A 56,274-nucleotide genomic window follows, 5' to 3' on the forward strand; every position below is an offset into this window, starting at 1 on the left:
TGGAGGGTCTTGGGTCGATTTGTGGCTATTTTCAAATTTTGATTACCTGCCATTTGCACAGTGTTGAATGGAATATAGCGAAAGTCTGCAAAAAAAAGTTTGGTCACATTTACTGTTAAAATTTCAGTATGACTTCCGGAAATTAGCTTCAGTGGCTAAGCTATCGATAAACTTACGCTATCGGACCTAGTGGTCGATTTGTGCCCCATTGAAACCCATTATAAACGCTATTTTTCACGGCAAAAAAATTACGGTCAAATCGATCGTGATCGGTAATGCTTCCGCTTCCGCTTGCAGTACTGGCCTTAGAGTTGTAATTTTTTTATTTGTCCACCGGGTGGCGCCCTTGCTCCACATTTGACCCGGGGCTGGAAAACAGCGGGCTGCTTAAAGAGACCTGCGGGGAATGAAGCGTCATTTCCGGCGTGCTGCAGCGGCTTCGCCCGCTGATCGGGCGGGACAATTTTCGGCCCCAGGACCGTTTGAGGTTGGATTTTTTTTTTTTAATCAACAGGAAATGACGTATTTGTTGTGACGTGGTACCGGATGTGTGTGTTGGAAAAAGGGGTCCGACGCAACATGCCCCGGTCATCGTCGCGAGTCAACCCGGGAGCATGCACCGATTCCGGCCTAGAGGAGGAGCATTTGCCGCCTGGAGACCATTTTCTGGTCCGGAAAAAAAAAATAAAAGGCGATCGAAATGAAGGTTGGTGCCAATCTTTAGTCCATCTAAAGGCCTAATTATAATAACAATCAAATATTACTTCAAATGTTTTTTTTTTTAAATATTTCGTTTTGTTTCGGGGGGCTAAAAAAAACGGTGCGCACATGTAATTAAACTGCGATTAAAAGGGTTAAAACCCCCGAAATATAATTAAAACTTTACATGGATAGTTCAGGGAGAAGTAGTTTTAAAAGATTGGCTAATTTAAAGTGGAATAAAATATTAATATATAAATTTTTTATAGCACTTTTTGGGCGTGGTCGATTTGTGGCTCTAGGTCCGATAGCGTATGCATTTTTCTAAGATCCTCCAGGGGTTAAATGTTTGCTTCTACAGACAAAAGAAACGCCCAGCTGCTAACATTATTGTGAACCAAGTGTTTTTCATATCCTGTCACACGCACCAGCTTTCTTTCACAGGTACATGCACGCTTCTTCAGCACAGCTGAAGTCGGTGAGTGTAGGGGAGTTTTAAATGAGGACACAAAGGGAAGAAAACCTGCAACGGAAATCAAAATTTATCAGTCACGTTTATTTTTGGACAGTACAAAGAAGAGTCCTGTGACTTTCTGCATCTCTAACACAGTTTTCTATTTTAGTCAGAAACAAAATAAGAACCCCACAACCTTGAACCGAGCCTGACAGATTTATATGTGCAGCTTTTTGTTTAGACATGTTTACAATTCAAAGATGATGAAGAGGAGGAGCAGTATGGGCAGAAAACCACTCAGACTGAAGTGGACACTGTTCCTGTTTGATGCATTGAAGATGGCTTCGTCGGGAATGAAGTCGCCGTTTACGTTGCACTGACTGCAGCTGTCCCCGCAGAGTGAGCAGGAAGATATGCTGCTCCTCCACTGCGACGTGTATGCCCTCGCCATCCTCCGCCCTGCAGGAGGACGTGAAGGTTTAGAGATCAACGGTTTCAGTTTCTGCCTTTGTGTTTCTGCTGTTTCTTTTTAATGATTAAAGATGGAGGATGTTTGAGACGGGAAGGATGAAAACAAAATCACCAGTTTTAGATATATAGATATCTATATATAGATATATAGATATCTATATATATATAAAAATAATGATTTTTATTTTCAGTGGTCCCTCGTTTATCGCAGGAGTTACGTTCTAAATATAACCTGCGATAGGTGAAACCTGCAAAGAAGCCAACTTTATTTTTTACAATTATTATAGATGTTTTAAGGCTGCAAACCCCCTCACTACACACTTTATACACTTTTCTCAGACAGGCATGAACATTTTCACACGTTTCTCTCTTGTTTAAAAACTCTCAAAGTTCAAATCTTCATAGAAAAATAAGTCCAGTATTATGGAATGAAACCAAAGATCAAACCCTGTTTTCAGGTCCAGAACATGGGAATAGAGCAGCTGCCAGAGAATTGAACATTAATGGATCAATTGTACGAAAGTAAGGGAAGCAAGAAGAATGAGTTGAATCAAGTTTGACTTATCTGACTATTTTGCTTTGCTTAACCGGTGTGCCTTATGGTCCGAAAAACATCTACCTTCCTTTAGCATGTCCAGAAGTCCAACTTTTTATGCGATGGTAGCATCTTCCCCTGCCTTTTGGGTGCTACCACAGGTTCCTTTGACGGTGCAAAACACTTCATCGACATTGTTGTGTTCGTTGATTTGAAAACTTACAAACATACAGTACAGCACTTCAGAGTCTGCTAGCGATCGAAGATTTATGTAAATTTGACAAGCTGAACGCATTCTGTACTGTACAGGACCACGGCACAAGATTGACTGACAACGGTCTACAACCGATCAGGACGCAGAACAAAATGCACTGTAAAATAAATAAACAAATAAATAAAAGCATGCAAAATTGCCCCCCAAAAATCTGCAAAACAGCATGGCCGCAAAGGTGAACCACGTTATCCGGTTGTTCAGTCTGACGTCACTAGCCGTGTCTGGGTCTAAACTCCGCTGCAGGTCCATATATCAAACGATCACTATCAATCAATCAATCAATCAATCAATCTTTATTTATAAAGCACTTTTCATACAGAAAAAATGTAGCACAAAGTGCTTTACATAGTTAAAAGCAGCCCACCCCACCCTCCAAGGAGCCCCCCAGCCAGGCTGAGAGGACCCCAGAGACCCAGCAGCCACGGTCAATAACAGCCCCGGTGCAGAGAGCGCCCTCCGAGGAAACACTGGAGATATGACGCAATACGATATATACAGGGTAAAATGATAAAATAAATAAGAACAGGATACAATATAAATATAAATATAAATAGAGTAAGAAGATTAAAAAATGAATAAGAATAAAATCAAAAAAATATTAGGTAAATCCTAAATTAATAATAAGGGTAAGGTAAGGTAAGGTAACTTTATTTATACCTAAAGGCAAGGTAAATTTGCTTTACAGAAAAATGACAGCATTTGACATCCCTTTAAAAACACACATACCTAGTAAATATATAAAACTCACTGTGACACATACTTTAATATTTCGAATCAAAAACAGTTCTTATTTAATTCAGTGACAGCAACGGGGACAAAGCTATTTTTATAACGCTTTGTCCTGCATCTCGGAAATAGAAACCTCCGTCCTGAGGGAAGAAGCTATAGAATAACAGGATAGAATAAATAAGCATAAAAAATAAATAAACGCTAAGTAAAAGCTAAATTAAAAAGGTGGGTCTTGAGCCTGTTCTTAAAAACATGTACGTTCTCTGCGGCCCTGAGCTCCTCCGGCAGGCTGTTCCACAGACGAGGACCATACCACTGAAAAGCTGCCTCTCCGTGAGTATGTGTCCTGACTTTAGGGACAATCAAAAGGCCAGTACCAGAGGACCTCAGGGTCCGCGAGGGTTCGTATGGTAAAAGCAGATCTGAGAGATAAGAAGGCCCAAGACCATTAAGACATTTAAAAACCAATAAAAGAACTTTAAAATCGATCCTGAAACACACGGGGAGCCAGTGCAGCGATTCTAAAACCGGTGTAATGTGGGCCCGCCCTCTGGTCTTCGTCAGCACACGAGCTGCCGAGTTTTGCAAGAGTTGTAAAGTTGAAATATTCTTCTTAGGAAGACCAGAGAGCAGGGCATTACAGTAATCAATGCGACTGGTAATAAAAGCATGCATCAGCATCTCCGTGTTGGCCCGAGAGAGAATAGGGCGGACTCTGGCTATATTTTTTAGATGATAAAATCCAATTTTGGTTACATGTTTAACATGTGGGATAAAACCAAGCTCAGAGTCAAAAATAACACCCAGGTTTTTCACTTGTAGTGAAGGACATAGTGAAAATGCCTCTAATTTAGACAAGAGTTTCTCTCTCTGAGCCTCAGGACCGACAATTAAAACTTCAGTTTTGTCCTGGTTAAGCTGTAAAAAGTTTTCTGCCATCCAAGATCTTATATCCAAGATACAGTTAAAAAGGGCATCCATTGGTCTGGTGTCATCAGGAGACACGGAGATGTACAGCTGCGTGTCATCAGCGTAACTGTGGAAGTTCACTCCATGCCTCCTGATGACACTGCCGAGAGGCAACATATACAAATTAAAAAGTACAGGGCCTAGAACCGACCCTTGAGGCACACCACATGTCACCACTATGGCATTACTGAGAGTTGAAAAACTGTCTAAAGTCTTTCATCTTTAATAAAATGATCAGCATTCTGCTCTACCACGTGTAACAATTGAGTTTAACATCCAGGCATCCATGAAAACGGAATTTATGACATTTGGAGTTAGAAGTTAGCAGGGAGTTAGCTCGCTAGCTTCTATCTAAATACAATATAGCAGAGGTGTGGACTCGAGTCACATGACTTGGACACGAGTCAGACTCGAGTCATTAATTTTATGACTTTAGACTTGACTTGAAAAAATGTTCTAAGACTTGTGACTTGACTTGGACTTTTACACCAATGACCTGGGACTTGAATTGGACTTGAACCGATTTACTTGAAAAGACTTGATATTTTACCCCAAATATAAAATTTAACATGCATATTATATAGAGATTGAAAATGTGACGTCATTCACGGGTAGAACCGCAAAGGATTCTGGGAACTCGTGGCAAGAGGTACTAGCGCACGCAGGCTTTCAATTGAAATCAGTTATACAGCGATAAAAAGAAACACAAAAATGGCAAGAAGCTGTTGTATTATTAACTGCAATAGCCGGTCGAATGACAGCCACGGGAAGCCGACGGGTAAAGAGATCGGTTGTTATCGGATTACGTCGTTGAAGAGAAATTGTTCGAGCCATGTTTCCGAAGTGACAAACAGGCGAGAGATGGCCTGGATTGCAGCCAAGATCAAATATAACGTCTCAGAACCCTCCAGCTCACAGGTTAGTCTGCTCCAAGCATTTACACAAAGGTCAGTGTTTTGTAGTAGTTAATACGTCATTTTCATAACATAATTGGTGATATAGGTTACAAGCAAGTCTGGCGCTGAACAGAAATTGTCGCGCTATGCTCATTTATTTATTGTGCATAAATAGTGAATTGTCCTGACACAATATTGCGTTTCGCTTCTGTTATTATGGTACATTGACAAAAACATATACTTTTATTCACAGGATAAAACAGGTTTTTTGTATCACTAATTGTCCAGTACAATTACAGCATACAGTATTATTGTCACTGCTACATTTCTGTAATGCGAACCAGAAATTATTTCCACTACTAATTAATTATCGTTGAGCTCAAAGGTCCTATTAATAAACGGTTAATGAATGTGTATTTATGACGACGATTTGTGAGACTGGTAAACTTATGATACGTACGATGGTCTTTCGTTCTACACGGTGCATTTCAAGGTCCTGTACCCATCCGTCGGTAAACTGTACCTGGGCTTGTTGCAGTGACCGGAAGTTACTAAACTTCACGAGTGTATGCACTCACTCCAAGATCCGTATAATTATAAATATGCATATAAATATGCTACGATGAGATAGCTGACTTCATCTAACTAGCAAATGTTTTCCAGGCTACGTTGGTGATGCAGTTTTTTTTTAATGTGTATGATATTTTTGTCATGCGATTTTAAAGCCGGTCCTACAACCGCATCCAAGAATAACATGCAGCTTATCTCAGAACTGTCGGTGAAAATTATTCTTGGAGCTAGGTTTAATTGAGCTGCATTTTAAAGAGGTGCAATTTCACAATTTGTGTATATTTTCTAAGTTCACTATTTTGTCATGTGTTGAGAAAAACACAGATTTAAAAATTACATGGTCTAATATTTACATTTAGCATATAACTGCAACATTCTTTTTTTCGTTTTTTTTAATGACTCGAAAGGACTTGAAATTCAAAATTTCAGACTTGTGACTTTACTTGGACTTTTACACCAGTGACTTGAGACTCGACTCTGACTTGCCTGACATTACTTGAGACTTGACTTGAGACTTGAGGATAAAGACTTGAGACTTGCAAAACAATGACTTGGTCCCACCTCTGCAATATAGCATGTCCTGACTGCGGGGTTTTGGAAACAAATTAAAACGTACAGCTCTGTTATCACTTCCAGCATAAATGAAGACAGAAAACTAAACAGCAGTGACGTTTGTAGGGTTACTGAAGTTGGGCTAGCTGGTATATAATGATGTGCTACGTGACCGCTAGTGACACAGCTATGTTAGCATAATATAAACAAGCTAACTTTTTTTCCACTCGATAAAAGTTAATGTGAGTGTTCTCGGTGGTCAGGAACAAATGTAATCGCATGGCAGGATGCTGTAAAAGGACCAAACTTCAGCCAGGAGAACAACTGAGATAATCCATCCACAATACGAGGTTAGTCATTCATGTACTGCTGCATGGGCTGGGCTGTAGTTACATACTAAGGTTTTAAAAACTGAGCTTAAATAAATGATTAGCGGTAATAAAAGCCGAGAGAGGTCAACAGTGATCACTGACTGTTTTAGGAGCTTTTTGAGATCAAATAGAATAAAATAAAAAACATTAAACATGTTAACAACACAAAAGCCATATTAAACGCAGACTACTTTAGGCCCGGAAGTAGGATTCGTCACGTCATCACTGAACAACCGGATAGCGAGGGACCACTGTAACTGTAAAATTTGGCGACTATCAGTGAATTTTCAGTTTTGCAGTATATTTTAAACTGAAAATCATTCTTATATACTTCTGCTTTTTATATTTTTAAACCTTATTTTGATACCCAATTTATTGTTTTATCACAAAGCATGTAAAAATGTATTATTAAATTAAAATGTAAATGTTTTTTCATTACCTCACAAGCAGTAATGTCAAACTCAAAACTCTTTTATCTCAAGTTGGCTGGAGCAGCAAAACTACATGATAAATGTGTGAAATTACAGAGAAAGTTGGTTCATTGCCCAGACTGTCCTATAATTATATAAAATACACATTTTTGGTTCATTCAAAGAAAATTTATTCTTCTTTCTTTCTGAATCCACTGTATAAAAGTGTACATTTTTAGACATTAAAAATGTAGAACTTTCTGTCATTTAATTGTTCATCTATTACTTATTTGTTTTGGTGTAGAGCACAGGTGTCCAACTCCAGGCCTCAAGGGCCGGTGTCCTGCAAGTTTTAGATATCACCCAGGGTCAACACACCTAAATCAAATGATTAGTTCATTACCAGGCCTCTGGAGAACTTCAAGACATGTTGAAGAGGTAATTTAGCCATTTAAATCAGCTGTGTTGGATCAAGGACACATCTAACACTTGCAGGACACCAGCCGTTGAGGCCTGGATTTGCACACCCCTAGTGTAGAGTGATGGGCAATGGGAGTGAGGGGGGTCATCAATAGGAAAAGTTTTAAAATACAATTAAAACTTCAAAAATGTGTGCACTCCTTCAAATTTTCCAGATTTCCTGATCCAGGCCGGATTGGAGTCTTTGCCAGGCCCATTATGGCCCTGGGGCCTTATGTTTGACGCCCCTGTTCTAGAGAAAAAGGCTTGTAGCAATCATTCAGGCCAATACATTTTGTTTAATCACAGGTTTTTCGCGTGATTGGGTGAACACACAGTGCTAAACTCTTGCTAAACAAAAGCATAAAAAACTCATAAAACGTCAGTGGAGGTCCTCGGTGTGTTTACATGGACATGACAGGCTGTCCTGGTTTGGATCATACTGCATGCATTTTCCCCATATACAAGATTATAAAAACATCAAAACTGAAAGTAAAAAAATAAAAGTGGACATGTTCTGCTTTAGGTCCATATATTTCTACACAATCGTGCATTTTATTGTGTCATTTTGCTTCCGTTTACTACCACAGTGGATCAAACAGCCTCAGTGAGGTTAAAGTGCTGATTTTCACTTTGACTTTAATGAGCTTAATTACAATATTGCATTAACTGTTTAGGAATTGTTTTATACAGTCCCTCGTTTTCAGGGAAAAATGATAACAACTGTGTCCCTGTGCAAACAGTATACTGTTTAATTGTTATTTGTTCATGAACTTGAATGTGGTCTTCATATAAGCTTCATATAATGAGCTGAGTACACACAGAAGTGATCTCTGTGAGCCATAGGATCCAGCTCAGCCTTCAGACTGCTCTAAATGCTCTGTTTCAGGCAATTTTTTCTACTTTCTGCTATTTATGATGTTGTTAAGATAATACAGTCATCCCTGCCACACTGCTTTGGCTAGTTGCACAGAAGCCCCCCACTCCCAGTTTCCATTAACGGCGGACAACTAATCAGAATAGAGCTGGTTTATAAGGGAAAGAGTTAAAATAGTTTGCACCTCAATTCATTCTCAGTCTGAAACAATGTCACATGTATACAACGAATGAATACGTTTGAGAGAGTTTCCACCATGTTGTTACAACAACACTTTGTCTTTTGTGTTATAATTATATATCATTTTAAATAAGAGTTCTTTGATTTTATTGGGCAAAACACAGTATTTGCAGGGGAGAGTAAAATGATTATCCATTAATATAAGCATATGAGCGAAGTCTTACTTGGTTCGTAGTAATCATAGATGACGACCGTAGCTTCCTGGACTTTGGCAACTTTATACTCAATAATCAGAGGAATCTGGACACACATCTCCAGCGTTGTCACCTGGAAATAAATTTATAACTTAAGCTTCAGTATTTACACTCAGACACATCAGTGTTTGTGAGCCGCTCACTGAGTCCAGGTACAGGATGACTTTTCCCAGCTGCGTCTCCACTTTCTTTACAACGTCGTTAGTCTCGATGCCAACCGGCGACAGACTGAAGCCACTCAGCAGCCCCACCTCCATGATGGCCATTCCCGTTGCACTCAGGCCCAGACCATACACCAGCCTGCAGAGGACCACAACACCACACAAAGGAAAAGAAAAAAAAACATTTAAATGATATTCAAAATGTTATTCTAATCAAATCAAATTTTATTTGACTCTTAGCCTGTATTAAGTTTCTTGTAAATTAAAATAATAAATTTAATTGCTATAAAGCAGTGCTTCCCAAACTTTTTCCAGCCACGTACCCCTTGAGACATGTCACCCTCAGCCGCATACCCCCTACTACGAACGACTCTTAATTAGTGTCTATAAATACATTGCAATATCGCATGCATAAAGATAAATACTGCACAGTCGATTATTTCTCACCACCAAATGAATTTATCAATATTTTTTAGTAATGACAGAGTTTTAATAACAAACTTTACTACTTAATACTAGCAGTGTATCAAAGGATTTATTAGAATTCACTTTTTTGTCGAGAGCATAAAGGCCATGAACTTTCATTAAACAGAACTTTATTTAATGTGATGGATGTGCTTGAGCAGAGGCACACAGCTCTTCAATGTTTGGCTCAATTTGGGAAAGGCTGAGTCTTAAATCGTTTTCCACACAAAGTCTTGCTCTGTATTTTGTTTTCATGTTTGTTAAAGCAGAAAATCCCTTTTCGCATAAGTATGTGGTGGCGAAAGGCATCAGAGTCTTGACAGCGCGCTTAGCCAGCGCGGGCTGTTCAGTGCGCAGCCCTATCCAGAAATCCGCCAGGTTCTTTTGAGCGTGTTCAACTTTTAGAGATCCATCTGTGGCGATTTCAATTAGGCTCTCCTGGTCAGACGGTGATAATGAAGTAGGCACGGCGGTGAACGGGTGACGTATCCAATCATTTGAGCCGTCCGTCTCTGGGAAGTATCGGCGTAACTGCACCGCCAGCTCCTCAAGGTGCACGTTACATTCGCGCTTTACACTTTTAGATAGTGTGAGATCATTAGAGCACAGAAAATCATGCAGCACAGGAAAGACTTCAGTGTTGTTTGTATCCAAGCAGTTCTTCCAAAGGTTTAACTTCTTTATCATGGCCTCAACTTTATCTTGAACATTGAATATAGTTGCAGAAACGCCTTGTAATCCGAGATTGAGCTCGTTCAGACGAGAAAATATATCACACAGATAAGCCAGGCAGGTAAGGTACTCTTCATCATGCAAATGTTCAGACAGCTCAAAGGGATGGTTACTGAAGAAAACTTTAAGTTCATCCCTCAACTCAAAGAAACGGGTCAGCACTTTCCCTCTAGATAGCCAGCGAACCTCTGTGTGGAGTAATAATGTCTCATGCTCGCTGCCCATCTCATTGCACAACGCAGTAAATAAGCGGGAGTTCAGCGGCCTGGCTTTCACAAAGTTAACCATTTTTACACTCGTGTCCAAAACATGTTTCAAACGGACAGGTATTCCCTTTGCAGCAAGAGCCTCTCGGTGGATGCTGCAGTGTACCCAGGAGGCATCTGGCGCGACTGCTTGCACACGCGAAACCACACCTCCGTGTCTCCCAGTCATGGCCCGTGCGCCATCAGTACAGATGCCAACACATCTGTCCCACACGAGTCCATGTGTGTTCATGAATGTGTCCAGCTTTTGAAAAATATCTGCGGCAGTTGTCCTTTGTTCCAGCGGTTTACAGAACAGCATGTCCTCCTTGATGGTTCCTTCATGAATGTAGCGCACATATACGAGAAGATGCGCCAGGCCAGCCACATCCGTGGACTCATCTAGCTGTATTGCATAACATTCACTGTGGCGTATGCGCAGAAGTAGCTGCTGTAAAACATTTTCTGACATTGCATTGATGCGCCGTAAGACAGTATTGTTTGATGATGGAATGGACTGTATCGTCTTTTTTGCCTTTTCCCCCAACATTGTCCCTACCATATCTAAAGCAGCAGGGAGAATGAGGTCCTCCACAATAGTGTGGGGTTTGTTGTTTTTAGCCACTCTGTAACTGACCATGTAAGATGCTTGTAGTCTGTTTTTATTCATAAGATCTGGCACCTGAATGCAGGTTTTACTTGTTGAAAGTGATTTTAGCTGTCGCTCAAAATATTCCCTTGGTTTATTTTTCAAATGGGGATGATTTGTCTCTAAATGTCTGCGCAAAAGTGAAGGTTTCATTGAGTTCTGAGACAATACTTTTGCACAAATAACACACTGTGGCCGGGGAAATCCACCAATATTTATACACGTAAACCCCAGCGAAATATAATTGTCATCATATTTGCGCTTCTTTGATGAGGTTGTGTTACAGTCCGTGCTGTCATGCTTTCTCCCACTTTGACGCTCCGCATCAGACACTTCATCACTTTCCACATGGCTGGCTCCAGCTATGCTAGCCACTTGGCTAGTAACCACAGATACATCCCTGCTAGCACTGCTAGCATCCAAATCTGACGAACACATTGTTGTTGAACAATCACCTGTGCGGTCACTGGAAAATGCATCTTCAGATATGAGCTTATTGGTTGTTGTGGCCGGTGTCTCTGTGGTAGGGCCTTTTTTTCTTGTTAACCACTTGTCCATTTTCGCGCTGCACTGAATGCTTGGAGGCAACTTCAACTGTTAGGTGTCAGTCATTTGGGCAAATCACGCCCATGTATTTTGTCAGAGCTATTTTTTTGCTGAACACCAGAGGGTGGTATATAGTCATGTATTTGACAGGCAAAAAAAACTGCATTAGCGCAAATTTCGGCTTTTAAAACTTTTGATCCCCACTCCAACCCCAACCCACGCGTACCCCCTACAGCCACTTGCGTACCCCCGAGGGTACGCGTACGGTAGTTTGGGAACTACTGCTATAAAGTACTCCTTTATTTATCTTTGGAACTTTCTCAAGAGTATAAACATAATTAGGGTGAAATTTACCGACAATGATACATTTATTTAAAAAGAAGGAGCAATAAAAAATAATTTCTTGATGAACAGAAATTAATTTAAATGTTTCAGCAAACTTGTCAGAGCAAAGACCAAATAACCACAGTGATTAGAAGTTATCTGTGTATTGTTTTAGGCACTTTCCAAAAGTGAATAAATATATTTGGAGATGTATTGGTTTCAAAAAGGTTATTTCTAACAAATGTTTCAGTTTTTCTCGGGTCTGTTGTCAAACTGACATCTGGTGCTTTTGGCTGATTATGTTTTATTGTTTGTAAACAGACGATGATCGCTGGAAACGCTTCTCACACATCCTGCTGATTGCTGTGCTGATGAATCTGTTGCATCAAGCTGTTGGCATGTGAAGAAACAGATGCTGACCCGCTCACCTGGTGCAGATGTACAGATGTGCAGAGTTTACTTCGCTGTCGACCAGCTCGACGTACAGCTCAAACGCTTCCTGTTCGCCAGCTTCTCGCCTCCTTCTCCTCATCTCCTTGTTCCTGACGTTGTAGAAAACGTTAAGCTGAAGGAAGAGAAGAACCAAATTTACAGAATAAGAATGAGAATCACACAGAGGTTTAAAGGAAAAATGCAGCTTCTTTATTGTTTCTTTAGTTAAAAGTACTTGCTGTAAGTATGGAACGCCAGGACTGCCATAATGAATTAATTAAATACACCATTAAATAATTAATTAAATGTGGCAATAATTAATTAAAATTGGAATTAATTAATTAAATAAATAGTTATGACACATGTAATTAATTAATTATTGACACATTTAATTAATTATTTATGTATTTCACATTTTAATTAATTATTGACACATGTAATTAATTAATTATTGACACATTTAATTAATTATTTATGTATTTCACATTTTAATTAATTATTGACACATTTAATTAATTATTGACACATTTAATTAATTATTTAATGATATATTTATTTATTTCATTTTGGCAGTCCTGGCGCCTGGCTGTCGTCATGAAATAATTTTATCTGTCAGCCTCACCCATCAAACTCAGGGGGCGGGGTTAACGCTGCCCATGCAGCTTCTCTAACATTTGATTGGTTGCCGTGCAAAGTAAGTCAAAACAGGTCGATCCTAGAAAATCGATTGCTTGTGTAGACTTGGGGCAGCCAGTTATCCCAGAATGCAGATCAAATCACAAGCAGCAATGGTGGTGGTGTAGTTTTAAAATACCCCGTTTTTCTGTCACCAGCTACACTTTTAACAGTGTTTTAGCCGCGAATGTCGCGACGTATGTCTGGTCAGGTTGTCAACATAGAACATGTTTGCAAAAGTGCTCAGATGTTTTCAGAGATTTCACTAGCTCTGCTAACAGTTAGCATGCAGAGCGCACCGAGGGGGTTACGTTAACCGGTTTGTTTACATATTCCACTCTCCGTGTTCCACATGTTGCATTCGCAGATTCTCATTTTCACCGAACGATCGTCTCTTTCCGCCTGGTCTTGTGTCTCTGTGCTTCTGTAACATAAAGAACGAGCTGACATTTTTCTCACGAAACCAGCGATCAGCTCAACAGACCCTCAGTTTACCTGCATGCATCCTCCTCCTCATCTGTCAGCTGTTTAACACCTGCTGCTAATTCAAGAAACACGCCTAGTTACCTGGTGATAGTCACAGTTTAACTGGGCAGCCGGTGCTCGATATAACGCAATGTCAGCGCATTTTTCTGCACAAGATAAGTAAATATAGTGTTTTCCCCGAGCGCAGAGCTGCTGGAGCTCGTTTCCTTACAGAGCACTTTATAGGCGAACAGCTTTATCAGCGGCTGATGTCCAATCACCGGCACACAGCTTTCAAACCTCAGCTGAGTTTTAGCTCTCAGTGGTTAAACGCTGGACTTCATTCACTCAGGTTCTGTCTGTCGGGTCACGTTTACTTCGCTGTTTTATTTACAACTGAGCAAATCGGTTTGGCTGAGGTTAAAGTTACGTTTCATAACTGCATAGTTTCACAGACGTTTAATGGTTCACTGGCACATGTGTTAGACTGAACTATCATCTAAATATCATCTGTTTTTTAATAGTTATTCAACTGTATTCTAAGCACCAGCTGTCTGTTAGAATGTGATTTTTTTCTCTCTCTGTTGGCAGAGGTATAAAAATGCGCAGGAAAATTGACATGCATGGCGAACTTCACCGACGATATTTAGGGAGGAATAAACACACATCAAACATAAATGAACCATTTGTCTGTCTCCATAATTGAGAGAATTTTCTCTTCTTATGTCAACACTCTCTCTCTTTTTTTTTTCTTTTTTTTTGCTTTTTCGGTCATGTTATGTTTACCTGTCAAAGGCTTGTTACAAACTATGAAACGCATCGTGCAGACTTCTGGATGTTAGAAGAAAACTAATACTGCTCATGAATGAGACTAAAGGCAGGAAGGTGTCCTTTAAAACTAAACATGTTAATAGGACCTCCCTGTTTATATCATAGTTTATGATATAGCACGTGTATTTCAGTAATAGCCTGCTGAGGCCACTATACGTGCTGGCCTCATATCAAATGTGAAGGCAGACTGAGTCTATGTTTGACGTTTGTTTATATCTAATCTTCCTTTTCAAACATTTAAACAGCAGCGAGTCTGCAGCTGAGGGAATACAAATTCAAATTGTCGGAACAGGTTTGCTCGTTTCTTGGATTCATTTGGTGATTTATTAAATGTATAACTGTTATTCTAATCTGCTGCTGAGTCTCTTACACTTTTCTTTATGCTGTATATTTTCACGTCTCTGGAATAGTTGGCAGTTAGATAGTCAGCTGGGAAACTTTGTGTTAACTCATGGAGCTGAGGATATCGTGGATATGCTGACCTCGCTGCGTGGTGTACAGAGCGAGGTCAGCATGATTAATATTCACAATAAAAATATTAGCCGAACATCATGAAGTCTGTATGTGTTTCATAGTGTCGAACAACCTTTGTACAGTTAAAGCCAGCAGTTACTACATGACGGAAACACCAACGTTATCTCTTTTATGCGTTTATACACAGGTCACGCTGATTACTGAACAAAAACCCAAAGATCAGATGTTAAACAGATTTATTTGCTCTCTCTCCTCCTTAAACATGTTTTTAATGTTAGTTATAATTCAGAATTGGCGACTGAAACACGTAGGACACATAAGAACATCAGGAAATAAAACATCGATAAATATAACCTCAGTAAAAGAAGTCAGCGGGGGTTACTACAGCTGTGTACCGGGGCCTGCGCTTTGTCGGTGGGATTGCTTGCGAGGCGAGCGGGTCTATCCCACGCTTTGCCGTGAGACTGGGCAGACATCTCCGAAATCATCGAAACACTTTTGCAAAGAGGCTGTATCTTGACAAACCGACCAGACACATGAAGATTAAACCACTACATTCTCGGCTAAAAAAATATTAAAACGGTATTTGGTAACACACAAACAGGGTTTTTCAAAGCTCAGTTCTGTTAGCTTCCACATGCCGGTTGTTGTGTGCTAGAAACAATGGCCACCAGGCCAAAGCAATGGTTTTGACTCGATCAGCGTTAACCCCGCCCCCTGAGTTTGATGGGTGAGGCTGACAGATAAAATTATTTCATGATGAGAGCCAGGCGCCAAGACTGCCAAAATGAAATAAATAAATAAATATATCATTAAATAATTAATTAAATGTGTCAATAATTAATGAAATGTGTCAATAATTAATTAAAATGTGAAATACATAAATAATTAATTACATGTGTCAATAATTAATTAAAATGTGAAATACATAAATAATTAATTAAATGTGTCAATAATTAATTAATTAAATGTGTCAATAATTAATTAATTAAATGTGTCAATAATTAATTAAAATGTGAAATACATAAATAATTAATTAAATGTGTCAATAATTAATTAATTACATGTGTCATAACTATTTATTTAATTAATTAATTCCAATTTTAATTAATTATTGCCACATTTAATTAATTATTTAATGGTGTATTTAATTAATTCATTATGGCAGTCCTGGCGTTCCATATGTAAGTAGCTTCTGCAGAATTTCACTAAAGCTTTCTGCAGCATTGACCCAGTGGGCAGTCTGACATATGTGCTTCTGTTCTTTAACTTTTTAACTACCACAATTTAAGTGGCTTTGTTTTTGACATAATCTGAACAACTATTGTTCTTACTATTATACCATTCAGCAGACTGAACACAGACCAGCAGGAGGTGCTATTACACGAGTGACATGTCCTGTTACCTGAAACAAGGCGAGTCCACGACCTTCTGCTGTCACCTGCAGGATTAAACTTTCTTCTGGAGTAATCTAAAGCATAAAAAACAATCTCTATGTTTTTATTGACAGATTATTGCAGTTTTTTTTATTGCTGTGCACTAAACAACTGTTAAAAACTAAATTAAGTCCTTAACTGGACTAAAAGGAGTAGGCAACTCCTTTTAGAAGACTGACTCACACCAAGCAGTAAATCTTTTAGGGCATTTTTAGGAAATATAATATAGTTCCACGTTTTTCCTTTCAATATGAGGGAATATGACAGAGCTGAATTATCTGTATAATATTACATGCTGGATGTAATCATTTGTTTCACTGTTCCATGAACTCTGCTCTGATCAGTTGCTGACAGCCTTCAATAACCAGCCGATATCTGACTCATCCCCACAAATATTGCTGGATAATACTTCAGCCGCTGTTTTCCGATAACGCTGGCTCATCTGTGTACCTGTTGGCTCTGATGGAGCAGGTAGTTCTCGTTGTTGATTTGGAAGGAGGCGACAGTGGTCGAAGGGTCGATGTCCACCCTGATTGTGACGTCAGTGTCGTGCGACCCAATGCGAGCCGCGAACATAGACAAAGCCTGGAGAGCCACAACTGTGTCCTGAAAGAAAAAACGAGACTCGCGGTCACATGGTACACGTAAGCAAACGTGTGTCTGTGATGTGGGGGATTTCAATCCCTGATGATCCTTTGCTTTGATATTCATTGCTGATTTCCTGTTTACAGCTGAGGATGGGAGTCTGCTATTCAGCACATGTCTCTGCATCTGTTTTAGAGAAAATCTTTGCCAGACAACGCCTCACTGGGCTTTACTCACTGTGCTGTATTCGGATCTACTGGCAGTTTCCCCATCTGCCTCGCATGTTCTGCATGTACGAGTGGCCATGTGTGCTAAGAGGTTAATAAGTCTTTAGTCACTACATACCCAGACGGCCACAGTTGCCCTCTGATGTGACATATAACCACAGTTGGGGACTTTTTTTTTTAAACATGAATCCAGTTTAATCAGTAGAGAAAAAGTCCTTTATTTAGAGTTGACAGGGCCAACAAGTCTGTTTTATGTTTTGTTGGTGTTAAAAAGAAGATGATGCAGAAATCAAAAGCCTGTGTAGCTTTTTTTTCCCCCCTGACGTCTTTGTTCTGGTTTATTTCATCCTCGCATGTCTGTAGTTATCATGTGGTTATTGTGTCCCTGTGGCTCAGGTGAACTTTACTCTCCCAAACTCCACTGCAGAGATTTGGAAAGAAGACAATCACAGTCAGTGATGTATGCCAACATTTGTGGCTCCAGTGACAATTCGGGCCAGCAGGAAGGTGGATTGAATCTAAATAAACTACAATTAGTCTGTTTATGGTGTTAAAGGAACAGGGCAGCCCTGTCCACTGATGTCTTTTTAATCATTTTTGGATAATGATAGAGCTCCATGGCACAGATAAACACAATGCATTAAGTTCTGCATGAGCTCTGCTTTTTGACACATGTAGTTTTTGACAAGTGTAGTCAGATGATAACAAAGAGAGGGAAGGTAGTCAGAACTGAGGGGATCGAACTACCAGAGGGCAATATTGCAGACATGGAGGACAGCTCCCAGGCCTCTGGTAGAGGACCCGAGCTTGAGGGATTAACCGCCCACAGAGGTGAGTGGGGAATGAATATATATATAGTAACGGAATACATGTACCAGCGTTACGTATTTAAAATACAAAATATGAGTAACTGTATTGCGTTACAGTTACCGTTTAAAAAGGTGATATTTAAAATACAGTTACTTTGTTGAAATAAATCTATTACACAGCGGTCTTTTCCTGTTTCAAATGTTAGGCTATACCCTCTCTATTTTTGGTAATTCCACGTGAAAAACCAATAAAAAAAAATAAAAAAATAAAATAAAAAAAAAACACGCATGAAGAGACTCTAATGCCTGTGTCTCAATCTCGCGACCCATGTCACCCCTATTTCTATAATGACGTGAAAAATTTTTTTTTTAAGGATTGGTACAATCTTAATAATTTGAAGATTACATTCATGTACTTCTGTTTGGAGTTAAGATCTGACCTGAGTGCTTCCAAATCCTCCTCTGTGGTTTCTTTGCTGGCTGAGCCACTTCATTAGGTTCAGACCCTCTGGGATTGAGTTCAGCTTGTAATGAGACAGCAACACGTAGGACGCCATCTCAATGTCAGATGAACGAGGTTGCCACGATGAGGACAGGCCGTCATCCAGGGAGAACCACATCGGCACACCGTCTGCTCACAGAAAGACAGGGCATAATTCAGATGATTTATTTTTAAAAAGAGAAGCAAGATGATCAAAAAATATCTGGGGTAAAGACTCCCACAAATAGCTAAAAGTCAAAGCCAAGAAGTGGATTATTTTTCCAGCCATGCTAACTCTCAGATAATTCAATTAAAATGCTGAGAAAGACACCAATAAAAGAAACAACATCCGATTCAGTCACTAAAATTACCAGAGGTGAGGCATAGGGACAGGCTTGTTTTCTAGGCCTCACCAAACTGACCTGGAGGTTGGAGCTTGGTCCTGTCTAGCTGTCTGCCACATTACCATTACAACAGAGTTTTCTAGCTATGAACTTTTCAAAATAAGAAATAATTATTTATAATAGTGATTTTTATTATACAGACTAATTAATCATACAAAGACTAAAGGACACCATTCTTCAAGTAAAACCACTGTATGATCCAAAAATGTTTTTAACTGAATGTAACAGTTCTGTTCACAATCAAACAATGTAGATTTGCATGAAACTATGAGAATGAGGTGCATGAAGTTATAACAACCCCCAGAGAAAGCTTATGTCCCCCAAATGTTAAACTGGCTTTTAAGACACAGCTGCTGTTGTACCTCTTATCTCAGCTCGTCCAGTCAGATTATTGAGTGCTGATTGGGCTTTGGAGCTCCCTGCCAAAGCCAGAGCGTAGGTGAGTAGACTGAGGCTGTAGTTGCTGGAGACACCAAGAGCAAGATGGGTCTCCAGGTACATCACGGCTGCAGACACCTTGGTCTCATACAGAGCCTGACAGATATGGAATAGGGCAGCAGTAGGTGAGACGACAGGTTGGTACAGGCACATGTAACAATGTCAGGCCAAATTAGATCTTACCCATGAATGTGAGGAAAACAGAGACTTTCTCTTTATCGATTGGTTAATGATAATAACCATAAGGCATGGTCAGTTTTGGTTTTTAAATTGATTTTTACATTAAAAATACTACAGAAGCCTAGATAATTAAAATACACAAGAAGTTTTTTTGTACGTCTACTTGGTAACTCTTATAAAGTGAACACTGTTTAAGCTTCTTCAGCCTGTCCATTGTTGCTACTGCATCTGCAAGCCACTCTGCAAGGCACTTTGCAACCCATCTCCACCCCAGGTCATTGTTTTTATGCTTTTAAGACTTCTGTGGCATATCTTCTCCATTTATGCCTGCTCTGTTATGTGCTTGCTGCTTCCAAATATAAATGACTGCAGATGGAAAGTTTTGACTTCAAAATATGAGTCACCACCCAAACATGTGTCACAAGTTAACACAATATTTTGTTTATCCTAAAGTTCAGCAATTATTTTGTAACTACAGTTAAAAGTTACCATAATAAACAGAAAATGTATAAAAAGGAACTTAAATAAGGAGACACATAGCTCAATAAAATAGGTATGACAGAAAAATAATCTTAAAGAGTTAAAAGCCAATCAAAAATCAAATAACTAAAACTAAAATAAGTATTAAATATTAAAAATATTTCTAACTCAGCAAAGGAAAAGCTGAATATAAAATTGCTCCCCATGTTTCAGTCTGAGAGGCGGACCCACACTAATCTCTCAAAATGTCCCTGGAAAGTGTGCCTAAACAATGGCATCTCACCTTGACGCTAGCGTCTTCCAGCAGGGCGATGAGGACGTAGGCCGTGAGAGAAACAGGCCCGTCCAGGCCTCCCTGGAGCTCGGTGTGGATCACCCTGCCGGGCTCCAAGAAACTCCCATCATGCCCTTGCTGGCTGGCTATCCAAGCTGCCACACTGTGCAGCACGTTGGAATCAATGTTGATGAAGGGCCGTGCCTGCAGGAAACACCTCAGCACAAAAGCAGAGAGCCTGTGCAAAGAGACTACCTGCTATTAGTTTTCCTGAGTTTTTCAGTTATATGAGCATGTTACTGATGTTTTCTTTTAGACAGACCTGGTATATTTATCACATACCAGGTGCTTCCAGATGAGTCCTGCTCTCCAAAGGCGCTAAAGGAGCCATCTCCTCTCTGAAAGGTGAGCTCCCGCTCATAACCTGGTGAAGAGGACATCAGATGATGGGAAAAAAGGCAAAGGCAAATGACAAATCTAGAGGTTCTTAACCTAGAGAAATAAATGAGATGTGCATTTTAAATGTGTTTATTCAACAGGGTGTGATCAGATGTTCCTAAAGTGTGAGGCACCTGGGGTATGAATGAATTAAAAAAAAAGAAAAAAAAACCAAACTCATGGACACTGTTCACGAGTATTTGACAGGGCTCCACACAAACGCAAAGCAGATGAAGCATCGCCAAATATGTTTCCAAACCAACTTTCTTCCAAGTCAAAGACTAGAAAATTTGATGAAACATATCTTGCCTTTGGCTTCACCTGCACAAGTGCCAAGGTATGTGGGGCGCCATTTGTAAAGTGAAACATGCTGAAATCAACGACAACATTTTTCCACATTTAACTCAAAACCTTACAAAAACATGTTTTTTGAGTCATTTTTCACAACATTTAGCATGAACATGTCCAGCGATTTTGGCTGGACATGTGCTGCAGTGATTGTGAAGTGGAGACTGCAGCTGCCGAGAGTCCACTACTGCTGAACCTTTGGATGGCTGACAAAACGGATCTTTGGATGTTTTCAGCTAAATCGCTGGATGTCCTGGTAGACAAGAAGTGAGGCAGCTCATGGCGGTGAGAAGTGACCATCATTGGAAAGCAGACACAATCTGACCACTACCGGCACACTTTTGCACTGGAATTTTTCATAAAGCTTTTATTTTGGTATTTCCGTTGAGCCATACAATAAATTTGCATGTTAGCTAAATATTTAGTTTCCTGTAACATTTAGATTTAACATTTAGATTTAAATATAATATTTAGATTGAACATTTAACATCCATCCATTTTCTTCCGCTTATCCAGGGTCGGGTCGCAGAGGCAGCAGCCCAAGCAGAGAAGCCCAGAGAAGCCTCTGTTTAGACAGAGCGAAGCAGACACACAGCTGGTCACATAAACGCACATTCTGAGTGCGTTCAATGTAGGTGCATAGCACACGCACTAGACAAAGAGAATGCATCCTCCTCTGCTCCTCAGATGCAAAAGGAGGGGAACAAATGCTCAGCAACTCAAACTCCATTGAGCTAATAGATGCAGGCATGAGCTTGGGAAAATAGGCAGCATTTGGACGCAATATGACCTTGTGGCCATCAGGTGCCGAAGCCAAAGCGAGAAGTAATGTAGTCTTATATGAAAGAAATTTCATATCCACAGACTCAATGGGTTCAAACGGTGGGCTACAAAGGACCTCCAGCACCAAAGACAAGTCCCAAGCAGGGACACTGGACTTAAGCACAGGTCTCAGCCGGCAAACCACTTTCAGAAAACGTATGGCGAGGGGATGTGCGCCTGGTGTCACCCCGTCAAAGTCAATATGACAAGCAGATATAGCTGCCAAATAAATCTTAATTGTCGAAAATGAAAGGCCCTTATCCAGCAGCTCCTGCAGGAATGTCAAAACATCCACAATAGTGGTCTGAAATGGGAGAGTGTGGCAGTCCTGGCACCATTGCTCGAAGGCTCGCCATTTGTAAGCATACAAGCCTCTTGTACAGTGGCTTGCAAAAGTATTCGGCCCCCTTGAACTTTCCCACATTTTGTCACATTACAGCCAAAAAAAAAAAAGAATCAATTTTATTAGAATTCCACATAAAAGACCAACACAAAGTGGTGTACACATGAGAAGTGGAACAAACATCATACATGATTCCAAACATTTTTTACAAATAAATAACTGCAAAGTTGGGTGTGCGTAATTATTCAGCCCCCTGAGTAAATACTTTGTAGAACCATGTTTTGCTGCAATGACAGCTGCCAGTCTTTTAGGGTATGTCTCTACCAGCTTTGCACAGAGACTGAAATTCTTGCCCATTCTTCTTTGCAAAACAGCTCCAGCTCAGTCAGATTTGATGGACAGCGTTTGTGAACAGCAGTTTTCAGATCTTGCCACAGATTCTCGATTGGATTTAGATCTGGACTTTGACTGGGCCATTCTAACACATGGATGTGTTTTGTTTTAAACCATCCATTGTTGCCCTGGCTTTATGTTTAGGGTCGTTGTCCTGCTGGAAGGTGAACCTCCGCCCCAGTCTCAAGTCTTTTGCAGACTCCAAGAGGTTTTCTTCTAAGATTGCCCTGTATTTGGCTCCATCCATCAACTCTGACCAGCTTCCCTGTCCCTGCTGAAGAGACGCACCCCCAGAGCATGATGCTGCCACCACCATATTTGACAGTGGGGATGGTGTGTTCAGAGTGATGTGCAGTATTAGTTTTCCGTCACACATAGCGTTTTGCATTTTGGCCAAAAAGTTCCATTTTGGTCTCATCTGACCAGAGCACCTTCTTCCACATGTTTGCTGTGTCCCCCACATAGCTTGTGGCAAACTGCAAACGGGACTTCTTATGGTTTTCTGTTAACAATGGCTTTCTTCTTGCCACTCTTCCATAAAGGCCAACTTTGTGTAGTGCACTACTAATAGTTGTCCTATGGACAGATTTCCCCACCTGAGCTGTAGATCTCTGCAGCTCGTCCAGAGTCACCTCTTGGCTGCATTTCTGATCAGCGCTCTCCTTGTTCGGCCTGTGAGTTTAGGTGGACGGCCTTGTCTTGGTAGGTTTACAGTTGTGCCATACTCCTTCCATTTCTGGATGATCGCTTGAACAGTGCTCCGTGGGATGATCAAGCCTTGGGAAATCTTTTTGCAGCCTAAGCCTGCTTTAAATTTCTCAATTTTATCCCTGACCGGTCTGGTGTGTTCTTTGGACTTCGTGGTGTTGTTGCTCCCAATATTCTCTTAGACAACCTCTGAGGCCGTCACAGAGCAGCTGTATTTGTACTGACATTAGATTACACACAGGTGCACTCTATTTAGTCATTAGCACTCATCAGGCAATGTCTATGTGCAAGAGATGTCCCAAAATGTGGGAAAGTTCAAGGGGGCAGAATACTTTTGCAAGCCACTGTATGTGTTGTGCCGAGAGAATCGACTGAAAGGGAACACCAACAGCTTTACTGACAAGAAAATTAGTTCAGAATTTTCAAACAAAGATGGGATTAACAAAGGCTAAAGTTCTAACCTTGGTTCGAATATCCCAGACAAGCCCCCATTTTTACAACCAGCTTTAAAAATGTATTAAAAACAAACCTTAAAAAATAAAAGTTAAAGAGGGTTGATACTAAGTGGAATAAAAGAGTGTGGGTCCCACTATGAATCTCCAACCTGAACATTTTCTGTATTTGATCTTGAATTTGACCTTTTTAATTAACAGATTTGAAAACATCCTCATAAAGCTAAAACTAATATAGAAATAGTAGCCACACGTTTGTCAGATATCCTTCTGTGGCATGTTAATGTAACATGGTGCATGACTTGTTGCTCTACCTTGCATCATGTAGTTTATGGCTTGGTCTGTGGTTTTCTGGCTATCCTGTCCTGTGGCGTCCAGATACTGGAGAACGTAGATGTTTGGTGCAAAGTTAATCATGTTCTGTTCCCCACAGCCATAAGGCATTTGGATCAGTGAGTCCAGACCACTGATGGATGGACCGAGGATATCACCTTCATCGAGATGGAAACAAGAAAAAGAAAAAAAAAATTGTATTTAATGGAAAAACAGAGCACAGGTGAGTCATTTTAATTAAAATTTTCAAACAGTAGCTTTTGGTTTGAGGAGTTACATGGTATAATCCACAAATGCTTTTCATATCAGCAGCAAAATTTCCAGTTAAACTTCTTGCATTTAAAAAGAATAGAAGACAATAATGGATACTTATAAGTATAAGACATTTTCCGCCATGAAGAAAAAAAGATTTGCCACATCAAACCAATATTAGTGGGCTCAACTTAGCAACAGTTAAACGAGAGAAACATACTCCCGTTTAACTGGAGTTAAACAGTTCAATGTCTCTTGAGAAACACTCTAAACAACTTGTCCGGAACTGTTTTTATCATCTAAGAAACATTTCTAAACTCAGACTACTGGCGTCAAAGGCAGAACTTGAGATGATTCTTCATGCTTTTATCTCTTCTCGTTTGGATTATTGTAACGGTCTTTTTACGTGTCTCAACAAATCAGCTCTGGATCGCCTTCAGTCTGTACAAAATGCAGTGGCAAGACTTTTAACTGGTGCAAACAAGAGGTCACACATTACTCCAGTTTTGGCTTCTCTTCATTGGTTGCCTGTAAATTTTAGGGTTCATTTTAAAATTTTAGTTGTAACTTTTAGAGCTCTGCACGGTGAAGCTCCCCAGTATATCTCTGACCTGTTGAAACCTCGTGCTTCATCCCAAGCACTTAGGTCTTCAGGTCAGAGGCTACTGGTGGTCCCACGTACTAGGTCTAAAACACGTGGGGATCGGGCTTTTCAGGCACTGGCACCTAGGCTGTGGAACTCTCTGCCTTTGTCTTTACGCTGTCTAGACTCTACTGACTCCTTTAAAAAGCAGCTGAAGACATTTTTATACAAACAGGCTTTTAATTAATTTTAACTTGTATGTCTGATCTTATTGTAAAGCACTTTGTGGTTTTTATCTGTGAAATGTGCTATAAATAAATTTTACTTACTAAATATAACTGCATAGTGCATATCAGTATAGCAGGATGCATGTTAGAAGTTTGAGGAAAGGTGGGATAATTATTTCTGTAGTACTTTGGAACAGTGGCGTTAATTAATATTAAAATTACCACAGTCAGCTTACCCTGGAGGGAGCATTTAACAAAAAAAATCTCAAAATTTTATGTATGTATAGGTGTGGGGTAAATTTTGAAGTTAGTTTTTTTTGTTTTGTTTTTTACTTAGGGATCAGTAAAAGGTTTTAGATGTTATCTCTGTACATGCTGTAAAGGCTGCAAAGGAAATTGGTGCCTCTTACCTGATCAGAATCAGCAGATTTTTTTTTTAATGAACATTAGCATATTAAATGAGGCCATTTTACTTTGATTCTATTTGTAATTTTCTGAGCTTACAGGCCCTTGAAGTAAACTATTGAGGGTTGGAGTCTTATGCATTTTTAATTCAAATTTTTTTCAGCATTTTTAATCTCTTAGAAAATCATATGTCCAGGAGATATCCACATGACAATTTTAGGGCTGAAAAATGTATTCAAACTCTGTTAAAAACTGCAAAAACCAACATATGCAAATGTAACTTATTCCAAGATTGACAATCTAAATCATAATAACAATAATCTGCAGTAATTTAATATTTATGAGGAAGAGGAACAAAAACAATCACTGGTACCCTGGATGCTTAGTCTGTTTTTTGATAACTTACTGGAAGAACCCTTTAAAAAAGGAAAGAAATTGGTAAATTTTAAAAGAGCATATCACCACGATATGGGTAAAGTGGTGATTGTTCCACTGTCTTTTTCATCTTCTAAATTTCAGTCAAAAAAGTTTTGTAAGTTCAGGATAGTACTTTCTTACGATAATACACTACGCTCTATCCAGGTACTTCCCTCACCTGATGAAAAGCCGTCTGAAATAAACCATTTCCTGCTAAGTCCTACACGTGACAAAGGACATCTGTGGAATATTTCCAAACTTTCCAAAGTTTGTGTGTGAAAACAACTTCAGTAAACCTTATTTTTAGGAATTATTGTCTTCTGTTTTGTTGTTTACCATGAATCAGCCTGCAATCTCAGGTGATCTGAATCTGTTACTCAAGGTTTCTCCCTGGTGTGTTTACATACCGACAGCCATAACTGAAGCTCTCTCGCTGCCCTCCACAACATCTGGTGGGAAGGTAAACGTAACGTTTCTAGACAGGCTCATCCCTGCTGGTAAAAGCTCAAGCAGCAGGGAGGTGGAAAATGACTGTTCAAGACCTTCGGCCTGCAGGATGAATGGACATGCAAAAGATGAAGGCAAACAAAAATGGTGAGTAAGAAATGGGAAACGCAGAGCTGTGAAACCAGGTCAACATTTCTTTAGTTACAGTGGAGTAGATGGCGAGGATTGGTAACGTTAGCAGAGTTCCCTGCCTGTTTGTGCTTTAGATGGCTGACAGGCACTTTACAAACAGGATATACACGTTCAACTTCCACTGTCACAATTTCACAAGTTATTTTGTTATCTGTTAAAACCTGGAAAATGCTCCTTCTCAGTAAAAGCTAATAGAAAGATTTGGTGCCCCTCAGGCCTAGAGACCAATCAGTAACCCCATAACAAGATCTAGTCAGACTAAAGACTAACAATGTAGTAGTCTTATAACAGGCTTGATAATAACAGAAGTTCATATTGATAATAAAATCTAAGCATGGGAGTTAAAGTTCTACAAAAACAACAAATAAATGTATTTTTAAGCCAAATTAATTATTTGAACTGTTTTAGGACTGTGGAAATTTTTCACTGCGCACCTTAACTAACACTGTTGTGTGGACAGAGTCGGACACTGCATCCGAGTTGGCTTTCACAGAGATGGGGATCTCCCCGAGGACCAGCGGCCTGATGGGAACGAGGACGGTGGCTCCGCTTTCACTCTTCACAAACACCGGATGAACACCGGGCGTGGAGAGCTGCTCGTTGTCTGGGAAGACGAACTCGAAGGTCTCACTCTGTGCAACAGTGACGGTGACCTAACGACAAAGGCACAGAGTGATCACATTTAACGTGGCACAAAGGGAGTCGGAGGAAACCAAAAGAGGCCTGTTCTTTCATGAAGGGTTTAAAGAACATATCAATTTTCAGAAATACTGATGCCACCTTAGATTATGGCAACTTGACACGTAAAGAACCCCCAATATACATTGGTTAAACAGAATTTCGCATTTAAAAAGACGCAGATATGTGTGGGAAAGGTCACATTTTAAGTGTTCTCAACACTCTCGGTTCAAAGAAAACAAAGAAACTCACCACTGATACCACCAAGATCCTGGACACTGAACTAAAAAGCAGCCACCCTTCTATTATACTGTCTGCTTATGGTTCCTCTAGGTGGCAGCATCTTACAAAAGTCTAACTCTGCTGTACTGTATTGTGATTTAATAATGTATGGCAGGCAGAAGCTGCCATAAGTATGCAACAATTAATTAAATGCCCAAAATTTATTATTACATAAATACATACAGATTATGATTACATGTAATAAAAATAAATATTTTATTTAAAAAAATAAATATGGGAAATAATTAATCTATAAATTTGACATAAATGTATATTTCTGACTTAATATTCTTTATTTGTTTTCTTATTGCCTCAAATCCCACAAATAGATAAATAATAGTTAAAAAACTTTACAAAATGAAATAAAAGTTATCATGATCAAAACTTAAAAAAGAAAGCACACACTCTTAAAATAACAACCGATAAAATAAATAAAAACAATAAAGAATTTTCCAAAGGTCAAAAGCTGTTTAACTATTAAAGAAAAGGTTTTCTCTCACAGTATACTTTGAGAAGTAATTCTTTGATGTCCATATTTATATTCCTATATATAAAATATAGGACATTCTTTAGACCACACAGTTGAACATTTTTTATTTTTAAACATGTACTTTTCTTTTTTCTAACTTATTCGTTTAATTTTATTTTTGGCAGTCTCCATAATAAAGCTAATTTAGCACCGTACCAAGGGTTAAAAATGACCCATTTGTCTAATGCTGGCAGACTCTTATATTAATGTACACTCTGCCTGTGTCTGAGGAGAAGCAGATTCACCTTCTGGTCCTCTTGGAGGTAGTTGAACAGAATGATCTCCAGCAGCAGCTCCTCTCCCCGGATGATGAAGGCCGGAAGATTTAAGGACAGGAAGAAATCCTGGAACACTGTCAGCTGCAGGAAGGTTGCATAGAAAACCTGGTTACAAGAGATGCTAATGCTAACAGCTACTGCTCAGATTAATAAGCCAAAAAGCCATACTGTGAATAAATTTAATAATACAGGGTTAAAAATTAAAATGAATTAAATATATAAACCTTAATACCTCTGCTGGTTGCTCTACAATTCCCAGTCCCAGATTCTCAGACATCACAAAGGCAGTGGCAATCCAGGTTGTGATGCTGTCTGGTACAGTTAGCGCCATTTCCTTTGTGTTTGAATTACTGCAACAAACGGCAAAAAAAAAAAAGAAGAGAGAGAACTTTAAATTTTAAAAAACTGCATCTGACCCAACGGTTTCTGAAGAATCATACCGTGCAGGTCATCAGCTTTCTTACAAACAGTATGTTTGCTTACTGACTTAAAATGTTAGGTGTTGGAGGTGCGTTGTCTTTTGTCTTTGCAGGTTGGAGAATGGTTATTTGGAGAAGAAAAAAAAAAGTTCTTAAAAACTTAGATCCTGACCATTATCTATGAGATCTCTGACTGTTTGTGGCTTCACCTTCTTTGTGTTGTTTGAGCCTTTGTTTTGCACCACAGCTTACTCAGCGTTAGCTTGGTAATATCTTTTATCATTTCATAAATATGAATGTATATGGGACATCATCTCCTAAGGTTATATGCCAAGGTAACAGCAAAAATAACACCCACTCACATCCTGGGCCATTTAACCTCAATAAATCACATGATAGAGTGAGGCTAGGATTCACAATGGGTTCACCCAAAACCTTGGCTGATTGTGACTGTGGTGTGAATATGGCACGACGGGACCACAGATCGCAATTATGAGCCATTTATTTACATCTCATCACACCACAATACACACCGACCCCTGAGTCCCCATGTTTTAACTCGGTGGGCGTGATTAAGGATGCACGGCATCCACCCTCCCTGCACGGCACCGCAGACCACGTCCCACCACAGTGAGCCAAAACAGTTTTCACACCTTGGCTGTGTGATTAGGTAGAGGAACAATAGGGGGTCCAAGACCCTCTTGGGGACACTCCCATGGGGTTTAAAATCTGGGACTCTCCACCAATTACTCTTGGAACTGAAAAGCTTCTTGGATTAGAGGTGAAGCATCTTCAAGAAAACTTAAAGACGCCCAGACGCTTTTCTTTCCAAACTTAGACCACAATTACCTGGATCAGGGGTCAGCAACCTTTAACACCCAAAGAGCCATTTGGACCCGGTTTCCACACAAAAGAAAACACTGGGAGCCGCAAATGCTTTTTGACATCTAAAATGAAGATAACACTGTAATTATTGTTTTTTACTTTTATGCTTTGTGTGAACAACTAAGGTGTGTTGCTTATGAAATCTATGAAGTGCTACAGAGAAAATTACATTTAATTATGTAATTAACACTCTTAAAGAAATATAACAAAAGGAAAGACGCCCAACTGAACTAAAATGATCCATGTAGCAAACAAATACTGTTGTGAGCTGCCACCCTACTCGCCTTTGGGCTTTTGGAGCCTTGACCTGGCTTTTAAAAAAATAATTGGAAAAAAAAGCACTATACTGCTAAAGAAAAGAAAAATAGATATTTGCAAAATTCTGCCTAAATATGTAATTTACCTGGTTAACGTGTGTGGCGGGGCGTGGTCTGCAGCGCCACTACAGGGGAGTCGGACGCACCTGAGCAGCACCCGCAATCACCCCTCGCCACCTGAACGTCTGTGCTCTCTATGCTGTTGTGTTGGTATGTGTCGGGCTGTGTATAGCAACCGTGTGTGAAAAGTGGTCAATAAAGAGATGCTGAAAAGCGTGTTCATGCAAACATCGTCAGGCTTGCCATGGTACAATGGGACTTCTGCTCCTGAATGTCTGCGCACAGCGTCTGCAAATCGGGGCTGTACGAAGTCACTTTCATCTTTACGCAGGATTGTAAGCTGTCATCTGTGAGGCATGAGCAGTGTTTGTTTTTAACATAGTTTACCAAAGGTCAATAATTGGCCTACCTGGGGCTGAAAGTCTCGATAAATGCGTGGTGTTTCAGCGGATATACCAGCTTCCACGAGTGTGACGCTTATTTTGAGCGATGAAAAAAATAATAGAATATAATTGTATTCTTATATTTCAATATCACAATAATCTTCCAATTTAGAACTACAAGTTAAAAAAGAACTAACATAAATAAAATACACTTCAACTAAATACTTCTATTTTCCCAAACCACGCGGAGCCGCACTATAAGGACTAAAGAGCCGCAGGTTGCCGACCCCTGACCTGGATGAATGAGAACCTTCACAGAGAACAAAAGTAGAGGCTTTTCCCAAACTATAAACATGTTTATTTCTGCTGTTAACTTTGGGGTCTGTGGATTTATTGGACATTAGAGGAACTGCATTTCTTGACAGCCTCTTGGCCTCACTTCTGCTAAGTGGACTGATTGAATTCAACATCTCCACCTGTTTTACTCCTGCTATTGTCATGGTCTCTGTGCCTGTTCGGCAGACTCAGTATGGCTACAAGTGTTTCTGTATATTTTGCCCCTTCTCCCTCCCCTCTCGCGCCCTGCGCACTACCGGGGCGGAGTTCATTGTGACTCCCGCCCATGGCTCCCGCACCTGCAAACAATCATCTGACCAACACTCTCACAGGCTCCCTACTTAAGGCTAGAGATGGCACGTACCACTTTTTTATGTCCGATACCGATATGATGAATTTGGATATCAATCCGATATAGTGTTTTTTTAATCAATAAAACTGTTTTTTAAATATCTTGCTGCATTTTGCCTAAGTTCATACTCAAGTTTAAAAAAAAAAACAAAAAAACAACAACACTAAAGCTATTCTGTTATACCTGTATGCAAAAAATGTTTTCATAGTTCAGCAATACTGATCAATCTAATAAACTTAAACCTACACCATCCTCCCTATTCTGGTATTTTAAAGAGTACTTAAGTGCCTATTGAAACCCTATTAGAGTACCTAACTAATAGGGTTTCAACTCCCAGCAACAAAGAAAAAAAGAAAAAAAAGAAAAAGGGAACCCTCCACCTCATGATGCTTAATTGACGTAATCAACTTTAATTTGATGCAGTGTGGGGGGGGAAAAAAATGCACAGAAATTTTTTTTTTTTTTCAAGAAATATTAAATATATTCAACATCTTTCTTCAACAGAATTGCAGACTGCACAGCCTTCCCAAAGGAAAAAGTAATATAGCTTACTAGGGTATATTAGACTTAACAGTTACTATATAGATTGGTAGCGAGGCTCCAAATGCTGAACCAGACCACCGACACCTCTCGCACGCCACAGCCACTCTATCACGTGATGAATACTGCTTCAATGTGCTAAGGTTATGAGGCGAGTTACAGCGTGTCGCAAGTTTTGTGAGGCGCTTTCGTGATTTAATGGATCGGATTACATTTTTTATTTCTTTCCGATATCCGATCCAGTAATTTAGGTCAGTATCGGACCGATACGTAATATCGAATCGGTCCACCTCTACTTAAGGCAGCCACTGGGAATGCTTCGTCGCTGGATTATTGTGTAACCTTCGTCAGTGTTTCCTGTATTCAGCAGCTTTCTTCAAGTTTCTCTTTGAAGTGCTATTCTGATACCAATCTCCTCTTTTCATGCCTGACTCTGCATGCCCCACCCGAGGACCTGCTACTGATCTGTTGTGAATGTGGTGTGTTGGTGCGGTGTGAGCGCGAAAAGGAATCCCTGGGAGGAGAAGTCCTGTGTCTGAATTAACCGTGTGCGTTTTCCCCTCACTGCCCTCGTGACCCCTAGAGACCCCAAATCCCTTTCCTTCACCTGTACATTGTGGCACTCGGTGTGAAGAAAATAAACTGCCTTGATATTGCCTTTTGCAGTATTTTAAATGCAACTGTCTCCAAAATAATGTGACCTGTGTTCTTATATCAACTGTTCAAGAAAATTGTGCTTTGCGTGTGTGAAATTCTGGTGTCTGTGTGCTGCAGCCTTACAATTTACATAAAATTTGAAAACTTTTGTTTAAACTCTATTTTTCAATATGTAGAGTAAAGGTCACATGAAACAGCAGGAGGCAACTGTTTCTACAGTCTGACACTGAAATATCACCTGGTGTTTGTGTCCATCCAGATCCAGGTCTCTGGAAAGTACCAACGCACACGTTCCTTTTGTTGCTCTCCACGTAAATGCTCTGTCGCAGTAGTGTAAAACATTATCTCCCCTGCTGTTTAAAAAAAAAAAAAAAAAGTATCAGTCACATTAGCATTACCGATCCACAATGTTTAAAATGTTTGATACTGTTTAACACTTACGGAAGTCGTGCATTATTTGATACGTTTCCAAACTGGCATCAGTGAAAACCACAAGATCACATGACTGTACAAAAAAACAGAACTATCATTACATATTATTCATTTTGAAATAAAGTGAAGACTGTCCATCTTCCCTCAGTGAAAAAGAGGAAAACCAAACCAAAACTCTATGTTATGAGTTATAAGTAATTACAGAAATATTACACATGTCAAAATATTAGAATTATGGCTTTAGTGTAGGTATAAGTGAGTTAAAAGCTCAGGCACCGACTGCTCTGAACACTCAGGGTCACAGTTGTTTCTACTCTTGGATCTGTTTGATATTATATCTGTAAATATGAGCATCTAGGGCACACAATGATCACGGAAGGCCCTCCCATGTCAGAGCCTGTTATAAGATAAGTAAGGATTATTTTGTGATTCAAACAATGCTTCTTGAGTCAAAGAATAGCTGAAAATGAGCAGAGTCACTAAATAAACAGAAGCGATGTCTCTCTGTGGAGGCTAACCTTGAAAACAGAGTGTGGATCCCCCATTTTTGGCGTTTCATTGTTGCCGTCAGCCATGGAATTGCCAAACTCCTTCATCTGCTTCATCACCTGAAAATATCACCAGCAATATAAGAGCTGCTACTGTTACACCCCATAAAACCGAACAAAGGAAACTGGGACAGAAACATGTCTAATAAAAAAGTTCAGCCTTGTTAAACTGATACTTGGGTGGGGAGGCAGGTTTGTTTTCCCAGGTGAACATGAAAGGGATCATATACCAGGAAGCATATGATTATAAAAGGCAGAGAACATTTAGCTGGAAAACAAACTACAGAGGACCCCAAGGAGATATGGAAGCTTCTAGTATTCACAGGTTACACTGTTGTAAACAATAAAGCATGTTATGTGATCAACAACAGTCAGTACGAATGAAAAACAGATGAGTCAAGGCTCCAAGTTTGATCTCTCAAATTAAGGATCAGATTGAAGTAAGCAAGCTGCCTCACATGCTGATATTTAATTATTAACATTTTAAGAAACCAATAATTGTTTTAGTTTGAGAAGCTGAATTACATTTATACAAACTATCCTATCATGTACGAGGAAAACATCTCATCTTCTTCACATATCTCTTAACCTATTCACTTTAAAAACATTTTTCATAGGATTCAATGCAGTCTTCTGAACAATACTCAGTAAACCCTGATTGCCTCCATACGAATTAGGAGGATAAGGAACAGCCAACGTGCTGATTATCAAAAGTCAATGAGTTGCCATCAGTTCATCAGTCATCAGTTGTGAGCACCTCTGTAAAAGAAAACATTTTAGCAGCGTGCTGGGTATGTGTTAACACAATGCCAAAGTTATCCCAGGAGTACACGACCCAGTAAATTCCTTCCAAGGTCAGACTGTGCAATGCTCAGAGAAACTGCAAGATATCCAAGAGCTACATCTGAGACTCTGCAAGCATCGATTAGCAAGTTAAATGCAAAAGTTAATGACAGCGCACTTAGAAAAATACAGTGCTTTGCACAGTCAAAGTCTAGATTTAGATCTAGACTTTGACTGGGCCATTTTTTTTTTAAACCATCCATTGTTGCCCTGGCTTTATGTTTAGGGTCGTTGTCCTGCTGGAAGGTGAACCTCTGCCCCAGTCTCAAGTCTTTTGCAGACTTCAACAGGTTTTCTTCCAAGATTGCCCTGTATTTGGCTCCATCCATCTCCCCATCATCTCTGACCAGCTTCCCTGTTCCTGCTGAAGAGAAGCACCCCCAGAGCATGATGCTGCCACCACCATATTTGACAGTGGGGATGGTGTGTTCAGAGTGATGCACAGTGTTAATTTTCCACCACACATATGGTTTTGGCCAAAAAGTTCCATTTTGGTCTCATCTGACCAGAGCACCTTCTTCCACATGTTTGCTGTGTCCCCCACATGGCTTGTGGCAAACTGCAAACGGGACTTCTTATGGTTTTCTGTTAACAATGGCTTTCTTCTTGCCACTCTTCCATAAAGGCCAACTTTGCGTATGGACAGATTCCCCCACCTGAGCTGTAGATCTCTGCAGCTCGTCCAGAGTCACCTCTTGGCTGCATTTCTGATCAGCTCTCTCCTTGTTCGGCCTGTGAGTTTAGGTGGACGGCCTTGTCTTGGTAGGTTTACAGTTGTGCCATACTCCTTCCATTTCTGAATGATTGCTTGGACAGTGCTCCATGGGATGTTCAAGGCTTGGGAAATCTTTTTGCAGACCTAAGCCTGCTTTAAATTTCTCAATAACTTTATCCCTGACCGGTCTGGTGTGTTCTTTGGACTTCATGGTGTTGTTGCTCCCAATATTCTCTTAGACAACCTCTGAGGCCGTCACAGAGCAGCTGTATGTACTGACATTAGATTACACACAGGTGCACTCTATTTAGTCATTAGCACTCATCAGGCAATGTCTATGTGCAAGTGACTGCACTCAGACCAAAGGGGGCTGAATAATTACACACGCCCCACTTTGCAGTTATTTATTTGTAAAAAATGTTTGGAATCATGTATGATTTTCGTTCCACTTCTCACGTGTACACCACTTTGTATTGGTCTTTCACGTGGAATTCCAATAAAATTGATTCATGTTTGTGGCTGTAATGTGACAAAAGGTGGGAAGGTTCAAGGGGGCCGAATACTTTTGCAAGCCACTGAATGGGCTGTTTGGAAGAGCTGCCAGGATAAATCGTTTTCTCTTTAAATAGAAAATGCCAGTACAGCTTAGGTTTGCAAAGGTGCATCTGAACAAACCACAAGACTTCAATGTCCTTTGGATAGATGAGACCCAAGTGGAGATTTTTTGGTCAAAATACAAAGCACATTTGGGGAAAACCAAACGCAGAATATAAGCACAAACAACTCATAAAAACTGTCAGCACAGTGGTGGAGGGTTAATGGTTTGGACTTGTTTTGTAATCACAGGACCAGGCGCTTGTGACCTGAACTTCTCTGTATGCTAACCAATTCTAGAGTCAAATTTCAGGCCATCAGTCTGACAGCTAAAGTTTGGCACAAAAACAAACAGGAGAATGGTCCCAAGCAAAGCAGCAACAACAGAATGACTGAAAAAGAAAAGAATCAAAGTGTTGCAATGGGCCAATTAGCATCCAGACCTCAACCTAATTGAAATGCTGTGTTGGGACATTAAGAGAGCTGTGCATAAATGCATACCTGCAAAATTACGATTAAATGAGGCAAAATTGTAAAGTAGAACCGAATCAAGCAATTTAATCGTGAGATAAAGTAATCCCTGGTTCTTTGATAACAGAGTGAGGTGTTTCACTATGGGAATCGCCTCGTGACCAACTACGGAAGCTCCAATGACACCACGTCTGTCTATGACAGACCTGTCGAGCCATGCTCAGGGCTCCGCCCCCTCATACTAACACGGCCGACCAGCTCCTCCTAACTCATTCCAAGCAGATTTCTTTCCGTGCCTAAGCAAGGAGGGAAGTGTTGGTGAAACACCTCACTCTGTTATCAAAGAACCAGGGATTACGTTAAGTAACCCAACGTTCTTTTTCTAATTTCGCTCGGTGTTTCACTATGGGAGATATGGCCCACTCCCGGATTGCGCCAGCTCCCGAAGCTACTCTCCAGTGCTACTCCAGGATCTCAGGTCAAACCTGAGGCACCAGAATCCAGCACCGTCTGAGCCAGGGATGACTGTGCAACATCCAGCCGATAAAACCGGACAAACGTGTGCGGCGTAGCCCAGCTTGCTGCCGCACAAATATCCTGGACTGATACACCTCTGAACAACGCCCAGGATGTGGCCACACCCCTAGTGGAGTGTGCTCGGAGTCCCGGGGGGGCCTGCAAGCCCTTACAGCTATAAGCCAGAGCCAAGGCCTCTACAATCCAATGAGCTAGTCTCTGGCGTGATACGGGCCTGCCCTTGTGAGGGGAGGCCCAGGAAACAAACAGCTGATCCGACTTCCTGAATCCAGCTGTTCTGTCAACATAAGTCCCCAAGGCCCGGACAGGGCACAAAGTGTTCAGCCTCTGCTCCCTCTCGGAAGAGAATGGAGGGGGGTGAAAAGCTAGGAGCTCTACTGTAGAGCACCTGTATGATGTTTCCAACACTTTAGGGACAAAGGCTGGGTTAGGCCTCAGGAGTGCTTTAGTGAGTCCCGGGGCCAGCTGTAGACAAGAGGGGTGAATAGACAGAGCCTGTAATTCACTAACTTGCTTGGCTGTGGTTAGAGCCAACAGCAGAGTGGTTTTAAGAGAGAGAAACTTCAACCCCACTGCCCCAATAGGCTCAAAGGGGTGGTGGGAGAGGGCGTCTAAAACGACTGACAGATCCCATAAAGGGACCAGTGGTCTAGAAACTGGGAGCGTTCGACGCGCCCCTCTCATGAAGCGACCTACAAGGGGGTGCTGCCCAGCAGGTTTATCACCAAACCCCACGTGGCAGGCTGAAATAGCTGCTAAATAGACCTTTATAGTGGAAAAAGCTTTCCTTTTGTCCAGCAAGTCTTGAAGAAAACACAACAGCTCCACCACTGAACACTGAAAAGGGATAATCTGCTTTTCATGGCACCACTCTTCAAAAACACGCCATTTACTGCTGTAAATGGAACGAGTGGAGGAGGCTCTGGCATTCTGAATGGTTTCAATAACCTTCGGAGGCATGCCTGCTGCCTTCAAATTCCACCTTTCACGGGCCAGGCCCAGAGAGCAACCTGGTCTGGATGGGGATGGTATATCTCCCCCCGCGCCTGAGACAGAAGGTCCCTGCAGATGGGGAGTGGCCATGGCTCGTCCACCAGAAGCTGGCTGATTTCTGCTATCCAGTGTTTGGATGGCCACCGTGGAGCTATTAAAATCAGAGACAGCCCCTGATCCCTCACTCTGATCAGTGTTGGGGAGATCAGGCTGAGGGGAGGGAAAGCATACAGCAGAGTTTTTGACCATGGATGGGCCAGCGCATCCACGCCCAGTGGCGCGTGTGCGTCTGACAGGGAGAAAAACAGGGGGCACTGTGTGTTTTCTCGCGAGGCGAAGAGATCTACGGCAGCCCGGCCGTATCTCTGCCAAATCTGCTCCACCACCTGTGGGTGAAGCCTCCATTCTCCGAACAGTGGATTTCCTCTGGACAGGAGGTCCGCCCCCCTGTTCAGAATTCCTGGCACGTGAGTTGCCCAAAGGGAGAGGAGCCGAGTGCTGCTCCACATAATTATTTCCCTGGCTAACCTGTGTAGCTGCCGGGAACGGGTGCCGCCCTGGCGGTTGATATAAGCAACTACAGTGGAGTTGTCTGTTTTCACTAAAACATGTTGACCCCGGAGATACGGCAGAAAATGCCATAAGGCTAGGAGCACCGCACGGAGCTCCAGCACATTTATGTGATTCAGAGTGAGTCTCTGTGACCAAACGCCATTCACTGCTCTGCCCATCATAGTTGCACCCCAACCTGACAGGGATGCATCTGTGGTCAGCGTCACCCTGGATGATACTGCCCCGAGCGGTACCCCCGCCGTGAGAGCTGTCGGGCTCCTCCAGGGCCGGAGAGCCGCGATACATGGCTGCGTTATTTTTACACCACGACTGAGATGTCGGCGAGGGCACAGCTGCAGAGAAGCGACCCACCGCTGAAAATCTCTCATCATAAGCAGCCCCAAGTGTACCACCGATATCACCGAAGCCATGAGGCCGAGGAGGCGGAGACAGAGTCGGAACCGCACGACTTTCCCCAGCTGAAAACGGGAAAGACAGTGAGTGAAGGATGCGATCCTCCGCTCTGAAAGTGCGATACGATAAGAGATGGAGTCTATTCTGAGCCCCAGATACTCTGTAAACTGTGCGGGTTTCAAGTGGCTCTTTTCCAGGTTGATAGTGAACCCAAGCTCCGTGAGGTGATTCACCACCACCTCGGAGTCTTTGATCGCCTGCTCGCGCGATCGTGAGCATATTAGATAATCGTCTATGTAAGAGAATATTCTGATGCCGCTGTTCCTTAACGGAGACAGCGCTGCCTCCACACATTTGCTGAACACCCTCGGAGCTAAGGATAGCCCGAATGGGATAGTTTGAAACTCGTACGCTACGCTCTGATAAGCGAACCTGAGATATTTCCTGTGTGGAGGATAAATGGCGATGTGAAAATATGCGTCTGATAGGTCGATTGTAACAAACCAATCGCCTGTGTGAATTGAGCGACAAAGCGTCTTGTGTGTGAGCATTCTGAACGTGTACTTTCTCAAATGCTTGTTTAACACACGCAGATCCAGAATAGGACGGAGCGACGTTCCGTCCTTTTTCGGGATGAGGAAATAGCGGGAGTAAAAGCCCTGCTGAGCTTCTTCGCTCGGAACCGCTCCGATCGCCTGTTTGTGTAACAGGGAGGATATTTCCTCCTCCAGCACATTCGCTGAATCGCGACTGGCCACAGAAGCTAACACTCCGCCGAATCTCGGTGGTTTTGCCGCAAACTGTAGTCTGTAACCATGGGAAATGGTTGACAAGACCCAGGGATGAACTGCGCATGCGCGCCACTGCTCCAGCCGCGCTGCAAGCGGGCCTCTGAAGAAGCGGTAGCGTGACGTCACCCCTGTCTCCCGGAAGGAGTTGGGGCTCTCCCCCTCGGGAAGAGCGTGAGCTCACCCCGCTGAGAACAAAGACAAATTGCAGTGATTTTCTTTTGTTTTTATTTTGAAACTGGGGGGGACATTCTGCCCTTGGCAAACTGCCTGGCTGCAGAAATGCACGTTTTATTTCTTTTGTTACCCCCAAACCACAGTGAAGTGTCTGATGACTCTGGGCAGTGCTTGGTGACACAGACAGAGTGCTTAGAAGTGTTTGGTGACACTGCGCCATTTGTCCACAAGTCTGTCCTCCCTGAACTGGAGGAGGAGACTGAGAGGGTGCTCCTGGTGAACTGGAAACTTCCGGAGACCCTGAACTTTGGAGTGATTTGGTTACCCCTTCTAACACCTTCCTTCTATTTGGGGAAGAAAAGAGGGGTGACACAGAATGCTGCAGGTGTGCTAGGCTGACCGGGTGTAACGGCTTGTTCTTTGCAGCAACTGCTGCAAAGGAATGCTTGCCCCAAGGTCTTCGGTTCTCTACCTTGGCCTGGTGGGCACCCTGCTGGCCTCCTGCTCCTCTCTGCATTCTGACCCCACTCTGTCTCCCTCTCGCAGCTGCTGCTGTTTCTGCAAAGCCAGCTCTTGGCACCTGCTGGGGCTGAGAGTTAGGTTTTCTGGGTAAGCAGAGATTTAATGCTTCACCCTCCTGCTTTCTGCGGGTGCTTGTTTCTCTCATTCTCTCCAGGGCTGGGCCAAAGAGACCCTTGGTTGGGTCATAGGCTGCATCCATGACCTCAGCCTTCTGAGCATCACCTAGGCCTGACAGGTTTAGCCACAAGGCTCTCTCACCCGAGACTGCAAGGCCCATAACGCGACCACACCCTTGGACTGCTCCCCTGGAGGAGCGAAGAATGAGATCATTAACCACGCAGATTTCATCCCAGAGGGCTGGGTTCGGGGAACCCGAGTCAAGCTGACGGCCCATGTCTTCCAGAATTTCTGCCTGATATGCTGATAGCAGTGTGACTGCATTAAGCGAGCATACTGACTGTGCAGCATATTTGTACATCCTTTGATAAATAGATGCCGTGAGGCGATCTATCTTGTTGGGCAAAGAAATGCTAGAAGAAGCTGAGATTGCCCTGCGGTTAGGGTGAAGGTGATACGCCACTGAAGGCTCCACTGCTGGGGGTTCGGTCAGCCCCAGTTCACCCATCCCCTGGATCTCAAGCTTAGAGCAGCCCTTGGTCGGAAGCTTGCTTTTAAAAGGGCTTGACCAATAGCGACTCATTTCTTTCATGCAGGCTGGGACTGCTGGCAGAAGCTGCTTTGATGGCGGCAAGGCTGGTGGGAGCCTCTTGCCGTCATACAGGTCGCGTTCTGCCCCTTCGGCATCCTGGGCGGCTGGCCATGGGATGCCTAGCTTGGCAGCAACCCGTTTGCAGACCTCGTACAAATTGCTGTCCACCAGGGGTGCAACTTCAGCCCCACTCGGTGGCCTGGACTGCTGGGGAGGAAAGGTAGAGTCATCCTCCTGTTCCTCATCCATGTCCTCCAGGTCGAGGAGGTCGGAGTCGGCATCGCCCTCCGCGTCCTCGCCACCCGGCTCGCCCACGTTTTGATCGAGGAGGTCCTCGAACGATGGGGGCATGAGCGGGGACTCTTCTTCCATCATGTCCGCCCAGCTTGTGGAGGCTCGCGGATGACGGATATCGCTCGTAGCAGTAGCAGCCGACAGGCAGGGGTCCTGACTGTTCGTTACTGCTACTCTCAGCCTCCTTTCCAGGACTTTCTCTGGCATCAAAGCACAGTGTGGGCATCCCTGAGGGTCCGCCAGTGAAGCCCGAGCATGCTTGGCACCCATACAGACGATGCACATTGGATGAGGGTCCCTGCCCGAGATGGTGGCACCGCATGATGCGGGGCACGGGCGGGATGCAGCCTCTTTAGCCTTCGGCTCCGACCTTTTGGCGGGAGTAGGAGCTGTAGACATGGTTAGCGGAAAGGGGTGAGACTAGGCTACACCAGGCTCGTCTCGACACGTTAGCCCATAAGTAGCTAGGACTAGCAGCGGGTGTTAAATCCGATCTAGTCGTGGCGGGAGTCAGCTCGTCGTGACACGTTAGCTGCACTCCGCTAGCCAATATCGTTAGCAACTTAATGCTAACCGAACCCTAGGTCGACCAACAAGCTAATGCTAGTGAGACGCTAATGTGGTTCGTGGCCTGCTAACAAGTTAATGCTAGCCGGACACTGAACGAACAGCTCGCCATAATGCGTTAGCCCAAGTCACACAACGTCGGCTACCTCGCTAACTAAAACCAGGAACCGCTGGGACAGCTCGCCTGACGCGGTTGCTGTTCCACAGTGCAACTCTAAGTACACTTCTTTCGAAGGACTTACTCAGCACGATCCAAACTGGAACCGGAAAAACTGCGTTCGGCGACGTACTCCTACACGGGACGCCTGAGAACTGTTAAGCAGCTAATCAAGTTAGCCTGGATGCGCTGAGGGAGCTCAAAGTAGTTTCTCACGGGAAGAAAGCGAGAATGAGTTAGGAGGAGCTGGTTGGCCGTGTTAGTACGAGGGGGCGGAGCCCTGAGCACGGCTCGACAGGTCTGTCATAGACAGACGTGGTGTCATTGGAGCTTCCGTAGTTGGTCACGCCGAGGCGATTCCCATAGTGAAACACCGAGCGAAGTTAGAAAAAGAAACGTAGTTTTACTGTCAAAACTTTTATTTTCACATGAATGTATACATACAGTTCTTATCTTAACATTTTACATACCGTCTCCGTGGTGATGTCATTGTCTGATCCCGCCCACTGCGTCGCCTTGTCAACCACCAGGATCCCGACTACTGAGTTGGGCTCCAGTACACTCACATTCAGGGTCACAGTCTCAGCTGGCCTCTTTACAACACTGCTCCAACTAAGCGACACCTGCCAATCACAGGTTGATTAGTCACAAATTTGCAAAAGTACCATTTTACTCGTTATTTCCTGTTATATATGTCCTGCTCTAATGGTGGATGTTCATATTAAACATGCACAAAATTTTAAACCATAATGTAAAAATAAGTCATCTCTGTGAGCAAAAATGTGAGATTTCAAAATTCTGAGGTTTGTTTTTTGTTTGCTTTTTTTTTTTCAACTCTTTGATGTGTATGAAATCAGTGAAAAATAATGTGCCAAATGTGGTCATCTTAGGCGCAAACGTCCTGCCTACTAATTAGACAAAGTCAGCCTGAAAAGCTAAAAGCAAGACCAGTTTAAGAAAAATAATTATAATAATAATTATTTAGAACTTTAATAAAGTCAGGGAATAAGTCAGTTAGGATATTTAGGAGTTACGTATAAAGGTCCAGTCAGACCATCTTTTAACATAAGAAATATATTCACAATAATATAATAAAGAAATATTATTCCTGGTTGTGAACAGATAGTCACAGGATGTTCAGAGACACACACTAGCATTATGGCACAGGGCAGCAGAAGATATAAACCTCATTGGGATAAGAAATGGACTCCAGAGCAAGAAGACACCAGTTCATGTTACCTTTGCAGGTTGTTGTCTTTTCATGAGCTTTTAGGCTTTTTCACAAAATACAATATTTTGCTTGTTTTTCTAATTGCTAGATAGTCAAAGAAGGACACCAGGCAGAGGGCAAACGTATTTCTCCAACACTGACACAACTTTCATTCAACTATTCTTTTCTTTTTCTTCTTTTTTTTTTTTTACTAAGACTAGACATTGAGAAAAGATGACGGTTACTCACTGCTGAAATGTTTGCTGGGAAATTATTATCATGTAACTTGGATTGTTTTTTCTTCACCGTTTTTTCCAACTTCATAACCTCATATACACAAAATTCAAGAGAAAAATTAGTTTATTTTTCAAAGAAAAAAATGAAGAATGAAAAAATCACCTGGTTTTGTAAAAACTGCCTGATTGGCAGCTGGATTGCATCATTGATGACCTCTCCGCTGGGGTGCACACAGTAAACGATGATGCAGGCCAGAGGAGCCCAGGAGACTTCTGGGACCAGAGTCAGATCAGGAGAGCCTTTCCCGGCAGAAATCGCCTGTCCTCTTGACTTCACCTTTACACACAAGATACAGACGGAAGGTCTTATAAGAAGCTGGAAGCATACATTCGTCTTTCTTTGCTTACAGCAATAAACTGAATACTTAAAACTTCTTGTCACCACTACTGGAAAACAAACAACTTTCAACAGTTGGAAATGTGCTTTATTTAAATATTAATCAAATTAACTACAAATTTGACAAAGTGTAATAATATTTGATGCTTTTTTTCATACCAGGTAGTGAACCTCATTCAATGGAAAATTACTTTCAATGTGCAGCAGAAAGGGCGAACCAACCTGAAAGAAGGTCAAATGGTGACGTTACGTATGAGTATAAATGTTCTACAACCACAGTCAGTAATTGGCTGTAAATCTGTTTTTTGAAGATCTACACTGGACGAGTCATTCTAGAAGCCTCACCATCTTCACACAAGCAGTCACTTGGAAGCATTGTACAGCGCTTTGAGGGCCCCGAAAAGCGCTATATAAAATGCAATCCATTATTATTATTATTAACTAAGTTAACTTTAATTTGAATCATAGGCAGGACATAAAAACTGAATGTTTATAATTACTAAGCAAATGTAAATGAAACAAATTGTTATAATGAACTCAGTGCATGTGATTGAGGTGTGTTGAAAGGACATCTAAGGTAACCATAGACTATTTTGGCATATTACCTGCATGTTTACAATGCTGACACAAAGGTAATTTTAAATAGTTCCTTGTATTCTTCAGCTTTACCTCTGGAGGTGTGAAGGGTTTCTGAATCTGCAGGTAGCTCTCACTGGGGGATGTGTAGCTTCGCTGTATATATAGATTGCTATGGCTGTCCTCAAAAGAAGCCTGAGAAGAAAAAGAGATACCAAAGATTTTAAATGTAATTTGAAATCATGATCACATGCTTTTGGGTTTAATTTCTGTTTTAGTTAACACGTAAATATTTTTCATATTAATTTATTTATCTATTCAAGTGTAATTTCTTTTGTACGTGATTTTCTTGTCAGGTGTGGATTTTTCACAGTAGATTACTTTATTCTTGCCTGTAGCTATTAGCACTCTCCACCTAGCAACTACAGAATAAAATAAGCCTTTAGCTTTTTAGGTACAATATGTGAGTTGTAAAATCCTGCTGCTAAATAAAAATACATTTAAGCAAATAAATGATAATATCACAAAAAAACCCCACACAAGATAAACAATATTAAACAAACATGTTGTGCTTTTTCTTGTTAGATATTAAATATGATAAAATCATTTTTCATTATACAGTTACCTTTAAAATTTTGTTTTGTGTTATGAATATAGTTAATGCAAAATAAATCTTTAAAAATCACATAATTCAGTTGATATTCAGAATTATCATAACACCCTGATATAATAAAGACATATATTCCAAATTTTTCACAAGTTATACTTAGCCTATTTTCTAAATTAAACTTAGAATTGAAATTAAATTAGCTTTCAGTTGGCCCCTGAATTGGTAAACACATAATTTTGTCCCTCTTCTATGCAGATGAGACACCAATTTATATTTCAGCATAGTGCAATATGTCCTAAGACTTTAATGCATTTTGCCATTTCTTTCGATATAAATACATAATATTGAAAAAATATCAGCAGATGTCAATGATCTATCTACAGAGTATATTTGTTCAATTTAATGTTGACCAGTACATTTGAAATCATATGTTTAGCTGTGCAGTGACTCATTTGTTAATTAAAATTTAAATATAAAATTAAAAGTTAATTGAAAGTACTAATTCTGTAATTTTTTTTTCCAAAATTGGATCCTAAATTAAGAAATAAGCTGTGTCTGAAAGCAAAGGCTAAACAGATAAAGTAAAACAATAATAATTTTCAAGATTTCTTAACAGAACTAAAGGCCTTGTTACTTAATCCCACATCCAGACATTTTAAAGTCAAATTTTGAAATAATCTGTCTTATAATATTTAGTCAATGAGGGTATTATTGTATAACTTACATCAATACTGAGCATGTCTGTTTCACTCGTGATTTCAACGCTGAAAGGTATGAGTCCATCTGCAGGGACAGGAAACTTCATTTCTTTAGGTAGCATCTCCTTTGGACTTTCTGAAGTTCCTGAACTGTTCGATGTTTTAGGCTCCGTGTCTATCACCATGTCTCCGATCCAACCCCAAAATCTTTGCTTTTGCTGAATCACTGAAACTTCAACAAAGCTTTGGCGATCCTCCAGTGACAGTGGCTGATTGTTGTATGTAGATATTTTCAGCTACAAAATTAGAAAAAAAAATTAGCATAATTGTTTTACATTAACACTGGAATATCTGTTATCTGTACAGCTCAGACTCTGCATTTCACTTAAATGCTGCCTTCTTACCCTGGCGCTGAAGGTTAAAGAGGGCCTCAATAATTTGTGATATTCTTCAAAGGAGACTTTATATCTGGTTTTTGACAAACCTACTGTTGCCGTACTGTTATATGTAATGCCTGAAAAATGAGACGTAGTCACAGGAGTCAGCACCACAAACAAGAACAAAAGCTGGTTAGATTCCAAAAAATAATGTAGACTATCTCCCTGACTTTGTAATTAAAAAAAACTATAGCAGTTTAAAGTCCCACAGTAGAGAGCAAATGCAATGCATCTGGGAAAAAAAATACTCACAGCGCTTCACTTGTTTCCCATTTTGTCATGTTATAGCCTTATTATCATAAAATAGATTAAATTCATTTTTCACCTTGTCATTATGAGGTACACACAACACCACATAATGACAAAGTGAAAGAAGTTTGCTTAAAATTCTGGCAAATTTATCGTATGTCGTGATATTCAAAACGTGCAATGGTCCCATTAACACTATGCATCACATAGCTGTGTGTGCATGTCAGGCCAACCAAGCCACGAAGTCCTAGAGATTGTCTGTAGACCTCTAAAATTGTAAAGAGGCACAATCTGGGGTAGGGTACGGAAAAAAAGTATTGAAGGTCCGAATGAGCACACCGACTCCCCCCATCCAACCTAATGGTGCTTGTGAGGTTCTGTAAAGAAGAATGGGAGAAACTGCCCAGAAATAGGTGAGCCAAGCATGTGGCACCATAGCCAAAAAGACTCAATGCACTTCAACAAAGTATTAAGCAAAGGCTATGAATACTTATGTACATGTCATATTTTTGTCTTTATTTTTAATAAAGAATAAAAAAACTTTGCAGAATTTTCAAGCAAATGTTTTCACTTTATCATTACGGGATATTCTGTGCACAATTTGGGGGAGAAAATGATGTTTTAATTGTATGTAAATAATGTAAATATTGTAATACACACTAATTTCACAAAAATATGAGCTTGGACACTGCCTCGAATAAAACTCTACACCTGGAAATGCTGAAACTCAGAAGTTAGAACTACTTAAAACAATATATGAAATACATGCATACATAACATAACAAAAAGTAAAGAAATAAGCTGTAAATTGTCACTTCTGATCTGTACAACCAATCTTTTGGTATTTCAAGTTAACATTTATAAATAAAATCTGAATTACCTGTGAGGTATTCAGTCACATGAGCCACAACTGTTACGTCCTCAGCGTTTCCCTCGTAGTACATCATTTTGGAATCATTTCTCATTTGGAAATAATCAGGAGCATCAAATGTGAAGCTTTCAGTACCATCAATCTGATGAAAAGGAACACTGTTAATGTGTTAAATCTATGATGGTTAAGTTTAAATAAACTGTATATTCTCAAATGTTGTAATCAGGACAGGAGTTCTTCAGTCAAAAATGATTTAATCAATATAAAGAGAAGGTAATTAGTAATCTTAAGCGTGATATATTACATATATCATGCATGTTGCATTATTAGTTTACGAGACAGTATAAATGTATGTTTATACTACATTTAGAGATATTTTTCACTGTGTAGAAAACTTAATATTTAGAAAAAATGTAATTAAAAATGCTTTCAGTCTGTAATTTTATTTTAATAGTTTAAATAAAGAAAATAAACAAGTTCAGATAGTGGGAGAGCCTATAATGATAACTGTACAGCTGAATATTAAAGGAATAATTACACAATGATTCCACTGACATACGAACCTCTCTGTCCTCATAGTAAAACTCGACAGTACCGTGAAAGTGATAAATGAACGTCATATTCAGGTGTCCCTGAACGGACTTCCCGTAAGTGTACCTGTGGATGGAAAGATCATAAATAATCCTGAGGAGCAACTTCATTCACACACAAACTGGATCAAAGCCAAGTCTCACTTTGCTGTGATGGAGCCCTCCAGAGGGTCCTCACGGTAAATGACATCCGGAGCATCGATCAAAACCTCAAACTTTGGCAGCACTGCAACCAAAAGATACACACACATGTTGGATATTCATATCTTGTGGGGACATCTAATTGACATAATGCTTTCCCGAGCTGCTTACCCTAATGAAATACGAATGCCTAACCCTAACCCAATTGTAACCCTGTTACTAAAACCACATTTTGAGTCTCAAAAATGCCTTCAAACTTGTGGGGACCAGGAGTTTGGTCCCCATAAGGACTGTTGGTCCCCACAAGTATAGTAAACTTCCTATTTTGGTCCCCACAAAGATATGAATACACACTCACACACACAAAATTAATATGTGTTTTTATTCTTCAAAAGGAGGAAGCTGTTCATGTAATGCTGGATAGAGAAAACATCCATACCATATTGAGCCACAGTGAAGTACTTCACACTTGAAATGTCCTGCAACACACAGAGGATCTTTATAACATCATCTCTCTTTGTTCTTTTTATAAGGAAAATCTATTCCTTCATTCTTTCACTCAGTCTGACTTTAACTGGTGTGTATAAATGTTACAGCCACAGAAGTCCCCTTCACATTCACAGCACGAGTTGTGAGTTACTGAAACTTAAGAGTTTTTTTTATGAAAGGGACTCTTGCCTGTGCTATTTATCCATTCAATTGTTCCGATGGAATCTGCCCTGTTACAGAGTTATCCACTGCAGAGAGGTCCGATTACTCTCGTCTTTAATCACGCAAGATCAAATACATTTAAAAAACGCAGCAGTGATTTCTCTGACCAGAAATCACGCACAAATATCAAATAAAAATATCCAAGAACCAAAAAATATTTAGATTTTGTACTTTTGCTTGTCTCCAAAACAAAGGGTTAGGGTCACCAGTGATGAGAAGGTTAGTATAAATCAAAACTACGAGTAAATCAGGTACGAGCAACACTGACATACTCTTTGAAGCAAAGATGAATAAGTTAAAGGAAATGATTCCATATGTTTTTAAATGTCTTAATATATCTTGTTAGGGAATCAGCCTTATATTTTAATGCAAACCTGGAGATGTGGAGGTGAGACATTTTTCATACTGTGCATTAATTATAGGTTTCCTGTCAAACAGATTAGTGCCACTGACCGCATGAATGTCTTTGCACAAAAGATCTGACTTTGGCAGAAGCAATCAGTGGTCAGGTGCATTAGATTGAATTATCAGAGGCCTGTCCAGCTTAATTACCCTGCAGAGGTTCACCTGCTAAAGGACTTACTTTGACTGTAGCGATGATGGTCCACTGACCCAGAGGAGGGTTTTCAGACAGCTGAAACTCTTTGGACACAACGCCAAGGACGCTGTCTGCAGCCAGCCACTGCCTGAGCAGGTTTCCCCTCGGATCCTGGACCAAGAAAAAACATGCTGATCAGACGATTTTCAGAATTTCAGTTTGTGCTTTGAAAAACGTCCAGCAAGTTTACAGGCAAGTGACTGATTTAGCCACCAGTGCTGACGAATGCTAGTGAATGCTAGTGCAAAGTTCATGGCTGGAAATTCATTAATTAAAATGATGCTGATATGAATATGAAGCATGTGTAATAGAATTAACTCATAATCCAATCAACCAGACGCAGAAGTTGTCCAAGTAAAACTCCCCTGAGATCTTTTAAAAATAGTCTCTGATCTTGCCCTCTTGTCCTCTCTTTCTTCCATGGTTTTGGTACAATAACATCATTCTTACCCTGATGATGATGTCCACGGGGATGATGAAGGGCTTCCCATCAGAGTGAATGGAAACAACTCTGATCTTCACCGCCTGCCCAGGTAAGTACATTACTTTGTCTGTTTGAATGAAGGTGGCGATATCTTCAACATCCAAGTGGAGCTTTGTGAAGCTGGAGAAAACCTGGACTTCTCCTCTGTGACCTTTGACCTCCAGTATGTAGGCCTCCCAGTGATTGGGCTCGCTGTCACTAATCTGCAAGAATTCAACATGGAAGGAAATTCATCAACACTTAAATGACAAACAGTCACATTATCATCTTAACAAATTTAATCTGGCATACAGAAAGAGCAGGTTTTGAAAACGCTCCAAGTTTAAAGTTTAAAGTTTCTCGGGTGTAATCTGAACCGTGGAGGACTGAGAGCTCGCCTGTGGTCCAGATGAGAGAATTAGCCAAAATCTGCTCAACATCCATTTGAATTTTACCTGATGGTGTCTGTTTGTGCTCTACAGAATCAGAGTTAAGCCTCTCCTCGCCGACCTGCTCTCAGAACAGAAAACTGGCCTTTGTTCTGGGCTCTGAACTTTTACCAGGAAGTTGCTTTTAGGGGCCACAAGGGGGCATCAAAACCCACAATTTCAGCTATGATTTTAAAGCTGAACTGTAAAATATCCTGTTTTCAAAAAGTAGTCCAAAGTGTTATTGTTTATTTTCTAATGATTGTGTGTCATATTTAAAAAGAAATAAGGCACTTATTAGCATAGTGGGACATAGTAAACAAGTACAGTAAGTGCAAACAAAAAATAAAACTGACTTGAATTGTAGAAAGCTCAGACTGACTTTACAAAGACTGACCTTTGTATTTGTTACAGAGGAATTTCTTACTTACAGGCGGCAAAGTCAGCAGTGTGGTTGAACCTTTAGAAAGAGAATTTCACAGTGAGATTAGAGCTATAATTAATTAATTGTAAATTAATTGTTAGTGGCAGATACTTACCCCCTTCAACTTTAACAGATTGTGAGGCCATTGTTAGGTTTCCACGAACAATGTGAGCAGATACAGTGACCGGTGAAGGGATCAGGATGGTGACTGATATAGATGTTGGGATTCCATGTTGGAGGGCTTTGGGAGCAAGGAGCAGGTAGGAGGGCTGAGGGTGGGGGCTGAGGAAAAAACCCATAATATATAAATATATTTGTTTACACCCAAAAAAAACATCATTAAGAATAACAAGTTGGTGTAGAAAACCTGAAAGGGCGAATGGAAACAGAAACCTTCCCCACTGTGAACATTTATTATTTTATTGGAACTAATTTATTATAAAAATATGTACTTACATTAGTTTAAATCTATATCTTTTAATCAACTTGTGCAAAAATGACTGTAAGGCAATAAAACATGTTTGTAAAAATAATGAAAAATCAGCTTAGATTCAATGAATTTTTAACACCACTCCTGCAGTTTTGAACTGACTTTTTATTTTCTAAAATGTAGGAAAATATATTTAAAAACTGTAGATACACAGATGAGCAGAAGAGGGAAAAACACTCATGAAGAAGCAGTTTAAACTGTCCAGGTGAGTCCTGTAGTTCAGCCTGTGTGCTTACCCGTTTGTGGTTTTCTGGGCGGCGGTGAGAACGATGAGGCTGAAAATGCCCCACACCTGGAGACGCTCCATTTGTATCAATGAAATTCACTCCAGAGAGCTTCTCTCAGTACTGAAAGCAGGTAATATCAGTTTTTGCCTTCATACCTGCAGACAGTAACCACACCCACCTCCTACTTCTCATCATCATCATCATCCGATATCACCTGAAGAATTGAACCAGGATCGGTTTACCTGAATCCCACTGGGAGGCTTTTATTTCTTGTGCTCTGATTCAGGTCATAATGAGAGTAGAAACACATAAACAGGCAAAAATTGACAGCAACAGTAGTACAGCATACCTCTCCTGTATATATATTTTTGTATCACCAGGGGCATCTAGTATCTGAACAGAGTCAACCCAAGACCAATGATTGGACAATTAGTTCACTACAGTTGTACCTGGAGGAAGGATTGTCGTCTCCTCTCCAGAAAAAACTGGCAGAACTGATCATCAGGTTTTACATTCTGGGAACCAGACCTGTAAGTGATCACAAAGTTAAAGCAGGTGAAGAAGAAAGCCCACCTGGTGTGTCTAGTGTTCAGTCATTTGGTGGCTTTGAGTTGAGCGAGGTTTATGTTTTTTGTTTCTGACCAAATTATTAATGGATCCTCGGCTCCCTCAAGCCAGCGTTTCTGCTCTTTGAGCTCCAGTTTCCAACAGTTTCCAGTCACTGTTGTCAGTGTTGCATTTAGCTGGGGAGAGACATGAGAAGCAGGAAAAAGGATGCATTTGCTCTCCTTTGTACTGAGATTAACTTGTGCAAATTTTAACCACGTGAAAAAAAATTACTCATAACCATCTCACAGACATAACATTATGTACAGCTACTTTCATTATCATTTTTTTTACTCTTTTTCTCCAATTGATCCGCGTTAAGTTCAGTAATAACTTCTTACAGTAATAAGTCCTACCACTAATTAATCTTTCAATCTTAAATATGATCAACCTCTCTCTAATAATTGGCTATGTACCACAGGCCTTCAAGCTAGCAGTAGTTAAACCGTTACTTAAACAGTCATCACTTGATCCAGAACTCTTAGGTAATTATAAGACAATCTCCAAACTTCCTTTTTGCTTAAAAATTCTTGATTGTCATTTATTATCTTACTAATATCATTTTAAATTATTGGATGTAACCTTAAAGCAAGGTTTAAATCAAGCCTGATGTTGTCACACACATTAAGGAATTAATCGCACTCTTATTAATTTAACACTGATATGAGATCAGTACTCGGTATCAGCAGATATCTTAAGCCAGAATATCTGTCAGAACTGGAAAAAGTTGCATTGAAGCAGCTTGTTGAGTCTCAGCTGATGGCTGTGTAGCACTTTGATCTGCTTTTTAAATGAGAAATACAAATGATCTGACTTGGCTTGTTTCTCAATTACTGATCAGACTAAATAAATAAGGAATACAATGGTGTGAAAAAGTGTTTGCCCAGTGCAAAAACAAACACTTTATCCTGAAAAAGAAGGAAATTTGAACAACAGACAGAACTGGAGAAGACTCTTGATTAAGAGGTGAAATGTTTTCACAGAAACTGGCCAGTTGTCACAAAAAACTGTTTTTCCTAGGAAAAGGTCTAATGTTTTGCTTACCATCAAACTTGGATGATTCACTGATCATTGGCACAAATTCCAATTGTAATGGGAATCAGACACAGTGACTGAATTCACACAAAGATCCTTTCTTACTGAACTGCAGCTCTCACACTTTAAGTTTTTGACACGGCCATGTGATCTTGCAGGGCTGCCGTGGTCCTTATGAAGATAGTACAAGAGCTCACATTCATTACAACTACAGGCCTCACTTAGTGAAAGTCAGTGTTCATGACTCCACCATAACATGGCCATAAAATGGCCTGCATGGCAGAGCTTCAAGATAAAAACCACTGCCACACACACACACACACACACACACACACACACACACACACACACACACACACACACATATATATATACTGTATATATATATATATAGAATAGGAAATCAGGAAGGGAGCAAACACTTTTCACACCATTGTATTTGGAAACTATAGGACTGAGAGATGGCTGTGACCAAATCAGCAGCTGTCCAAGTCTCCATGTGACTCTTGTTGTTATAGTAACAGCTGTGAAAGCTTTACCGATCTGGACTCTGTCAGGGTTGATGTCAAACACACTGATGCGCCCAACACTCCAGGAGCCATTGACCAGCAGCACGATGTTGGCTTTTGCTGTTGTATTACACTGAGCACATGCAAGAAGACAGTGGTGTTGGAAGGAGTCGAGGTTAGCGAGACACCTGATGCACAACAGATACCTGACATGAGGGCCTGTTTGGTCTTATTTGGACTGTTTATGGGTGAGAAAAGTGAGAAAAAGTGAAAGGAAATGCATCAGGAGGAGAGACAAGTGAGGAGTAGGAGTACATCACAACAACTCGCCCACTCACAGGAAGTGTGAGAGCTGTGGTTCAGTAAGAAAGGATCTTTGTGTAGGAACCTCCACTTGTTTCCTGATTGGTGGGGAGTCAGTCACTGTATCTGCTTCCCACTAAAACAGGAACATCTGCCAGGATCACCGCGTCATCAGGAGTCTGATGAGAAGCATAACATGAGACTTTTTCCTAGGAAAAAGTGTAAGTGTAAACAGAGCTCTTTGACACACTACAGTAAAGGGAAATATCCACTTTCGCATGACTAAAGACCCCTTTATCCAGCATCCAGCAAGATATCCCATATGGAAAAGAAATAGTAAAAACTTATTAAAGACTTGCATAAGATGTGGCCTACTTCATATAGTGAATCATATAAGGCTTATATGATTAACTCATGAAAGTGGCCACTTTCTCATTACTTTCATATATTGTTTTAGTAAGTATCCAAAACATGCAAGTTTCATTTATATAATTTTTCAAGGGATCTTACATCTGTTTTCACTCTTGTATGCTTTTCGCAGTTTTCACAGTTTCACACAAGACAGATACAAACTTTACGAGATTTATATATATGTTTTCCATATGGGATGCATTTATGGTGATACCAGTAAAGCTAAGTGCTGGCGTGGCTGCTTCCAAATGGGTAATTATGTGACACATGAGTTAATCAGTTGGTCAATTTCTAGACGTTAATCGACACTTCAGAACATTTTACTATGTTCTGCATGACACTCCAAATGACTCCAAATGAGAAGACAGAGGTGAGGGAACTCGAGCCATGCATTCCTAAATAATGTCTCTGTGAGGAGAAAATTGTTTAGAAGATAAAGAAACTCACAACTCAGATATCTATTTTTTACATGCGCATGGGCGGTCACGGTCCGATCTGCTCTGCACCAAGTGTGCACAACAGATGTGACACAGGGAAACCGCCCAGGGCTTTCAGAGCATCCTTTATTTATACTTCAAATGAGCTTTCAAGGAAGTAGGAGTGGCATGTTCAGAATACAAAAACATTTCCATAAAAGGAGAAAACTGTTCACTTGTCTGCTGAAACAGGAGGTAGCTTGGTATGTATAGAAATTCAGACATTCCCATAAAAGGAGAGAGAGACCGTTAGCTTGTCTGTTAACACAGGAGGTAGTATCATATGTCACCGCATTCTTCTACACATATGGCTTCACTCTCTTTTCCTGTGGTGGTTCCAATTCACAAGCTCTTCTTCCTTTAAATGAAGCTACAACTAAACATAATTCACAAAATTAAAAATCTTTCATCATTCCCTCCTGTTTGTAGCTGAAATTAAAAAGATACATCAATGTGTTTCAGACACAGACCCTACCTTGTGAGTGCTTTCAGTCTGGTCGTCATAAAATGTGTATCATTCAAACATAATCATTCATCACATTAGTTTCATACTCATCGTCTTCTCCTTCTTCCTCGTCTGGCACAATGACATATGCAACAAGAGATTGAGATATCATTCTTGATACCATTCCTCTTACAGGGGATAAGGGGATTGCAGGGGATAATGCATGTAGTAAAGATACAAAACATGATAAGTATTAGGCCAATAAACATCAAAACCTTAAACATCAATGTTCTCCATGAGCTGCTCATAAACCAATCCCACCAATTACTTTGTGAATTTGCCCAATTGGTTATCTGTGCCTGTTGAACGTTTCTAAGTAATTGTAGAGCATTTGTCACATTATCAGAATGCACATTGTCTGGAATATATGTGCAACAAGTTGTATTGAACAAAACACACAGTCCACCCTTTTCTGCCAAGATCATGTCCAGAGCAACTCTGTGTTGCATAACAGTTATTCTTATGGCATCAATTTCCTGATTTTGCTCTTTGTTGATGGTGGTCGATGCATTTAAAAACAGCCCAAAACGATAATCTAGAGTTCGGGCATGTTTTCCAACTCCAATCCATGGAAATATTGCATGGACAATATTTCCAGTAGTCCATGTTTTAAATTCTTTCGGTACGTCAGTGCCCCACACGGAATCATGTGGCTCCACTTGCTGGGCTTCTCGTTTCCTTCTCGTAGATTGGAAGCTCTTGATTGCCGTTATCTTGAATGTGTGGTCAGAGATGAATATAGGAGCGCATGTGCCTGTCCACTGCTCTGGGAGTACGAAATAGGCACGCTGTCCACATAACCATGCCATTCCCTGTACCCAATAGGTACCGTTAGATGGACCGTTGTTCTTCACTGGGCCACCAAGTGCATGTGTATACGTTCCTACACAGTTCCTGGTGGTCCCTAAATCGATGGTTCCTATCGTCTGGCGATAACCAGTGGCGTGTCCAGCGGGGTGGCCTGGGGGGGCACAGGCCACCCCCCCAACCAGACTGGCCACCCCAGGTGCCACCCCAAAGGCAAAACAATAAAATTCAATCAAATATCAAATGTCCGATTATGTTTTCACGATGAAGCTCAGATATCCGAGTGTAAGTGAATGCAGCATCGGCTTCTGCGCTATGTGCATCACGTTAGCAAAGGAAGGAGAGCCAAGCACGAAAGACGGTGTTCCAGATCTACTGGCGTTTAGATCAACTGGCGTTGGTCGAACAGATGTGTGGTAGTCTTGCTTTTCAGGAGCTACTACCGACAAACCAGCAAAAAAAACGCCAAATGTGTCATCTGTGACACTTGTGAGGTTATCTCAAACACACTCCGTCAGCCTTGATGCTGTTGAACAACAAAATGTTTAAAAATGTGGCGAGTTTACCTGGTGATATCCTCATGCGCGACGCGATCGCGAAAACAGCAAACAAGTAATACCACGCCGATGTTGTTCACAGGACAGCAAGAGTAAACGATCGGGAGACTCTAGTCGTCATTATCGTTCCCCTCGCACGGTTTATTTCTCCGAATTCAGCGTTTTTGCTTCACAACTAAAGCGAGCAGTTTACTTTGTGCACTAACATGGAGTCGAGTCAACCAGCGCCACCTCTGGCCAAGTGCCACAGCCTACAGCCAGATCAACTTGTGACACATCTGCAGCACGTTTGATTTCGTTTCATGCA

General features: G+C 40.9%; 1 protein-coding gene across 1 annotated transcript; it reads right to left on the minus strand.

Moving 5' to 3' along the window:
- Positions 1-1,244: 1,244 nt before the first annotated feature.
- Positions 1,245-51,561, minus strand: cd109 (CD109 molecule). Its single transcript, XM_080881811.1, has 35 exons — positions 51,401-51,561; positions 51,208-51,286; positions 50,768-50,972; positions 50,157-50,323; positions 50,049-50,077; positions 49,177-49,413; positions 48,712-48,837; positions 47,857-47,896; positions 47,421-47,502; positions 47,250-47,343; positions 46,696-46,828; positions 45,534-45,643; positions 45,156-45,425; positions 43,915-44,016; positions 43,405-43,467; positions 43,012-43,185; positions 41,873-42,025; positions 33,040-33,129; positions 32,531-32,594; positions 32,328-32,442; positions 28,373-28,490; positions 28,108-28,221; positions 26,808-27,026; positions 26,142-26,283; positions 23,832-24,008; positions 20,356-20,437; positions 20,023-20,251; positions 19,004-19,175; positions 18,197-18,387; positions 16,586-16,741; positions 16,105-16,170; positions 12,251-12,387; positions 8,844-9,000; positions 8,671-8,773; positions 1,245-1,612 (listed from the first exon to the last, which is right to left on the minus strand). The coding sequence occupies exons 3-35, from the start codon at positions 50,836-50,838 to the stop codon at positions 1,401-1,403; spliced, it is 4,395 nt and encodes a 1,464-aa protein (XP_080737937.1). The 5' UTR covers positions 50,839-50,972; positions 51,208-51,286; positions 51,401-51,561; the 3' UTR covers positions 1,245-1,400.
- Between the last annotated feature and the right edge of the window lie 4,713 nt (positions 51,562-56,274).

Source organism: Rhamphochromis sp. 'chilingali' (genome assembly GCF_963969265.1).
Source record: "Rhamphochromis sp. 'chilingali' genome assembly, chromosome: 5".
Taxonomy (NCBI): domain Eukaryota; kingdom Metazoa; phylum Chordata; class Actinopteri; order Cichliformes; family Cichlidae; genus Rhamphochromis; species Rhamphochromis sp. 'chilingali'.

Coding starts and splice junctions, on each gene's coding strand:
- cd109 (XM_080881811.1), bottom strand. CDS start 50,838: ATGGAGCGTCTCCAGGTGTGGGGCATTTTCAGCCTCATCGTTCTCACC. Junction 42,026..43,011: donor GGCAGTTTTTACAAAACCAG/GTGATTTTTTCA, acceptor TGTGATTGGCAG/GTGTCGCTTAGTTGGAGCAG. Junction 1,613..8,670: donor CTATGATTACTACGAACCAA/GTAAGACTTCGC, acceptor GTCCTCCTGCAG/GGCGGAGGATGGCGAGGGCA.